The following is a 72,089-nucleotide window of genomic DNA, read 5'->3' as shown; positions in this document are numbered from 1 at the left end:
TACTGCCCTTGTTGATTTTGATGATTTGCACAAAATCTTCAAAAGGTGTTTATTCTTCAACTTCCACACATTAAACACCTCACATAAGCATATGTTCTTGATTTGATTCTCTAAGCAAAACTTTTCTTCAAGATCCCTCAATTGTGTGGATTTCTCAATCTATACAACTCTGGAACCTAAGTCAAAGAACGCTTAGTGAAATTCCTCAAGATACTTCTGGTCAAATTCCTCAAACTTGTTCTTCTTGCAAAAACTTCTGAGAATGCATATGACCTCTCCAAATTCTTCGCACCTATACTTTGTTCACAGGTACACATGTCCGCTGCTTAATCACTAGGTTCTCATCAACTTAACTTCGTGTGTTGCAGATTGGCTGGGAGCCAAAGTCAGATTTGTCAAAATGGCTGAAAAATTCACCTCCAACGTTGCAGCCCCAATGCAACATGAATCTCCTTAGGCTGATGCATCTGCACAGCCTACTGAAGAACATGCCAGCACCGCTGATGAAAATCAGGCTGCTGAAGAAACTAAAAGCACTAGGGCGGATGAAGCTATTCCAGCCACTGAAGAAACTGCCAGGGCAACCACTAGTGTTGCGCCTAAAGAACAAGCCAGGCCAGCTGAAGCATCTGGTGCTACGCCTGAAGACACTGAACAAGCCAGGGTAACTGCATCAGTTGAGCCTAAGGAAAATGAACCGAACACCAACTCCAAGTCCTATCCTTCCTTCTGCATCAGAAGCGAAAAAGACCAAGGCTGCAGACCGAGCCGCTGTGAAGAAAAGGAAAGCATCTGCTTCCTCAGAGTCTTCTGCACCAAAGAAGGCGAAGACTTTGACAAGCTCCAATGACAATCCTATAGATGTTGTTCCTGTTTCAAGCATGCCATCAAAGGAGATTGTTCCCTTTGGTAAGGACTATGAAATCCCAAGTGGATCAGATGAAGAAGATCCTTCTGCTGCTTCGTCAGAGAAATTGGATGAGGAAATTGAAGTAGACAATATCCCTTCAACTCCATTGGTATCCTCGCCCATGCCTCAGTTCACTGTTGAAGAGGCCGGCGTTGAAGAAATTGATGATGAAGAAGAAGAAGACGTGGACATTGGGTGCACCACTCCAATTCTGAATGATGACTATTGGGAAAGTCATCACCCCAATTCACCATTGTTCACTCCTCTGCAACAAATTCCTCAGTCCCCGGTTCAGATCGAAGAAGTTCAAACGGGCTCTGAACAACCTCAAGCTTCTCTTCTTACCATCCCTCAAGAAATTCCAGCCACTAGTGCTAATGTAAATGCTACTGAAGACATGGAGACCCAGGCTGCTACTGATGATATTGCAACTAAAATTCCTCAGAATGCGGCTCCTGAGACTGTGATTCAAGAGGCTGTGAAGAAATTGACTAACACTCCTCAGCCCAAGCCAAAGAATTTTTTCTCAAAGAAACAGAAGTTCAAAGCTGATGATTTCTTCCATGAACACGTGTTCTTCACGGAATATAATCCCTATGACTCTGCTCGTCTTTGATGCAAGCGCTTCTGGATAGCAAGTCCGATGAACTTCTATTCTTCACTGCTTTTTGATAAAGACAAGATCTTTGACCATGAGCATATTCCTCATGTGGATATGGAGTCACTGCCTGCTTCACCACAGTCCTCAATGTTCTTCACGACGTTGGGTTGCTCAATTTCTGCACCGACATCTGTGACTGGAATGAAGAGCTAATTCTTCAGTTCTACGCTACGTTGCACATCACCAGCAACGCTGAAGATGTGAATTCATGGGTGTTGGACTGGATGACTGATAACACTCATTACAAAGCTCCGGCCTCTGAATTACTTCATGCCCTACCAATCAGTCCTCCCCATGAAGGTGCAAGACTCATCTACCATGAACCTGAGATATCTGATCATTTCATGCAAGTGTTTATGAAGCCTCTGAAGCCTGGCCAAGCCCCAAGAACTAAATTCCTCGTGAAGGAATTGCTCTATGTGCCAAGGACAATTTATAGAATTTTGACCAAGACCCTCAGTCCAATCAAGGGTCACGACTCTAATGAAGAAGAGGTCGTTGGCATCATGAAGAATCTGCTATTCAACATCATCCATGGAGTTCCAATCAACTACCATGATTTCTTCATGCGGACTATGGCCAATGTTGCTCTGTCACCTTTTGAGTTGAAGCCTTACACTCCTTGGATTATGAGATTCCTCAGATCAAGGTCTTCAATTCATTACAAGGCTAACTTTCAAAATCATCTCAGCTACTTGCCGCCCATTGAGTCCTCAAACGACCTATTATCTCATCTGATGAGAAGGGCAAGGCTGCTATTATTGATGAAGGCACTCGTCCATTAGATGGCCAGTTTCGCAAAGCTGCTTCCTACTCCACCAATGATGACTCTGCCACTCATGACTCTGCCGCTAATGCTTCAAAGCCAAATCCTCAAGCAACTGCTCCAAGGGTGCTGAGTGATTGTGAGCTTCTCCTTGGTCTTCACCAAAAGGTCGATCGCAACCATAAATGGGTCAAGCGACAGTTTGGTTCAATTCTTCAGAACATGACCATCACTCAGAATTCGGTGAAGAAGAACCATTACTATCTGCATGAACTATTTGATCGCACCTGGGCTGTTCTGTCTCATTTCTATGGTGAAGAAGATCTTAAGCAGATGGGCTTCAAGCAAGACTTTGAATGGTCTCAGCCACCCTCGAAGAAATTCAAGAAGGTCAAAGTTTCTCACTTGGTGGCCAGCTCTTATTCTTCATCGCGCGAGACTGATGAAAATGAAGACTTGGACGACACTGCCATAGGCCCTACTTCAAGAACCGACCCCAACAACGATGGCACTCCTCCATCGACTTCGTGATGATATTCCTCAGGGGCGTTAGTCCTCATTTTTCATCCCTTTTGGTCATTCGATGACAAAGGGGGGTAAATTTGAGTTAGTCTTCAAGCGGGTCTCTATATGGGCGTTTTTTTTAAGTTGCAACTCTCGTTCTTCTGAAGTTTTTTTTGGATCGAGTTGTAATCTTAAACGCGATGGTGGTCTGATACTTTTGCTACGTTCTTCTGCATGCTATTTCCTCAGATATGTTAATGCATGCATGCTAAATTACATCAGTCACCATATTTCATCATGCATTTCAAATTCTTCATATCATATGTTAAATGCGTGTATGAATTACAAGATATAGGGGGAGATCTCCATGATCCTACTCTTCAATGTGCATTGCTCCTCAAAAGCAAATTCCTCACTCATGCACATCTTCAAGGGGGGTTCTTCTATATCTTGCAATCAAATTCCTCAATATCAGTATTTACACTTCATATGTTTATACCCGTTGAAAACTTAACCTATATTGTCATCAATCACCAAAAAGGGGGAGATTGTAAGTGCATCTAGTGCCCCTTAGTGATTTTGGTGCATTGAAGACTTATAGGTTAAGAGACTAATGCGTTTGTGAGTGTACACAGGTCTATAAGTCTATGAGGAGTTTGATATTTACAGAGAAAGTCGACCCCAAAAAATGAATGTCTTCAACTGAAGACTTTGGCTTTCTGAAGACTTTGAAAGTGAAGAAATAGGTGTGATCCTGAAGACTTGATATTTATGCGAGGAACATGAAGCGTGAAGACTTCTGTTTTCGTAGTTTCATTTTATCTTTTGGAACTAGTCTACCAAATCACTGTCTTCACCGAGTTAACTGGTTCTCTTTCATCAACCCTTTCATTTCCTCATTCTGTGTCTTTGTACCTGATCATTACTGTTTGAAGAATTTGACTGAAGACTTTCCCAATTTCCTCAGTTCAATTTCTTCAGTCAGTTTGTCTTCAGCCTGCTTATCCTGTGTTTTCGCTTCCTGTACTCATTGCTTGTTTTCATTTCATCATGATGACTGTGCTACTGCTTTGTTATGCTTATTTCTGAGTACTTATTCCGCTGCTAGTTGTTCGTGACTTAGGAATTTCCTCACCCTAAAATTCCTCAGTGAAGAATTAGTAAAAATCGCATATTCACCCCCCCTCTAGTCGATATAACGCACTTTCACACACCGTCAAAGTGTCCTCCAAGGTTTCGCATACGAAGACACCTTGGAGTGTGATGTGGTTCCTATGTTTGTGTGTCATCTCCTCTTAGGACGACCTTGGAAATTCGATCACGAAATCATCCACAACGGACTAACCAATCACTATAGCTACAAGATGAAGGGCAAGGATTACGTGCTTCGACCCATATCACCAAGTCAAGTCATTGCCAACAAACAAGCTTCAAAACATCATGGAGAGACTAGTGAGCGGGTGAACCACAAAAAAGAGAGTGAGTGCCACAAGCCACAATTCAGTGACTCCACGGTGAGTGAGAAGAAAAGGTTAGTTCTCCTAGCCACTAAAAGAGACGTGAGGGATGTGAGTAACAGCCCATCGAGTGTTCTTCACTTTGTACTTGTGTGCAAAGATGAAGCGGTGAGGACTAATACTTCACAACATCTTCCTTTGGTTTTGTCTCATCTCTTGCAGGAATTCACGGATGTGTTCCTTGATGAGCTACCTCGGGACTACCTCCTTTACGCGGAATTGGGCATCACGTCGACCTTATCCCCAACACACCTCAACCTAACAAGGCATTGTACTGCATCAACCCTGACGAGACAAAAGAAATACAAATGCAAGTGCAACATCTCCTCGAGAATGGGTATATTCATCAAAGTCTAAGCCCATGTGTCGTTCCGGTTATTCTTGTGCCTAAGAAAGATGGTAGTTTCGCATGTGTTCCGATTGTCGTCCCACTAATGCTATAACCGTTCGATACCTTCATCCCATTCCACGCCTTGATGACATGCTTGATGAACTTAGCGGGGCCACCATTTTCTCAAAAATTGACCTTAAAAGTGGCTACTATCAAATTCACATTCAAGAAGGTGATGAATGGAAAATGGCTTTTAAAACAAAATTTGGTCTATATGAATGGTTAGTCATGCCTATGGGATTATCCCAAACACCTAGCACTTTTATGAGGGTAGTGCACTATGTTCTTCGAAAACTCATTGGCATTTGTGTTGTGGTATACTTTGATGACATACTTGTTTTCAGTTAATCCCTTGAAGATCATGTCACACATCTTAGAGACATCTTGCAAATTCTTCGAAATGAGTGCCTTTATACGAACATGAAAAATGCACTTTTGGTGTTGATAAGCTTGCTTTCTTAGGTTTTGTAGTCTCCTCTAAGGGTGTTCAAGTGGATGAAACTAAATTGATGCTATTAAAACTTGGCCCCAACCAACAAATTTGCAACAAAGCGTAGTTTCCTTGGTTTAGCCCAATTTTATCGTCGCTTTGTTAAGGATTTTAGCACTATTGCATCACCTTTGAATGCATTGAGTAAGAAGAACACACTATTTGTTTGGGGACCTTCCCAAGATGCCACATTTAAGGAACTTAGAACCTTGCTTACACATGCTCCATTACTTGCCTAACCCAATTTGAGAAAACATTTGAAGTGCATTGGGATGCTAGTGGTAACGGCATAGGTGGCGTGTTGATGCAAGAAACGCGACCCATTACATATTTTCACAAGAAACTTTCTGATGCACAACTTAATTATCCCATCTATGATAAAGAATTATATGCTTTGATTAGAGCCTTGCATGTTTGGGAGAATTACCTTCGACCACGTGAGTTTGTCATACATACCGACCACGAGACGCTTAAATACCTTAAAGGTCAAACCGAGTTGAATAAATGGCATGCCAAATGGAGTGAATTCATTGAGTGTTTTCCTTATGTCATTAGGTACATTAAGTGTAAAGAAAATGTTGTGGCGGATGCTCTTTCCCGCAAGTGCATGGCAGTTACTCAACTTGAATTGACTGTTATTGGCTTTGAGCACATTACTTGTATGCGCATGATCCTCGTTTGTGATTCCTTATGCAAAATGTCAAGCTAACACCTCTTGGGATAATATTACATCAAGGATGACTATTTTATGCAGGCTAACAAACTTTGTGTACCCGAGTCTTCTCTTCGTTTGTCGCTGAAAGCACAAGTACTCCCTGGGTGATTTCGGTAATTATTGTCAACATATCTTTTGTTGGACTAATAGTTTTATCCAGTACATTTCAGATAAGTCCAACAGTGGAGTGGCATGGACAAGAGGATGTGGAACCCTTCAAAATGCTAAGGGCAAAGATTGGCAAAAGCTCAAGACTCTTCATTTATATTTAAGTGATCCAAGATCACATTGAGTCCATAGGAAAGTCAATACTATTAAAAGGGGATGAGGTGTTGCTTAATGGTCTACTTGCTCAAAGTGTTTAGTTATATTGCTCCAAAACCCTCAGCCACTTTCTCCATCCAAATATGTCAAAACCCTAAACTCCAGCTCAGCCCCACCGATTCTTTCTACCTGGGGCCACCGAGTTCATTTGACATAGCCCCTACCAGAAACCCTAACGATTCGGTCACACCGATACGGATCTCAGTCCCACCGAGATGGCCTTGCCAACTCTCTGTTACTTGTTGCAATTATTTTGGTCTCACCGAGAATTCCATCGGTCTCACCGAGAATTGCAATCAGTCTCACCGAGATGGCTTGCCAACTCTCTGTTGCCTTATTGCTTCACTTCGTTCCCACCGAGTTGATGCAATCGGTGCCACCGAGACGAGGTTTTCCCTAAGCCCTAGCACATCGGTCCCATCGATTTGTTCTAGTCGGTCCCACCGAGATTCCTAATATTCATATTTTTAAACAGATCAGTGCCACCGAGTTTAACTAATTCGTGCCACCGAGATGAGTCAAATGTGTGTAACGGTTGGATTTTGTGTGGAGGCTATATATACCCCTCCACCCCCTTCTCCATTTGTGAGAGAGCCATCAGAACGTACCTACACTTCCAACATTCATTTTCTGAGAGAGAACCACCTACTCATGTGTTGAGATCAAGATATTCCATTCCAACCATTTGAACCTTGATTTCTAGCCTTCCCAAGTTGCTTTCCACTCAAATCCCTCTTCCACCATAGCCAAATCTGTGAGAGAGAGAGAGAGTTGAGTGTTGGAGAGACTATCATTTGAAGCACAAGAGCAAGGAGTTCATCATCAACACACCGTCTATTACCTTTTGGAGAGTGGTGTCTCCTAAATTCGTTAGGTGTCGCTTGGGAGCCTCCGTCGTGATGTGGAGTTGAACCAAGAAGTTTGTAAGGGCAAGGAGATCGCCTACTTTGTGAAGATCTACCCGAGTGAGGCAAGTCCTTCATGGACGATGGCCATGGTGGGATAGACAAGGTTGCTTCTTTGTGGACCCTTCGTGGGTGGAGCCCTCTGTGGACTCGCGCAACCGTTACCCTTCATGGGTTGAGGTCTCCATCAACGTGGACGTACCTATCGGAACCACGCCAAAAATTCTCTGCATCTCCATTGTGTTTGCTTCCCTTTACATTCTTGCAACTTGCATGCTTTACTCTTTCCGCTGCCTATACTCTTGTCATGCTTGCTTGAGATGTATTGTGTGTGCTTTAATATGTATTAAATTTGAACTTAACTTAAACAAATTAAAAACTACCACTTTTACTTGTTAAGGGTCTAATCACCCCCCCCCCTCTGTACCCATCTTCTCGATCCTTTTAATTGGTATCAGAGCATTGGTCTCCATTGCTTTGGTTTAATCACCATTGGAGGAAGATGGACGAGTCTACATACGGTACTATTAGACGTATAGTGCCTCTTCTTGATGGGGAGTTCTATAGTTCATGGAAAAATGAGATGCTTGAAATTTTCAATGAATATAATTTGAACAAGTATATTCTTAGCCCTTTGTGCCTTCCATTGATCCTTTGCATCCTACACCCGATGAGTATCTTGACATGGTTCGCAATCTTAGGACTATTGATCATATCATTAGAGGATTGCCTAGAATTTTCTTGTTTGCTTGCCAACCTTTGAATGCGCATATACTAAATGGAATTATCTTGAGGAACGCTTTCCAAATTACTCATTGAAAAATCTAGATGAGATTCTTCAAAAGTCTATTGCTTTTCAAAAAATGAAGCCTAGTGATCCCAAGTTTGATGAATGCTTATTTGAGCTTTATGATCTTATGTGTGCCAAGGGTAATGTTGGAGTCATTAGTAGCATTATCTCGGAGACAATTAGAATTCATAAAATTGAACATTGTCATGGTCATAAATCTAATGAATCACTTGCTCTAGGTGATGATCACACACATGATGATGATGACACTGAGCATGGCTATTATGATGAAGACGAAGAAAGTGATATTGACTATGAGGAGACTATGAGAAATCTTAGTCTCGTGCCTAACTTTCGTGGCTACATGGCCGGAGGAAAGGAGTGGATGTACCGATCACATGACCGGAGATAAAGACATGTTCCATGAGCTTGCTAAAAATGATGGTCCACACAAGTATGTAACTTTTGGAGACAGCTCCAAGGGTAAGGTACTTGGCCTTGGTAAGGTGTCCATATCCAATGATAGCTCTATTCAAAATGTTATGCTTGTTGAATCTCTTGGTTACAATCTTCTTTCCATATCTAGACTAGCCGACTTTGGTTTCAATGTTGTTCTATTTACCGAAGTAGATTGCCAAGTGTTTTGTAGAGATAATCATAATATGGTATTTACCAGCATTCGTATAGGTGATCTATAAATTGTTGATTTCACTAAGAGATCCCAAGTCGTACTTGATTAATTGCTAAATCTTCTAAAGGATGGTTATGGCATAGAAGGTTTGGCCATGTGGGCATGCAAAATCTTGACAAGCTTATTAAGGGTGATCATATCCTTGGTGTTAAAGATGTTATATTTGACAAGGATAGACTTTGTAGTGCTTGTCAAGCTGGAAAACAAGTTGGAGGAAGTCACTCATGAAGAACATCATGACCACGAGAAGACCACTTGAGCTACTTCACATGGATCCCTTCGGTCCCAATGCTTATAAGAGCCTTGGTGGTAACTCTTTTGGTTTAGTCATCGTTGATGATTTTTTAAGATTTACGTGGGTGTTCTTTCTTGATGACAAATCGCAGGTCCAAAAGATCTTCAAGAACTTTGCTAAGAAGGCCCAAAATCAATTTGAAGTGAAGATCAAGAAGGTTCGAAGTGATAACGGAACGGAGTTCGGGAACGCCAATGTGGATACCTTTCTTGACGAAGAAGGGATTTCACATGAGTTCTTGGCTACGTACACACCTCAACAAAATGGAGTTGTTGATAGGAAGAAACCGGACACTTATTGAGATGGCGAGAACAATGCTTGATGAATACAAGACGCCAAGACACTTTTGGGCGGAAGCGGTTGAGACAGCTTGTCATGCTATGAATCAACCATATCTTCACAAGCTTCTCGAGAAGACGACATATGAGCTGCTCACCGGTAACAAACCCCAAGTTGGATACTTTCGAGTATTTGGCTCAAAGTGCTACACTCTTGATAAGCATCATCGTTAGAAATTTGCTCCTAAATCTCATGAAGGTTTTCTACTCGGTTACGACTCAGACTCTCACACTTACCGTGTCTACAACAATTTCACCCGAAAGGTTGAAGAGACGGTAGATGTGAAGTTTGATGAATCTAAAGGCTCGCAAGTAGATTAATTTCCAATTGATGTAGGAGACGAAGATCCCTCAGAAGCAATTCAAGATTTGTCTATCGACAAAATTCGCCCAACGGAGGTGAAGGATAGTACTTCGTCCATTCAAGTGGAAGCCTCAACTTCACATCAAGGTGAACCTCAAGTTGACATGGAGGCATCCACAAGTGGAACACGTCAAGACGAAGGAATGAGGAAGTACAACAAGATGAACCACCTCAACCTCCTTCTCCACCTCCACAAGCGAACAAAAACACCACCAACAATGAAGAAAAAGATGATGATGACGACGACGATGATGATGATGAGGAGGAGGAGGAGGAGGATGTTCCACCTCAACCCAAGCAAAATCTCTCATGAGTTAGAGAAAGAGTCTCAAGAGATCATCCCGTCGAACAAATCTTCGATGACATCCAAACCGGGAGGATCACTCGCTCTAAAACTCGTTTGGCTAACTTTTTGAACACTACTCATTAATTTCTAGTGTTGAAACTATGAAGGTAGAAGAAGCCCTTGAGGATCCGGATTGGATAAATGCTATGCATGAAGATCTACACAACTTTGAGAGGAATCAAGTATGGACAATGATTGAAAAGCCCAACGATGATCAAAATGTCATTGGAACCAAGTGGGTATTTCGGAATAAGCAAGATGAAGATGGACAAGTTGTATGCAACAAGGCCCGTCTCGTTTCTCAAGGCTACACTCAAGTCGAAGGTATGGACTATGGTGAGACATATGCCCCCATTTCTAGACTTGAGTCCATTCGCATTTTACTTGCTTATGCCAATCACCATGATATCACTTTATACCAAATGGACATTAAAAGTGCTTTTCTAAATGGAGGAATTGTGGAGGAAGTTTATGTTAAACAACCTCCTGGCTTTGTTAATCCCAAGAAACCTAATCATGTTTACAAACTTCACAAAGCTCTTTATGGTCTCAAACAAGCTCCTTGAGCTTGGTATAAATGCTTGACTAAGTTTCTTATTGAAAAAGCTTTGAAATTGGGAAAATTGATTCTACTATTTTTACTAAAAGGGTTAATGGAGAATTATTTGTGTGCCAAATTTATGTGGATGATATCATATTTGGTTCTACTAACCCCCATTTTAGTGAAAAGTTTGGAAGGCTAATGTCGGAGAAGTTTGAGATGTCTATGATGAGTGAACTCAAAATTTTCCTTGGTTTGCAAATCAAGCAAACTAGAGAAGGTACCTTTGTCTCACAAACAAAGTATACCAAGGATCTTTTCAAGAAGTTCAACATGCAAGAAAGCAAAGGTATGAAAACGCTCATGCCTACTAGTGGACATCTTGACTTGACTAAAGATTGCAACCCGGTTGACCAAAAGGTTTACCAATCTATGATTGGTTCATTGTTATATCTATGTGCCTCCCGTCCCGATATTATGCTAGGTGTGCACATGTGTGCACGATATCAAGCGGCACCTAAAGAATGTCATCTTAAGGCCATGAAAAGGATAGTGAGATACTTAATTCATACACCAAACTTTGGCATTTGGTATCCTAAGAGGTCATCTATTGATCTTGTTGGCTATTCTGACTCAGACTATGCCGGTGACAAGGTTGATAGAAAGTCCACTTTGGGTACATGTCAATTTATTGGTAGATCCCTTGTCTCTTGGTCCTCCAAGAAACAAAACTCGGTATCCCTATCCATCGCCAAAGTAGAATACATTGCCGCTGGATCATGCTGTGCTCAATTACTTTGGATGACCCAAATTCTTAAAGATTATGGGATACATGTGAAACATGTTCCATTGCTATGGGACAATGAGAGTGCTATTAAGATTGCACACAATCCCATGCAACATTCTCGAACTAAGCATATTGAAGTTCGTCATCATTTCATTCGTGATCATGTTGCTAAAGGAGATGTCAATCTTAAGCATGTTCGTACCGACAAGCAATTAGCGCATACATTCGCTAAACCGCTTGATGAAAAGATGTTTTGTCGATTGAGAGGTGAATTGAATATCATTGATGCCTCAAACTTGGAATAGAGTTTCCATTTGGGTACATGCAAGGCATGCGCCTTTGTGACTAATCCTTGATATTTCCCTTATGATGATGATCATTTATCTTGGATATATTTGCACCCTTGTATGTTATCTAACCCTTGTAGGTACTTGGATGAGCATAAATCCATGAGGTTGCAAATCCCTCACATCTTGAGCAATCTCTACATCACCAAGTATCTATGCTTTGGTTGTTGAAATCAAGAAAGCATGAACTTATTCAACATATCCTTTGGTAATATCTATATGATGAAATTCACTCTTGTCAATTTGGATACACAAGTGCTATTCCTTCCAAGACTAACCCATGTAGGAAGATGAACTTCAACTCCAAAGGATGCTCCCAACTCTTGATGGACTATGTCATCCTTGAGCATCCAACATAAGTTCAACTACATAATCAAGATCAACACCACAACCTAAGGTCTGTCATGCCATCTTAGAGAAGCTTTGCTCCAAGTCATGAGCTAAAGCAACTCAACAAGATATGAATATATCAAGACGCTTAAATGAAAAATGTCAACACCATTTTGATCTTAACGATGAGTATGACCTATGATCAACTGATCTCACTTGACTCCCAAGTCAATATACTCTAACATAGGTGACCTTGTCGCCGACCATCTATAGATGAAGTTCTCCAGTGTTCCTTTTTTACATTGCATTCCATTGCATGTCTTCTTGCTATCGTGTTTCCTTTTTTAACAAAAAAATCATCTAGATCTCTTTTGTTATGTGTGTTGTTTGCCTTTGTGTCAAAAATTTAATTCATTGCAAATCCTTCTGACAATTCCTTGAAAATATTTGTGAAATCTCATTTGCAAGTGAGCTGATTGACAAAACTTTTCTCTACATTAAACTCGGTTCCACCGATCCAAGCCCATCGGCTAGACCAAAGCACAAGGTTTACTTGTACACAGTTCATCGGTTCCACCGACATGGACTAACTCCGTCTCATTGATGAGCACCTTCAGTGGCTCTGCTATCTCCACTGACTGAAGCAGATCGGCGCCACCGATTTCACTGCTGAGAAAACTTTTTGCCATCTTATATTTCCTATTTTCTTCAGCTCCACTCAATGATTTTTTTCCTCTGTCTGCATCTTGAGCTACATTATGCTTGCTTGTGTCTCTCAAGGATCATACTCACTTGACTCTTATCCATGAAAACTACCCTTCTTGGAAATTGATGTCATAGGGGGGGAGAGCACATCAAAGCTTAATCTTACAAAACTCTTCTAAAAAAGGAAGAGAAATGCAATGTCATAAGAGGAGAGAAGTCACATGTCTTTAAGAGGGGAAAGACATGATAATATTTTTTGAGATGTTTTTTATCTCATTCATTTCTGCTCTGATTTATGTATTTCTACCCCAATTATATCAATGTTAGATTAAGGGGGATAAAGATCCTTAGAACTCATTGCAAATCTTTAAGTCCTTGGGGACATGTCTATATCTGAATAAAGTACTCAATCTGAGGTACTCACCTATTACATGTCATCCCAGTCTTGGTATTCTTGTGGATCTTGGAATCCTTCTTGTTTGGGGTTTTCTTGTGTTACTTCACCTTGTTTTCTCAAGTTTGCTTCCTCCAAGAGTATGTTCAAGAACCACAAGGTAAGTATATGCATCACAACCATGTGCATGATGATCTCTTGCTTTTGCACATATTGTTTGCAATATGAATTCATAAACATGAAGGTACATCACATTTGATCTTTGCTCTGATGCATATAGCCAAGATACATGTAACTCATTACTTGCTCTGTCATGATGTGTATTCACATGTTATTCAATTATATCATTACATGATTGCACACATATAGGGGGAGCTTATGAATGTTACATGCTCTTCCAAAGCTTTACTTACTGCTCTTCATAACATCTATTTGAAGCTTTGATGTATGTTGTCATCAATTACCAAAAAGGGGGAGATTGAAAGCACAAGTGCTCCCTGGGTCATTTTGGTAATTAATGTCAACATATCTTTTCTTGGACTAATAGTTTTATCCAGTATATTTCAGGTAAGTCCAACAGTGGAGTGGCAGGGACAAGAGGATGTGGAACCCTTCAAAATGCTAAGGACAAAGATTGGCAAAAGCTCAACACTCTTCATTTCTATTTAAGTGATCCAAGATCACATTGAGTCCATAGGATAGCCAATACTATTAAAACGGGATGAGGTGTTGCTTAATGGTCTACTTGCACAAAGTGCTTAGTGATATTGCTCGAAAACCCTCAGCCACTTTCTCCATCCAAATATGTCAAAACCCTAAACTCCAACTCGGCCCCACCGATTCTTTCTACCCAGAGCCACCGAGTTCATTTGACATAGCCACTGCTAGAAACCCAAACAATTCGGTCACACTGATAGGGATCTTGGTCCCACCGAGATGGCCTTTCCAACTCTGTGTTACTTGTTGCAATTATTTTGGTCTCACCGAGATGGCCAACTCACGATTGCCTTATTGCTTCACTTCGGTCCCACCGAGTTGATGCAATCGGTGCCACTTAGACGAGGTTTGCCCTAAGCCCTAGCACATTGGTCCCACCGAGTTGTTCCAGTCGGTCCCATCGAGGTTCCTAACATTCATATTTTTGAACAGATCGGTGCCACAGAGTTTAACTAATTGGTGCCACCGAGATGAGTCAAATGTGTGTAACGGTTGGATTTTGTGTGGAGGCTATATATACCCCTCCACCCCCTTCTCCATTTGTGAGAGAGCCATCAGAACATGCCTAAACTTCCACCATTCATTTTCTGAGAGAGAACCACCTACTCATGTGTTGAGATCAAGAGATTCCATTCCTGCCATTTGAACCTTGATTTCTAGCCTTCCCAAGTTGCTTTGCACTCAAATCCCTCTTCCACCATAGCCAAATCTGTGAGAGAGAGTTAAGTGTCGAGGAGACTATCATTTGAAGCACAAAAGCTAAGAGTTCATCATCAACACATCGTCTATTACCTTTTGGAGAGTGGTGTCTCCTAGATCGGTTAGGTGTCGCTTGGGAGCCCGGTCGTGATGTGGAGTTGAACCAAGAAGTTTCTAAGGGCAAGGAGATCGCCTACTTCGTGAAGATCTACCCGAGTGAGGCAAGTCCTTCATGGACGATGGCCATGGTGGGATAGACAAGGTTGCTTCGTCGTGGACCCTTCATGGGTGGTGAAGGAGATATGCCCTAGAGGCAATAATAAAGTTGTTATTTTATATTTCCTTATTCATGATAAAGGTTTATTATTCATGCTAGAATTGTATTGATCGGAAACTTAAATACATGTGTGAATACATAAACAAATACCGTGTCCCTAGTAAGCCTACTAGACTAGCTCGTTGATGAAAGATGGTTAAGGTTTCCTAACCATAGAGATGTGTTGTCATTTGATAATGGGATCACATCATTAGGAGAATGATGTGATGGACAAGACCCATCTGTTAGCTTAGCATATTGATCGTTCAGTTTATAGTTATTGCTATCTTCATGTCAAATACATATTCCTTCGACTATGAGATTATGCAACTCCCAGATACCGTAGGAATACCTTGTGTGCTATCAAATGTCACAATGTAACTGGGTGATCATAAAGATGCTCTATAGGTATCTCCGAAGGTGTTTGTTGAGTTGGCATAGATCAAGATTAGGATTTGTCACTCCGAGTATCGGAGAACTAATGATCATGTTTTCTAATATCGACAACCTGCAGGAGCCTTAGGGTTGTCTCTTTATTGTATGAAGTGCAAGCACCATGTAATTGCTTTACTTTATCACTATGCGTTAGCGATAGTTGTAGAAGAAATAGTAGGCATGACGACCTCAACGCAACGACGCTACGATGGAGATCAAGGTGTCAAGCCGGTGTCGATGGAGATCATGACGATGCTTTGGAGATGGAGATCAAAAGAACAAGATGATGGCCATATCATGTCACATATTTTGATTGCATGTGATGTTTATCCTTTATGCATCTTATTTTGCGATGATCCCTTCACTAAATTTCAAGATAAAAGTGTTCTCCCCGAGTATGCACCGTTGCCAAAGTTCGTCGTTTCGAAGCACCACGTGATGATCGGGTGTGATAGACTCTACGTTCACATACAACTAATGTAAGACGGTTTTGCACATGTAGAATACTTGGGTTAAACTAGACAAGCCTAGCATGTACAGACATGGTCTCGGAACACTGGAGACCGAAAGGTCAAACGTGAGTCATATAGTAGATATGATCAACATAGAGATGTTCACCATTGATGACTACCCCATCTCACGTGATGATCGGACATGGGTTAGTTGATTTGGATCACGTATCACTTAAATAACTTGAGGGATGTTTATTTAAGTGGGAGTTCATTAGTAATTTGATTAATTGAACTTAATTTATCATGAACTTAGTCTTATAGTTTTGCATATCTATGTTGTAGATCAATGGCCCGAGCTACCGTTCCCCTGAATTTTAATGTGTTCCTAGAGAAATCTAAGTTGAAAGATGATGGTAGCAACTACATGGACTGGGTCCGTAACTTGAGGATTATCCTCATTGCTGCACAGTAGAATTATGTCCTTGATGCACCGCTAGGTGAAAGGCCTGCTGCAAGAGCTGCAGATGATGTTATGAACATTTGGAAAGCTCAATCTGATGACTACTCGATAGTTCAGCGTGCCATGCTTTACGGCTTAGAACCGGGACTTCAAAGACGTTTTGAACGTCATGAGCATATGAGATGTTCCAAGAGTTGAAGTTAATATTTCAAGAAAATGCCCGGGTTGAGAGATATGAAGTCTCCAACAAGTTCTATAGCTGCAAGATGGAGGAGAACAGTTTTGTCAGTGAACACATACCCAAAATGTCTGGGTATCATAACCACTTGACTCAACTGGGAGTTGAACTTCCGGCTGGTAGTGTTATTGATAGAGTTCTACAATCACTGCGACCAAGCTACAAAGGCTTCTTGATGAACTATAATATGCTAGGGATGAATAAAACGATTCCTGAGCTCTTCGCAATGCTTAAGGCCGCGGAGGTAGAAATCAAGAAGGAGCATCAAGTGTTGATGGTTAACAAGACCACTAGTTTCAAGAAAAAGGGCAAGGGAAAGAAAGGGAACTTCAAGAAGAATGGAAAGCAAGTTGCCACTCCCGGGAAGAAGCCCAAAGCTGGACCCAAGCCTGAAACTGAGTGCTTCTACTGCAAAGGGACTGGTCACTGGAAGCGGAACTGCCCCAAATACTTGGCGGATAAGAAGGACGGCAAAGTGAACAAAGGTATATTTGATATACATGTTACTGATGTGTACCTTACTAATGCTCGTAGCAGCGCCTGGGTATTTGATACTAGTTCGGTTGCTCATATTTGTAACTCGGAACAGGAGCTGTAGAATAAACGAAGATTGGCTAAGGACGAGGTGACGATGCGCGTCGGAAATGGTTCCAAGGTCGATGTGATCGCTGTTGGCACGCTACCTCTACATCTACCTTCGGGATTAGTTTTAGACCTAAATAATTGTTATTTGGTGCCAGCGTTGAGCATGAATATTATATCTAGATCTTGTTTATTGCAAGATGGTTATTCATTTAAATCGGAGAATAATGGCTGTTCTATTTATATGAGTAATATCTTTTATGGTCATGCACCCTTGATGAATGGTCTATTCTTGTTGAATCTCGATTGTAGTGATACACATATTCATAATATTGAAGCCAAAAGATGCTAAGTTGATAATGATAGTGCAACATATTTGTGGCACTGCCGCTTAGGTCATATTGGTGTAAAGCGCATGAAGAAACTCCATACGGATGGACTTTTGGAATCACTTGATTATGGATCATTTGATGCTTGCAAACCATGCCTCAAGGGCAAGATGACTAAAACTCCGTTCTCCGAAACAATGGAGCGAAATAATACATACCGATGTATGCGGTCCAATGAGTGTTGAGGCACGCGGCGGGTATCGTTATTTTCTGACCTTCACAGATGATTTGAGTAGGCATGGGTATATCTACTTGATGAAACACAAGTCTAAAACGTTTGAAAAGTCAAGGAATGTTAGAGTGAAGTGGAGAATCATCGTAACAAGAAAATAAAGTTTCTACGATCTGATCCCGGAGACGAATATTTGAGTTATGAGTTTGGCCTTCATTTAAAACAATGTGGAATAGTTTCACAACTCACGACACCTGGAACACCACAGCATAATGGTGTGTCCAAACGTCGTAACCGTACTTTATTAGATATGGTGCGATCTATGATGTCTCTTAACGATTTACCACTATCGTTTTGGGGTTATGCATTAGAGACAGTCGCATTCACGTTAAATAGGGCACCATCTAAATCCATTGAGACGACACCGTATGAACTATGGTTTGGCAAGAAACCTAAGCTATCGTTTCTTAAAGTTTGGGGTTGCGACACTTATGTCAAAAGGCTTCAGCCTGATAAGCTCGAACCCAAATCGGAGAAGTGCGTCTTCATAGGATACCCTAAGGAAACAATTGGGTACACCTTCTACCACAGATCCGAAGGCAAGATCTTTGTTGCCAAGAATGGAACCTTTCTAGAGAAGGAGTTTCTCTCGAAAGAAGTGAGTGGGAGGAAAGTAGAACTTGATGAGGTAATTGTACCTTCTCTCTAATTGGAAAGTAGCACATCACAGAAAACCGTTCCCATGATGCCTACACCAACTAGAAAGGAAGCAAATGATAGTGATCATGAAACTTTAGATCAAGTTGCTACTGAACCTCGTAGGTCAATTAGAGCACGATCCGCACCAGACTAGTGCGGTAATCCTATTCTGGAAATCATGTTATTAGACCAAGGCGAACCTACGAACTATGAAGAAGCTATGATGAGCCCAGATTTAGATAAATGGCTTGAGGCCATGAAATCTGAGATAGGATCCATGTATGAGAACAAAGTGTGGACTTTGGTGGACTTGCCCGATGATCGGCAAGCCATTGAGAATAAATGGATCTTCAAGAAGAAGACAGACGCTGATGGTAATGTCACCATCAACAAAGCTCAACTTGTCGCAAAAGGTTTTCGACAAGTTCAAGGGGTTGACTACGATGAGACCTTCTCACCCGTAGCTATGCTTAAGTCATTCCGAATCATGTTAGCAATTGCCGCATTTTCTAATTATGAAATCTGGCAAATGGACGTCAAAATTGCATTCATTAATGGATTTCTTAAAGAAGAGTTGTATATGATGCAATCAGAAGGTTTTGTCGATCCTAAAGGTGCTAACAAAGTGTGCAAGCTCCAGCGATCCATCTATGGACTGGTGCAAGCATCTCGGAGTTGGAATATACGCTTTGATGAGGTGATCAAAGCATATGGTTTTATACAGACTTATGGTGAAGCCTGTATTTACAAGAAAGTGAGTGGGAGCTATGTAGCATTTCTGATATTATATGTGGATGACATATTGTTGATCGGAAATGATATAGAATTTCTGGATAGCATAAAAGGATACTTGAATAAGAATTTTTCAATGAAAGACCTCGGTGAAGCTGCTTATATATTGGGCATCAAGATCTATAGGGATAGATCGAGACGCTTGATAGGACTTTCACAAAGCACATACGTTGATAAAGTTTTGAAGAAGTTCAAAATGGATCAGTCAAAGAAAGGTTCTTGCATGTGTTACAAGGTGTGAAATTGAGTCAGACTCAAAGCCCGACCACTTCAGAAGATAGAGAGAAAATGAAAGTCATTCCCTATGCCTCAGCCATAGGTTCTATCATGTATGCTATGATGTGTACCAGACCTGATGTGTGTCTTGCCATAAGTTTGGCAGGGAGGTACCAAAGTAATCCAGGAATGGATCACTGGACAGCGGTCAAGAACATCCTGAAGTATCTGAAAAGGACCAAGGATATGTTTCTCGTTTATGGAGGTGACGAAGAGCTCGTCGTAAATGGTTACGTCGATGCTAGCTTCGACACTGATCCGGATGACTCTAGGTCACAAATCGGATACGTGTTTATATTGAATGGTGGAGCTGTCAGTTGGTGCAGTTCCAAGCAGAGCGTCGTGGCCGGATCTACGTGTGAAGCGGAGTACATAGTTGCTTCAGAAGCGGCACATGAAGGAGTCTGGATGAAGGAGTTCATATCCGATCTGGGTGTAATACCCAGTGCATCGGGTCCAATGAAAATCTTTTGTGACAACACTGGAGCAATTGCCATGGGGAAGGAATACAGGTTTCACAAGAGAACCAAACACATCAAGAGACTCTTCAACTCCATTCATGAAAAGGTCAAGGATGGAGACATAGAAATTTGCAAAGTACATACGGATCTGAATGTGGTAGACCCGTTGACTAAGCCTCTTCCGCGGGCAAAACATGATCAGCACCAAGACTCTATGGGTGTTAGATTCATCACAATGTAAGCTAGATTATTGACTCTAGTGCAAGTGGGAGACTGAAGGAAATATTCCCTAGAGGTAATAATAAAGTTGTTATTTTATATTTCCTTATTCATGATAAAGGTTTATTATTCATGCTAGAATTGTATTTATCAGAAACTTAAATACATGTGTGAATACATAAACAAATACCGTGTGCCTAGTAAGCCACTACTAGACTAGCTCGTTGATCAAAGATGGTTAAGGTTTCCTAACCATAGACATGTGTTGTCATTTCATAACGGATACATATTCCTTCGACTATGAGATTATGCAACCCCCGGATACCGGAGGAATACCTTGTGTGCTATCAAACGTCACAAAGTAACTGGGTCATCATAAAGATGCTCTATAGGTATCTACGAAGGTGTTTGTTGAGTTGGCATAGATCGAGATTAGGATTTGTCACTCCGAGTATCAGAGAGGCATCTCTGGGCCCTCTCGGTAATACACATCATAAGAAACCTTGCAAGCAAAGTGACTAATGAGTTAGTCGCACGATGATGTATTACGGAACTAGTAAAGAGACTTTCCGGTAACGAGATTGAACTAGGTATGAAGATACCGACGATCGAATCTCCCGCAAGTAACATGCCGATGGAGAAAGGGAATTACGTATGTTGTCATAACGGTTCGGCCGATAAAGATCTTCGTAGAATATGTAGGAGCCAATATGGGCATCCAGGTTCCGCTATTGGTTATTGACTAGAGAGGTGTCTCGGTCATGTCTACATAGTTCTCGAACCCGTAGGGTCCGCACGCTTAACGTTCGTTGACGATATATTGTCATATGAGTTATATGTTTTGGTGACCGAATGTTGTTCGCAGTCCCGGATGTGATCACGGACATGACGAGGAGTCTAGAAATGGTCGAGAGGTAACGATTGATATATAGGACGATGATATTCGGACACCGAAAGAATCTCAGGATGCACCGGGTAGTCATCGGGTCACCGAAAGGGGTTCCGGACAACCCCCCCCCCCCCCCTGGTAGGTATATGGGCTTAATGGGCCAAGGAGGGGACCGACCAGCCCACAGGGGGGCGGTGCGCCCCTCTCCCTGGCCGGCCAGCCCTAGGGAAGGAAAGGGGGAGGGCTAGCCCCTCCTGCCTTCCCCTTCTCATGAGAGAAAGGAAAGGGGGGCGCCTCCCTCCCCTGCCTTTCCCCCGCACCTATATATGGAAGGGGGCGTGCGGCCAGGGGAGGACCCCAAGTAGGATTCGGTCTACTTGGGGCGCCTCCTTGGCTGCTCGCCCATCCCTCCTACCTATATATATGTGGGGGGCGCCTAGCACAACACAACATTGTCTTAACCGTCGTGTGCGGCGCCCCCCTCCACCGTTTACTCCCCCGGTCATATTTTCGTAGTGCTTAGGTGAAGCCCTGCGGAGATAGCTTCACCATCGCCGTCACCACGCCGTCGTGCTGTCGGAACTCATCCACTACCTCGCCGTCTTGCTGGATCAAGAAGGCGAAGGACGTCATCGAGCTGAACGTGTGCTGAACGCGGAGGTGTCGTACGTTCGGTGCTCGACCGGTTGGAACGCGAAGAAGTTCGACTACATCAACCGCGTTGTCAAACGCTTCTGCTTACGGTCTACGAGGGTACGTAGACACACTCTCCCCCCTCGTTGTTATACATCCCATGGATAGATCTTGTGTGTGCGTAGAAAAATTTGTGTTTTCCATCCAACATTTCCCAACAGGTGGAGCCCTCCGTGGACTGGCGCAACTGTTACCCTCCGTGGGTTGAAGTCTCCATCAACGTGGACGTACGATAGCACCACCTATCGGAACCACGCGTCTCCATTGCGTTTGCCCACTCCAAACCCATCCCTTTTTATTCTTGCAACTTGCATGATTTACTCTTTTCGCTGCCTATAATCTTGCCATGCTTGCTTGAGACGTATTGTGTGTGCCTTAACATGTGCTAAACTCAACCTTAACTTTAAGAAATTAAAAACTGCCATTTTTACTTGTTAAGGGTCTAATCACCCCCCCCCCCCTCTAGGCCCACTTCTCGATCCTTTCAGTTTCTTTTGCAAGAGGCTCACGGTAGAGGACTTAGGGACATTTCAACCATGACCAGACCTTTGCGACGCTCTCCACCAAGTACTATTAGCCAAAGATGTTTCGTGATGTCGTGCGCTACACCAACCGGTGCTCTACATGCCGCAAAGCTAAGTCACAATCTCAATCCCATGGTCTACATATGCCACTTCCTATTCTGTATCAACCATGGGAATACATCGGTATAGTTTTGTGCTTGGTTTGCCGAGAACACAAAATGGCAAAGATTTCGTATTTGTTGTTTTGGACTATTTATCTAAGATGGCTCATTTTATACCATACAACAAGATAGACAATGCTTCACATGTTGCAAATCCTTTTTGTAGGGAAATCTTGAGGTTGCATGGAGTGCCCAAGACGATCGGGTCAGACCGCGACGTCAAGTCCTTAAGCTACTTTTGGAAGACACTATGTGCCAAGATCGGCATCAAGCTACTATTCTCTTCGGCATATCACCCATAAACCGATGGTCAAACGGAGGTCACCGACCGGACGTTATCTACACTACTCCGTGTGTTGATCAAGAAAAACATCACGGAGTGGGAGGAATGCTTGCCCATCTCCAAGTACGCCTACAATCGAGCACGGCACTCTACTACCGGTAAGTCCCCCTTCAGGGTCGTCTATGGCTTCAACCCGTTGTCGCCATTGGACATCATCCCGCTACCACTACAAGAGAGAACCAACATGGACGCGAGCGCAAGAGAAAATTACATCAAGAAGATGCATGAAGATACAAGGAACACAACTGAACGCCAAGTACATCGTCTCGCCACCACGCTAAACATCAACAAGCATCCCATGGTGTTCAACCCCGGAGATCTTGTGTGGCTACATCTTCGCAAAGAACGCTTCCCCAACGAACGCAAGTCCAAGCTACTACCTCGCACCGATGGACCATTCAAGGTGCTAGCATGCTACAATGACAATGCCTACAAGATCACCGTTCCCCGCGACAAGTACAATGTGAGTGACATCTTCAATGTCAAGACCTATCTCCCTACCATGGTGATGAGGTTAACGTTCCAAGGTCGGATCTTTCCCGGGGGGAGATGGTGCGGAGCATCCATCGGTCATCCCCATGGACACCACACCGACTCATCAAGCACCAAGTGGACCCATGAAAAGAGCTCGCGCGAGTGCCATCGTAAACGAGGTCAACTCACTCCTCTTCGAGTTTGACATGGATATGGATGGAACGTGGATGCTACCTCACCATGAAACCTTGTGCATCATTAGGTACGAGGACGACCTCGCGAAGGAGTAAAGGAGCCTCACCAAGCCCAAGAAGAAGGATCCTAAGATCGCAAGGAAGATGGAGGCAAGAAGCTGGAAGAAGAAGACATAAGGCGGCCTCGTGCCCACGGGCCAGTTGGACCCCGTGCACGCAGCCTATCCAGAGAGTTTCTAGACACCCCATGCGCACGGGCCCCTTCGTTGTAGCTGCTGCTACCCCGTGCGCATGGCCGTGTACCATGCCCACGGGACCCCCGTGCGCACGGGGCCCACTTAGACCATGCGGACAGGCTCAACAGGGAGCTGGCCATGGAGTTGCCTATTTTTTCCTCCACTCATCCCTCACCTCCAGACACCTATATAATTTGTACCTAGGTCATTTGTTAGGGTTAGCGAAGTACTTGAGATTACTAGCGAGAGCTTTGCTCCTTGTACCTCAATCTTGGATACCAAGACCTCCTGAGGTAGAAGGATCCCCATCATAGGATCACCAAGACCTCTTAAGGGAGAAGGATCTCTCTAGATCATCAAGACCTCATCTCCTTTGGATTTGAGAAGAACCTTACCTTTGTGCCACTTTCCTTTGATAGTTCATGTTATGCTTGTGGACCTCATGTATGCTATTCTAGTGGATGTGTGATTTGAGTTTCGTTGAGTGATTCCTCTTGTTGTTCTTTCCTTTCCCCCCAACCAAGTGTGAAAATATCATCCATTAGGGTTCCACCCTACAACAAGTGCTCTGCACCAATTTTCTCTTATGGACATCAAGGATTTACTATCCGGGGATGCATGGAAGCTGAGGTATTGCGGTGGCAGAAGCTACTTCCTTCGCAGAACTTACGTAGGGGAGTAAGAGAGGCCGCCTTAACCGCGTTCACGGGGAGACCCTTAATCATTGTTGCCTCTATCCGGTATGAAAGGAACAGTGGTGGCATGTTTGATGTGGAGCAGCGGTAATATGCACCTATTTGTACTAGCTCCACCCACACGTAGAAACATATGAAGTTGATTACTTATCTGAAACTAGAGTTATGCGATTGCATGATTAAGTAGTATGCATACTAGTGGTGATCGCACACTCCCCGAGAACACCTTAGCCCTACTGCATATTTTATCGCTTCCACTACTCTCTTGTTCTTGACTTCCATTCTTGTGCACTTTAATTCTCGTCAAAAACACTCCTCCATTATTTCCACTTCCGTGTAGCTTTTGCTTTGAATCAGAACTAACTTGCAGGAACCCCTATAAGGGAAAAGGACCATTTCCTAGCTCTGGGTTCGATACTCTTACTTCAGAAAAGCTACAACTCAACCCTGTGCATTTGCAGGACATCAGTGCTCATCTCCGACAGCGATTGGATCGTCACAAGCATGCTTTGGCAAGAACTGTTCAAGCTCTACAATGCCGCCTAGCATATGAGCTCAACTTATCACCCCTAAACACAAGCGGAGTGCCTCAATTGGTGTATGGAGACATACCAGCGATGTGTTGTTCACGCCTGGCCAAAAAATGGTTTGAATGATTGCATCTACCCGAGCACTAGTACAACACCATGTACCATTCTGCTCAGGATAAACCCCGTTCGAAGTGCTCTACGGACACGAGCCTCGCCATCTCCTCATTGTGGCGGACAAGGCCAGTGTGGTTCCTGGCATACACACCATGGTACAAGAACAATGTGACATCAGCTACTACGACAACAACTCCTTCAAGCCTAACAATGGATGAAGAATCATGCAAATAAGAAGCATTTCGAGCACAGCTTGCCTTGGGTGACAAAGTCTTCCTGAAGATGCCACAGTGCATTCAAACATCTTTAACAACGAGGTCCGGTCAGAAGATGTCATTCTGGTTTTTCAAGTCATACACGGTGCCCCGGCGCATCAAAAAAATGCGTACTGCCTAGACCTGCCAAAGTTAGGCCAATCATCCACATCTGCCAACTGTAGCGCTAGCCCCCCCTCCCCCCCTCTGAACGCCTTTTAGCGACAAGCTCAACTTATTCACCTTCGCCATACCAGAATACATAGGTATGTTTCAAGTGATTTGTTGGCATGCAACTTGGGAGAGTCAAGGTGATCTACATCGTTGGTTTCCAAGAGGAACGGCATAGGCATACGCCATTTCTACATTGGGTTGGGGGGGAGGGGGGCGGGGGGAGATGTCACGACACATGTTGCGTCCCGTAATCCCAAGCCTAGGCCCATGAACTACGGAGTCGCGTGAGTGAGCGGCTCTCCTGCCTTCTTAAGTAGAGATTACACGTAGTCTTGCTTTGTTTTTTTTGTTTTTTTTTAATTGTCTTGCTGTGTTGATCATGTATGAACTGAACTCTCCTATACCAAGCTTCACTCTAAGATTATTCCCAAATCCCCAATTCCATCTTGAATCCCATTACCCTAGGTTCTAGTTCGTTACATCAGGGACGAGTAGGGCACGGGACCAAAAGGAAAACCTCGCCCATGGGAGCAGGCATAACCTTTTCCCAAAGAATGGCTCTGCTTGTCCCCCTTTTCCGGCTGGGACGAAGAGGAAGTGACCCTCCACATGGGCCTAGTTCTTTAGAAAACCCGATAAGAACCTACTAACAAACCAAAAATTTGACTAAAAACAAACTAAAATCAATCGACTGGAAATTAGCAAAAATAAAATTCTAAGTGGACATTAGTAAAAATATAATTCTAAGGTGAACACAAGCTGAAAATTAGCAAAAATGTAATTCTAAGGTGAACAAAAATATAAAATGTATACCACACTTCGTCATTCATAAGACTAGTTCAAAACGAACGAGATGAACAAAAAATAAAATGTATAGCGTGTACTGCCCACCACACTTCATCATTCATAAGACTAGTTCAAAAGGAACGGAACCAACTAGTAAGAGGACATAAAATATATTATATGAGGATATACTAGTGAGAGGACTATAATAAGCTCCAAGAGAATATGCATTATAAGATTTCACGATAGAAAAATATGAGATGGTAAAGCCATGATACAGCAATGCAAATACAAGAAAACTGACGATCGTTCTCCCCACAGCTCAAACCAACAAAAAGTACAGTTTCAACACATGCGCTTCTTTGAAACCCAGGCACCACACTCGATGCGCTTCACTCCTGTGGCCAATTCGCATGTCCCATGGACACACGTCATGGCAACTTCTCGTTAGCCTTGCGCATGATCCAGAAGGGTTCGGAACATTATTGACGTCCAACAAGAATCTACACAGGAGCCCAAAAAGAAACAAACTCACTAAACAATCAAGAATAGGATACGTGCAGCCATTAACCAATACCAAATTGTAGCAACCTGCGCTGGCCCCTCTCATTAATCATCTAGGTAGTAGTAGGACCCTGCATTCTTTTGTTCTCTGTCCTTCGTTGATTCCAGTTTGTTGATTCGTGGCCTATAGTTGGTCGGGTCTCTTCTAAATGTAATGTCAAGATGCTATCAGAAAACAACAACAAAAACAAAAGGGAAATTAGCACCCCAAAACAAAGAGTCTGTAAACAAAAAACTATTTTAATGTTTCCATATGCAAATCTAGAATTGGAGAATCCTACTGAAAGTTAAGCTTATAGAAAGCTGCATGCGTACAACTCAACCAGAGATGGAAGATTCGATTACTACATCCTGCATTCTGATTTATTATCCCACAAGTATTTTATTTCAAATTTTGACCATATATTTAAATAATAAAATACTCAGCCAACATCCCATAGGAATCCTTTTTCCTCCTTTTTTTATGTAGCAAAAATATTATCATTAGAAACTTGTAAGTAATAAGACCCTACATCCTGAATTCTGATTTATTATCCCAAGTATTTATTTCAAATTTTGACCATATATTTAAATAATAAAGTACTCCGCCTACATCCCATAGGAATCCTTTTTTTCTCCTTTTTTTATGTAGCAAAAATATTATCATTAGAAACTTGTAAGTAATAAGACCCTACATCCTGTAGGAATCCTTTTTCTCCTTTTTTTTAAGTTTTTTCCAGCCTCTTCCTAATTTATATAGAAGAGATACATGTAATTCTGGGCAGTAGAGGGGGTACAATTTCTGGGTAGGTTTTGCTACGAGCAATCAACCGCCATAGAATCAGATATTTAATTATTTATAGCTCGGTTCTCGGCATGTCGCCCACCACAACATCAACGCTGTGTCGCCGCTCACGCGCCGTAAGGCCTATAAAAGCCCTCCTCCCCATCGATCGATTACCATCCTGGCCATCATTCACAACTTCCGTCATTATCCTCCAGACCTACTGTTGTTGATCTGTGCGTGAATTGGGTGGGAAATTTAGCTTTGGCGTTGTACATGAGCCCCTTATCCAGCCATCCATGCACACACAGTCAGGGGCCAAGTCGCCGCGCGCCGTTGTGCCGCCTCTCCATCCCACCACCTGATCACCCGCCGAAGCCGTGTCCACGGGCTGTCTAGCCATCCGGGAGACCGGTCGCCAATCACCACTCTGGTCGTTGTCCCTGTCCTCGATGGACGGAGCTCCACGGTTCGCAAGATCCGCACTGCCGCACCATCTGTTGCTGTTGCCTCGCGCTGTTTCTCCATTGGAGCCACACCGGCCATCGGGGAGATAAGGTCAAGGCCTCGGCATCATCTTGCAGGCTGCTCGGCATCAGCGCTTACCGCCGCACAAATCGACACAGGGCACACCACCCAGCGGTGGCCAAAACGCGGCCAAGAACTCATCACCAGTGCAGCAATAGCCACCAGGACGGACATGCACAACCCTTGGCAGCAGGTCGTTTCACCGGTGCTTATTTCGGTCGGACAACAAAAAGGTATCATTACTTTATCATTCTTTGAAAGATCTAATACCTAGCATTTTTTTTCTTATTTGCAGAGATTGGCTTCTAATTGAAGTGAAAACCATATGTGGACAGTTTGGCAGATAGATGAAGTTTGTGGCTCGCTGCCGCAGTTTTTGTTAGCTAACAAGTATTGACGGCTATTGGCAGAATATCAAGTAGTACCACCTTGCAAATAAAATTACGCAAATCAGTACACATATTCCATGGTTAATGGTCATGGCAACTTAGTGCAGGTTAAGGAATACAGAGGTGACTCATGTACTGCACCAAGAAAGTTAGAAGATCAGCTAGAGTATTTTCACTTATGTGGTAATTAACCTGGTACACAAAAGTCAAGTGCGGCATTAGAGCATCTTCTGTACATGCAATTTTCCTCCTATGGGTCATGGTAGTGTACAAAAGAACATGTTGAAACCAAGAAATGAAAATCTGCTACTTGAGTGATGATAAAAGGCACAAAAGTTTCATAGTGAGCTAGGGAAATAAATGGGAAACAGTAGTAGAGCTGAACCTCATTATACTGACCAAAGATTGCCAGTCAATTCCAACTGGTAAGTCCATTAGTGAGATGTGTTCACAAATCTTTTCATTGTTATATAGTATATACCAACATTCTATGAATCTGTGTTCATCCTATGCTAGCTTTTCGGATACTTGCATCAAATAGTTTTCTGGAAATGACACAATATAGCCATGGAGAAACATTAACTGAGAACAAATTACAGGTGAATGATGGTCTCATCTAATCCATTTATTGCATGATTTTAATGACAAGATTTTTTAACAGTTTTGGATTCCTGCAATTCCCATTGCTTTATACGTTTGTCTGCTGCTATAATTTAGCATTTCATGCAAAAGACTAATGCATAATTTTCATGTTTCTTCTTAGGTCCCGATTGTAGGTTTCTCCAAAGCCCCGAAGTTACATTTTGAGAGCAAGAAAAAACAGAAATGGAGTGCATAGCCGAATAGAAGCCACTATTTAGCTGATTAACTATACATAGAATGGTATGTTACCTCACGCACTTTACATTGTCATATTAGTGCAAGCCTATGTTATTCTTCTTGTTATTTTCATGGAAAGACTTATATCTTCCAGGCAAGGTTTTCGAGTCGACGAGTCGTGCCGTGCCGATCGACTAGTCCCGACTAGTCGAGGTGTTCGAGTCGACTTCCAGTTATGACTCATCGACTAGTCGTAGACTCAAAAACAGGGCTTCCAAGGATACCTCTCTGTTTTTTTCCACGCGCACAAAACATCTCAGTACCTATTTGTTTTGCTTTTTTATTTTCTTTTATGTTTCTCTTCACAGTCACTTCAGGAAGTTTTGAACTCGATGGGATTTTAGTGGTTTCATTGTCTGTTTGCTCTAACCTGGGAATCTTCAGGTAAAGGCATGTTATCCACAGAAGCATTATCTGAGATATTTGTGATTTCAGCTGAGTTAGTTGACGACCTGTATATTTGAGGATCTAATGCCTTGCAGTGGTGTCATGTATGGCGTATTTGGATGATCAGTTATTGATGCTACATAGCTGTAAAAGGATATATAAACATGGAATATATCATATTAGTCTATATAAAACTGACTTTCTCATATCATGATTCGGGCAATAACACCGCCATAAATAGTTCTTCACACATCTGATTGCAATTTGTTAAATTTATTGTCTGTTGATTCATGGCTCCATTGACGGCACATGCTGACCATTCATCTAGCCATTCTTTAATGTGATAGGGTCAATCATGATAGTACGTGTACATCCACAGTTCTATTAAACATGTAGTCCATACTAAGCATGTGCACTATAAACTGAGCAAATGTTAAATTTCCCTTGGAATATTTCTCCTTATGTGAAGTAATATAACATAGATCATGGCTCACAATGTACATTTTATAATCACTACCTTCTAAGTTACCGCAAGGTCTGATGTTGGTTTGGACATTGTAGCAAGAATCATGTAGTTCAATAATGGGCAATTTTGAGGGATCTTGTGGTGGTTGTTTTTCTCATGTGGGAGTTGTTAGGCCATGTGAATTTGCCAAGAGATTGTCTGATGCCCCTTCAGCTACAGACGATAAAAGAAAACACGGTAAGAACTCTCATAGGTAAGAATGGATTTCCCTGGACTGTATCTATTCTATCTTTTTCAGTTTTATATAGCACAATTAGATATGCACATGGTTCAAAGTTAGTTGTACTATTTACTCAGGATGGGAATGGGCCAGCCCGCTCCGGCCCAGACCTGGTCCCTGCGGGCCCCTCTATTCTGTTCAGGGACATAGAGCCGGCCCAATGGTCCAATACCAAGTTGCCTCATGTCCCATTGGATAACATGGTCTGTCCCATTTTAATAGTAGATTGTACGAAAGCAAAGAGCATTTACACAACAACTTGTTTCAACTAGCATCATTTAGCTGTAGGAATTTTTAGTGGTACGTTAAGATATTTAGAATTTATTTGTTCAATGAAAAAAAGAATATATGCATCTTCGTTTCTATTTCTGCCACGAACCGTTTACACCATAAGGTAGCATTTTGTAACTCTGAAACAAAAGCGGTCTTGGGTCATTAGTTTGAAACTTCCATATAAGCACAAGGGTAACAACCTAACAAAGGCATGTGCGTCGTAACGGCAGACTACAGCCTTGGGCAACTAAATTAAGGTCGACTCGCTTGTCCCGGTGGACCGGTGATGAACGGCTCCCCTGGCCCAATTTTCTTATGAAGCCGGCCGACAAGACCCATCGGCTTTGTTATGGGCAGGGCCGGACCAATGTCCCAATGGGTAACATCGGCCCAATCCCATCATGACTATTTACTTTGTAGTGTGATCTTTCTGATTTAGTCACACTGGTTTTCTTTTTGTTGATTCTCAGGGAGGAACTCACCTCAGACTGCTCACCCTCCTGTGTCTTGTCCCTCACGTGAGTGTGTGGTGGCTCACTGGAACGAGAGAGCTGGGGCTCCTCTTCTAGGTCAGCCCCATATGGGCCTGGGCCACTTGGGCCTCACATTCAACACTCCCCCTCAAGAGGGGTGATAGATATCTATCATTCCCATCTTGTCACACGCTAGATTGCATTCTTTAGTTCCCAATCCTTTAGTCAAACAGTCTGCAATCTGTTGCCCAGAACTCACATGCTCAATCTTGATGATCCCAGCGTGAAGCTTTTCTTTGATGAAGAATCTGTCTATTTCCACATGCTTGGTTCTATCATGTTGCACTGGATTGTGTGCTATGTTGATTGCTGATTTGTTATCACACCACACATTCATACAACCTGTCTAAAATATCTTCAATTCTGCCAATAGATTTCTGGTCCACATCTCACTCAGTCCCTTGGACATGGCTCTGTATTCAGCCTCTGCAGTTGATTTGGAAACAGCAGGTTGTTTCTTGCTTCTCCAAGATACTAGATTTCCTCCTACAAAGACACAATAGCCTGAAGTTGATCTCCTGTCATCCAGACAGCTAGCCCAATCAGCATCACAATAACCATCTACAACAAGGTGTCCATAACTCTTGAACAAGAGTCCCTTCCCAAGAGAACCTTTCAAGTATCTCAAGATTCTATGTACTGCGTCAAGATGTCCACTTCTAGGCTCATGCATGTATCTGCTCACAACACTTACTGCAAATGCAATGTCTGGTCGTGTATGACACAAGTACAATAATCTTCCCACCAATCGTTGATACCTCTATCCACTGGCTCTCCTGATTGAGCAGTCACTTTGTGGTTTTGATCAATTGGGGTTGGGGCTGCCCGACATCCTAGCATTCCTACATCGCTTAGGAGATCTAAAGTATACTTCCTCTGAGATAGCGCAATCCCCTTGGCAGACCTGGCCACTTCTATGCCCAGGAAGTATTTGAGTTGGCCCAGATCTTTGACTTCAAAGGCTTTACCCAAACACTCTTTCAGTCTTGCTATTTCTTCTTTGTCATCCCCTGTGATAATAATATCATCCACATATACTGCAAGTATAGTGATTTTCCCTCCTTTATGTCTGTAGAACAGTGTATGATCACCGTTACACTGCCCATACCCCATATTACATACAGCACGTCTGAACTTGTCGAACCATGCTCTCGGAGACTGTTTCAGACCATAAAGAGATTTCTTTAACCTGCATACCTTGCCAACAGTCTCATACGTAGAGAACCCCGGTGGGATCTCCATGTAGACCTCCTCCTTCAGGTCCCCATGCAAGAAAGCATTCTTCACATCAAGTTGATGTAAGGACCACCCGAAATTCGCTGCACAGGAGATCATGATCCTCACAGTGTTCATCTTTGCTACTGGAGCAAAGGTCTCATCATAGTCAATGTCGTAGGTCTGGCTGTATCCCCTCGCCACAAGCCTTGCTTTGTACCTTTCAAACTTCCCTTCTGCATTCTGCTTCACAGTGTATACCCACTTGCAGCTGCCTGCCTTCTTTCCTCTTGGAAGAGGTGTTAGTACCCATGTCTTGTTCTTACTTAATGCCTCCAGCTCCTCTATCATAGCTGCTCGCCACTTTGGATCCACTTTTGCTGCCTTCCAATCAGTTGGAAGAGACACCAGCTGAAGAGAAGCAACAAATGCTTTGTGGGCTGGAGACAATGCTTCATAGGAAACATAATTTCCAATATCATTGGCATCGAACCCACACTTTGGCTCTGGTATCCCTGCCTTTTCTCGAGTACCTTTTCTCAAAGCAATTGGCAAGTCCTCTGTGTCAGATGAGCTTGCATTGTTGCCTTCCTGCTCCCCCTGCACCTGTGTTGGCTGCTACCCCTGAACATGATGATGTAGTCTTGAATATACTTGAGGGTTACGCTCCTCATTCACCTTCTGCCACCTATGAGAAGCATCACCTTGCTTCCGTGAATACACCTTTAGCTGCTCCTCTTGCTTTGCCATCCACCTCGGTACACAACCGATCTGGGTGGGAGCACCACCTGCCTGACTCGGCACCCCATCAGTCACAATCGGTCCTTCACTCTGTGGTGTTATCATTTTCTGGGGCTGCTGCTCGCTGTTGGTGTTAACCATTGTTGTTTAGTAGTTCATCTAGTTTATTTCTGTTTGTGTCTGCTTAGTCTAAGTCTAGTACAGCGATGCATGGCATCATGGTAAAGTGGACTGATGGATCGGCAATGGTGCGAGCTGGTCATCGGTCAAGTGAAGCCAGGAGTTGTGAGTACATGCATAAGTACTAGGTAGATTTGATCGGTACATGCATGCAGCCGAGAGCAAGATGGATCTATACGTTGCCGTGCCAAGAGACTAGCTCAAAGTGAGCTAGTTAGTTGAGGCAAAGACGTTGAGTTGATCCATCAGAGTGGCTGGATGTGCATGCACTTGTTTAGTGGAGTACGTGTGTGTGTGGAGCGTGAGTTTAGGATCAGGCCGGTGTGTGACTTGGCCTGTGCATTTGCTTCCTTTTTAAATAACCTGTAATCACTTTGGTTAATCAAGAGAAAGAGAGTCAGAAAAGGCACAAGTTGTGCGGTGCCAAAACTCCTGTGTGCTCTTCTTCTATCTTGTGTGCGTGAGTTCATCTCCTACCCTGGGCAGAGATTACACTTGGTATTCAGAGCCATGGTGACTGAAGGTTCGCGCACTCCGTCGCCGGGTCGCCGCCGTGTCTCGGCCTCGCCGGTGGTGCGCCGAGGCCGGAGCCCGACACGGCGTGGCTGCCGCGAGGTGGTGGTGCAGCAGGAGGTCGTCCACCAGGCCAGCAGCACCGTCGTCTACCCGCCGCTGACGGCGACGAACTACTTCGAGTGGTCGCTGATCATGAAGGTGAACATGGAGGCCCAACGCGTGTGCGACGCCATCGAGGGAGGCGGGAGCTTCAGCCAGGACAGGGCGGCGCTTGCGGCAATTCTGCGAGCCGTGCCGGAGGAGATGCACTCCACGCTTGCCGTGAAGGCGACGGCAAAGGAGGCATGGGATGCCATCAAGATCATGCGGGTCGGCGATGCCCGCGTCCGTGAGGCCAAGGCGCAGACTCTCCTCGAGGAGTTTGATGCCGTCCGCATGAGGAGCGGCGAGACCCTCGATGAGCTTGCCATGCGCATGAACGGGATCGCCAACAAGCTGCGCACGCTCGGTGAGAACCTCGACGAGATGAAGGTCGTGAAGAAGCTTCTCCGCATCGTGCCGTCCAAGTATACCCAGGTAGCTATTGCCATTGAACAACTTCTTGATCTTAAAACCATGTCAATGGAAGAGCTTGTGGGGAGGCTCAAAACGGCGGAGGACCGGAGCGACTTGGACGAGGGCGCCAGCAACTACGACCAGGGTGGTGGGAGTCGCCTGCTCCTCACGGAGGAGTGGCTTGCTCGCCACCGCAGCGGCGCCAACAAGAAGAGAAACTTCGACATTCGCAAGGTCCGCTACTACACTTGCCAAGAGTACGGGCATTACTCCAGGGACTGTACTGAGCCGAAGAAGGAGCGGGCGCTTCTCGCCGACGCGACCGCCGACGACCAGCCGGGGCTGTACTGAAGGTCGCCATGGAGTTCTCAATAAAGCACAACAAGGTTAAGGGGGTGATTGTTGGTGTTAACCATTGTTGTTTAGTAGTTCATCTAGTTTATTTCTGTTTGGGTCGGTTTAGTCTAAGTCTAGTACAGCGATGCATGGCATCATGGTAAAGTGGACTGATGGATCGGCAATGGTGCGAGCTGGTCATCGGTCAAGTGAAGCCAGGAGTTGTGAGTACATGCATAAGTACTAGGTAGATTTGATCGGTACATGCATGCAGCCGAGAGCGAGATGGATCTATACGTTGCCGTGCCAAGAGACTAGCTCAAAGTGAGCTGAGTTAGTTGAGGCAAAGACGTTGAGTTGATCCATCAGAGTGGCTGGATGTGCATGCACTTGTTTAGTGGAGTACGTGTGTGTGTGGAGCGTGAGTTTAGGATCAGGCCGGTGTGTGACTTGGCCTGTGCGTTTGCTTCCTTTTTAAATGCCCTGTAATCACTTTGGTTAATCAAGAGAAAGAGAGTCAGAAAAGGCACAAGTTGTGCGGTGCCAAAACTCCTGTGTGCTCTTCTTCTATCTTGTGTGCGTGAGTTCATCTCCTACCCTGGGCAGAGATTACACTCGCTTCGTTGTACCGGAATATCACCCTCAATTGGTTGCTGCAGCACTGAATTGGCACCAGAATCGGCACCCCCACCACTCTCCCCCTCTTGACCTATCACAGTAGACTGGGTATGGTCAAGACTATCAAATAATCCACTAAGATCAGTTTTTTCACCATAAAATGGTTCGGATTCCCTGAAGGTGACATCCATGCTCACAAAGGTCCTCCCTTCGGAAGGACTCCAACACTTGTAGCCGCGCTGCCCAGAAGAGTACCCAATGAAGATACACTTGACGGCCGTGGATCCAATTTGCCCACGGATGGCCTGTGATCCCTGACAAAGCAGACACAATCGAACAGCTTGGGAGGAACCACAAAATCATTCTTTCCCAGAAGTAACTCAGAAGGTGACTTCATACCATGTACTCTCGATGATGTGCGATTGATCAGGTATGTCGCAGCCATCACAGCTTTACTCCACAAGAATTTTGGCACATTCATAGTAAACATCAGCGATCGAGCAAACTCCAGAATATGACGATTCTTCCTTTCTGCCACCCCATTCTGAGGAGGAGTGTCCGGACATGAGGTTTGATGCAAAATCCCATGCTCTGATAAGAAGGTCCCAAACACTTTGTTCACATACTCAGTGCCATTATCACTTCTTATCACTTGTACCTGAACCTTGAAGTGATTTTTCACATAGGCATAGAAAGACTTGAAGCATTGGAAAGTTTCATCCTTGTGACGCATCAAATAGATCCATGTCATACGTGAGTGGCAGTCAATAAAGGTCACAAAATACTATGCACCACTAACCGACACCACCGGACTTGTCCACACATCCGAGTGAACAAGCACGAATGGGGATATACTCCTAAGTCCCTTACTCACATAAGACGTCCTCGTGTGTTTTGCGAACTCACACGCATCACATTTCAGCTTGTTCTTATCGACTCCATGCATTACATCAGGAAACAACTTGAACATTTTATCAAAGGATACATGCCCCATTCTGCAGTGATGTTTCATCGCCACACTCTCTTTCTTCCACAATTGCCGCAAACACTGGGCTGCCCGTCTGACCAAGCCCCTCACGGTCCATGTACCACAGCCCCCTACGCCTTATTCCAGTCCCAATCCTCCTTCCAGTCGGCCCGTCCGCAATCAAGCACATTTTTCTGTCAACTGTTATCCTACAGTCCACCTGGTCAATTAGAGCACTAAAAGATAACAGATTGACCAGAAAAGATGGCACATGTAGGACCAAAGATAACTTAATCTCAGGTGTACATTGAACTGTCCCAATGCCCTTAATAGGCTGTGAGGTCCCGTCAGCAGTACATATCATTTTACTTTGAGAGGGAGTGACCTCATCATGTGACTCAAACTCCCTGAAGTCACCTGCAACATGTTGAGAAGCACCAGAGTCTAGAATCCACTCTGGATCAGTCCTATGAGCAGCAATTGTGGCCTTTTCAGTGTCATCTCCATTGGTACAGATAAAGAGGGCCGAACTTGTCCTCTCCTCCTCGATGGCCGCTGTCGTGTACATCATGCGAGCCACCCTTACCCGTGCAGCATCAAAGGCTGCTTCAGCGGAGGCCAGACGTGCACGCAACACAGCTTCCTCCTGGATGGCGGCAAGCAGGGCATCCTCCAAGTCTCTGCTTCCCAGAGCACACCCAGCTACATCTCCGCCTTCTCTCATCACTTCATCTCCTGCGTGCCTTCCTCCTTCCTCTGCACCACACGAACATACATCATCCGACCACATCGAATCCATGACCCTGACCTCACCACCTGTCACCTTCCTCCCGTAACTCTGCAAACAACCACAGCAGTACTAGCAGCCCTCAAGTGCAAGCAGCAGCAGTAGCAGATCAGAAGTGCAGACCACCAGCAGCAACAACAACACAATACTTCAAGCAACAGCACACAGCAGCAGCAATCCCACTCTTGACCAGGAATTCCCCTTCTTCCTCTTCCAAGTAGCAGAAGCAGCAGCACTTCCAGCCGGAACAGCACGCAGCAGCTAGTCCATAGAAGATGGATCCACAGCAGCAGCTCGGATTGACAGCAGCAGCCCTTCTTCTCCACTGCACCTCCCGCAGCACCTCTCAGCCACGCCTTGTCCCCGCAGCAGCAGCAGCTCTCCAGCCGCAGCTCACCCACGCGCCGAGCCGCCTCCGCACGCGCACGCGCCAGCTCCCGCACACACCTTGCCGCGCGCGCACAGCAACCTCCTCTCCCGAGCCGGCCGCGCCACCTCGCTGCACTCCGCCTCCAGCCGCAGCCGCTGCGAGCTCCCGCAGCTCCTTCTCCTCCTGCGCTGCAGCCGCCTTGCCCAGCTGGCCGCCGCTCGCCCTTCCGCAACGCACGCAGCCCGCGCACAGCGGCCTCTTCTCGCCTGGCCCCGCGCAGCACCTCTCTCCGCCGGACCCCGCTGCAGCCTGGTCTGATACCATGTTGATTCTCAGGGAGGAACTCACCTCAGACTGCTCACCCTCCTGTGTCTTGTCCCTCGCGTGAGTGTGTGGCGGCTCACTGGAACGAGAGAGCTGGGGCTCTTCTAGGTCAGCCCCATATGGGCCTGGGCCACTTGGGCCTCACATTCAACACTTTTAAATCAGGGACATGCTATCCTTAGGTCTGAATTCTGAAGGGGAAATTGGTGATGTGAATGGGGAATTTGCTATCGTATGATGTTGTTTAATTTAGTGCAAACGACCGACAATGTTCATTGTTGAGTTTCTTCTATGACTATGCAAAATGAAACACCACAGGTGAAATCATGGCATTTATTCTTGATTTCTGCAAGTGTAATTATTGAGTTATAAGATTTTGATGCCAATGTAATTGAAATGCTGCTAAAATGTTCTCCTAGTTGATGATTTAATATGGTGGCGGAGAAGATAATCAATATAGGTTTGGCTCAACGAAGTCATTTTTCCATGTGCCACCGCCTCCTTGCGATCTGGATCGAACACAAGTTACAGGAGGTTCATTCAACTACCACAAGTTGTGATGCGCATTCAACTATCACTATTTTCATTGTCAACAAAATTATGTGATCCATGTGTATATGTATACATCATATCCAATCGCAGGTCAAGATGTGGCACTTGGGGGTTTCAGTTCTGGAACACTTTTAGAATTACGAGCATCTTTCCTATGGGCTGTATTATTTGTTGCTCCTACAAAGCGTTTAGGTAATAGTATAGTTTGTAAACTCTATTTGAGATTGTGCCATCATTTTTACGAGTTTAGCCTTGATGTGCACAAATATGCTTAAAGGCTGCAGCACACATTTATGTGTTGCTGTACATGGAAGTCTATGATATGGAGTAGGTGAACATAAATTTCGATCAGTTTGCTGCTGTTTTTCTATACATTTTTGTGGCTCTATATATTGTTCCTAAATCAAGCTTATAGAGGTAACCATGATACAATATATTAAAACCCAAATAATGGCCTCCAGAAACTACCCAACACCTGCATATTTATTCGTTATGCATACATGTTGATAAAGACCAGAGAAGATGTAAATGTAAACTTCCATGACTGAATAGGAGGTTAGACACATATAATTTTATGCAAAATATGAAAACCAACACAAAATCTACCAGCGAGGTACACAAACCGACTAGTTTCCACTAGGAATCCAACAATATAATTTTTATGGCATATCATTTCTATTTTGAAGTCAAACCTATGGTCAAAGGTTGACCCAAAATACGATGAGGGCTAATAAACCGAGACAGAGGAAGTATAGTACTCCCTCTGTAAAGAAATATAAGAGCGGGAGGGAGTATCTTGTAAATATTTATTACCCTGCACTTACCGATAAGAATTTATTCATCCCAGATACCAAAGACTGTGGTGCATTGGCAGTACAGTCAATAGAAGCAAGTCCCTCATAAACAATAACCTTGTCCGCTAAGTAGGTTGCCATGATGAAATCATGCTCCACAATAAATGCAGTTTTCTTTGCATGAAGGATGAATCTTTTGATAACCTTCGAGGCAACAATACGCTGCTCTGAATCGAGATATGCACTTGGCTCATCAATTAAATAAATATCTGCAGGCTGAACAACCACAAAGTTGGCATCAATAAGCTGACGGGACGTATGTTCTTGGCCCCATTAAATATTATTCCCTCCGTCCCAAAATATAGTACATATCAGATTTTTCCAAGTCAAATCTTGTAAACCTTGACCAAGTTTATAGAAAAATTGAAATTTATCAACATCTAGAATGCCAATTCAATACCATTGGATTCATCATGAAGTATATTTTCATATGGTATACATTTGATATTGTAGATATAGATGGTTTTCCTTATAAACATCGTCAAAGTTTGTGAAGCTTGACTTTTGGTAAAACCAACGCGGACTATATTATGGGGTGGAAGGAGTACCGTTTAGGAAAATCATTTTCACACATGAGCCAAGGACTGTGTTGATACTTAAGACATGCTAAAAATCACACTATAGCAGGGTGAAGCATCACAAATAGATTATGGACCATACATTATCTTTGTGCTTGATACAATATCCAAAATCTTACTCAACCGTAAAAGTAGAGCGAGAAAGGAGTCTTAAAAAAACAAATGGAAAATATACATTTAGTATATTGAACATTTAAAAAAAATACAAGATGAGAAGCCTTCAGAAGTTCAAAACCATATGATGCAAAAAAGAATTGCTTTATCCCGTATAAAGTTCGAAGTGGAAGAAGAAAATACCTTTCCAAGGCACAAACATAATGCTACTCTCTGGAGCTCTCCACCTGATAAATTAATGACTTCCTGGTCCATGAGTTGCTCAATTTGTAGTGGTTTCATAACATCAGATACAAACTGAGGATGAGTATATGAATCGCGTATTTTCGAATGCAGCAAGTGCCTCACTGGATGCTGGAATTTTGGGCTGATCTTTTGAGGCTTGTAGGACACATTGAATTCAGGAATTTCAACCTCACTTCCTTCCATGGTATCTGGCTTCAACAACCCGGCCTGTCCAGTCACAACAAGAAAGTATGATGCAACTGCTTCATCAATTCAGTAAAATTACATTATGTACTGTTTTAGCCAGATGAGCTTCACATGATTTGAGCCATGTAACAGTAAATTTCTTATAAAATCATAAGTATACAATACAGTACCATCAGAAAGACAAGGTATCCTCGATTTCTAAGGTAAAATTCACACCTTTAGATAGCCGATATCAATAGATTAAATGTTGCACCCCGCTTTATAGAGAAGAAGGGTAAACTGCATTCATCTAAGATGAACATTTTCAAACAGCAACAACAAAGCCTTTTAGTCCCAAACAAGTTGGGGTAGGCAAAATACTGCGCTCCTTGAGAACAGCAACATACTAAATTGTATACATTGGGTTTGAAGCACCACCAAACTAAATTGTGTTAACAATACCCAATAGGAATCTTGATTCAGTAATACTTAGTTGACTTTCAGAGTACTACACTACTAGGGAGTTAACACAACTTTTAATAGTGGCAAAGGAAAAACTAGACATATTCTGCACTTGTTGAAATTTCAACCTTGAAATGGATAGTCGTGATTTTTTCTATATAGTGTCAAGCTCACAGTGTCCGTAATGGTAAGAAACTAAAGAGCCAAAGGTTCTCATATCATTTCAAATATGAGCACTACTTACAAGGTTTGCAAGATAAGAATAAGGTGAGAGGGAAGTAGGGCGGAGGGAGGGGAGAGAGAGAAAGATGTACCAGCATTCTGATGAATGTAGTTTTCCCTGTGCCGTTCTCACCAAGCATCACAACAATCTGAGAATCAGTGAATTCACCCTCAACGACAGAGAGCTTGAAATTTCCCTGTGTTTTGCTCATGGTAGGGTACTTGTACCGCTGGTACGTAGCAACTTCCTCTGCGTTTTCCTGGGTCTCCGCAATCTAACAGGACCATGCTAACATAAGACATAGGTTTCATGACTGAACAAGTATTTCAAATCCTATGAGCCAATGTTACCTTAAATGTAAGAGATTCATCTCGAAACCGAAGGTTTTCTGTTGGAACAAATCCAGCCAGGAAAATATTGATACCTTCTCGGACCGAAAATGGTAACGTAACTACACCGTAAGCACCTGGCTTCCCATATAAGCAGCAAATAAAGTCGGACAAGTAATCTAAGACACTCAAGTCATGTTCGACAACGATGACATAGCTGAAAACAAATCAGAGAACACTTGATAATAAATTTCTTGAAGCTTTTAGTCAAAAGATCCAAAAGATAATTAGGATAACAAATGATGCATTACCTGTTTGATCTAAGCAAAGACCTAATGACTCGGGCAGCCTTAAGCCTCTGTTTAACGTCCAAATAACTTGATGGCTCATCAAACATGTAAATTTCCGCACTTTGTACAGCAACAACTGCTATTGCAAATCTCTGAAGCTCGCCACCAGACAGATCTCCTACATTTCTGTCAATAACTTGGTTCAATTCAAGGTCAACGCACAGCTCATTTTTCATATCCCGCTCATCTTTCTGCTCAAGTACTTGCCCTACATTTCCTTGAACAGCTTTTGGAATATGGTCAACATACTGCGGCTTGATGATTGCCTATAGAATATGGGGGGCAGAGATAGAATGCACAGTATCAGAAGCGGTCAACAGCATAAGACAGATGCAAAATCATACACTGGAACAGCCTATTCAAACATGTCTGAGTACTAGGTACTTCCTCCGTCCAGGATTGAAGGGCCGGCGCACCATACGGCGTCCATATTTGTTAGGCCATTTGCTTTTATAGCGCTGTGTTTCTCTGGAGATCTGTTGCTAGTCCCATGAGATGATTGGACATGCATACACATGCAGGCTAGGGGAGAGAAATAGGCTGCTGCTGCATGCATGCTATTGACTGGGGCATGCAAGCAGGAGAGCAACCGCATGCAGGCTTGGGGGAGAGATCAAAGGACTATGCAATTAAGAGGGCTGAGTCCCTTGGTCCTAGAGAACTGGGCATCCAGACCAATAAACTCGGACGGAAGGAGTATTTGGTATGTCAGTAACTACAATATGGTGACAACCCCAAGACTTGAATAATCTCAGACTATCTATATGTATATAGTCAAACTATTCAGATGCATTACAAAAAAAAAAATATTAGCACACGTGGAAAGTGATTATAAGCTGGACATCAAGAGCTTGTTGAAAACACGTATTAACAAGCCCTGCATGAATTACAAGCACGATAAGTAAAAAAGTAGAACCTTCAGGTTATCCTCCAATATGCGCGTAAAATAGTTCTGAAGTTCAGACCCACGGAAATATGTAAGGATCTCTTGCCAGTCAGGTGGATTCTGCAAGAGAAGATCTATGAATAACCATCTGTTGTGCAGGGAGTTAAGGGACTCCCCCAATCTAAGAAACCAGTTGAAACCAACCATCAGATAGGAATCAGAGAAGAGATACTGAACATACTTTGAATCGTCCCAGATTGGGCTTCAGCTTGCCAGCTAAGACTTTAAGTGCTGTTGACTTCCCAATTCCATTGGTTCCAACAAGACCCAAAACTTGACCAGGTCTTGGAACAGGCAACCTGCAAGCTCCAAATTATTACTTCTTCGAAAGGGCAGCCTCAACCCAGATTAAACAACACACAAATACCAAAAAAATACACATTCATACAACCACGCTGCGTTTGGATGTCTGTAATGAGGCCCCGAATTGGATTTTTTATTCCCAAATTTCCAATTCAGCTGTTTGGCATGCACATGGAAACAGCAGTCTGAAATAAAACGAATACAGCACCGAAATCGCTTACACGCGCTGAGCCCTCCCAATGTTTCCGAGCTCAACCCCTCCGATTTGGCTGGAAATCGTCCATCCCGCAAAACATAACGATTCAATCTTTCTTTCTTCCCTCGCTTGACCAAGGAAACAGCGGCCCACCGACGGCGGTGGCCAATCCTCGCCGACGGAGAAGCCCCCCGACGACGGTGGCCAGTCCTCGCCGGCCCTCCGGCACCTGAATCCCCGCCACCTCAGCTCATCCCCCTTCTCCAATGGATGACTCATCTCCCCCTCCGGCTCGGATGGAGTTGCAGTGGCCATCCGTCAGGACTAGCAAGCCATGGCCGCCGGCGCTGCCGATCCCACCGTCACCGCCTCCATCTCCACCTGCACGCATTGGTAACCATCCAATCTCTCACGGTTCCGTCCTTGTTTGTTTCTTCTTTGCTGCTGGTTACAAGTTGCCAAAATATTGCAATATTGCTCACGTCCTTTCAATCCGGCAATCTCTTCAGTCGTTACTAATTCACTAGTTCATCAGTTGGTGGTCGAATGCACATTACCCAGCCATGTACTGTCAAGTGTCAACTGCAGGAACAGATTTCATGGTGCTTGCTCTCTTATGACACTGCAGGAAATTTTGTTTGTTTCATATAATCATCCAGTCAGACCAAATTTAGTTTCTCTTCGCCGTATTGCTAGATGAGATTAGTAACAAAAGGATCGATTGTTAATTTTTGATGGGTGGATTGATTCTTAATTATGTGTGGAACTTATGGCTCTGCTTTGGCTGGTTGCTTTTCATAAGAGACATATTGTACAAATTTCGATATTATGTGTGGAACTTGTGATTCTGCTTTCACGGGTGGATTGATTCTTAATTTTGTGTGGAACTTATGATTCTTAATTATGTGTGGAACTATAATTATGTGTGGAAATTATAGTCACATATTGTACAAATTTCGATTTGATACATATAGAACAAGGCACTATGCAATTCCATAGTTTGCCATCCAAACAAGATTTGGTATTGAAACCTCACTGGGATTCCATGAGCATCCAAACAAGCGAAATTGTATTCATGTCCATTACAGTTTACCCACTGAATTGGTATTGAAACCAATTCAATACGGAGGCCTTTAATACAGACATCCAAACGCAGCGCCAGGCTCTTTGACTTAGAAAGTACCTGTGCAATTTGAAGGTATTCGGTCCATAGCGATGGGTAGTATCTTTCTCCAAATCTTTTGGAAGATTGATGATTTCAATGGCATCAAATGGGCATTTCTGCATCAAGTATTACAGCAGAAGTGAGAAGATTATAGTAACACTATGAAAAATCATACATCTTAATTGTTGTATTAAATGACAAGCATACCTTAACACAAATACCACAACCAATACACAGCTCTTCAGAAATGAATGCAAGTTTGGCCGCTGGACTAACTTCAATGCAAAGCTTTCCTGTACAATAAGACAGTTAATTGTCATAACCACAGCAGCACTTTAGCTAGGAAACCCTCTAGCATGCATAACACATCAACGTGCTTGGCAATGTTAGGGAAAGGGGATGGGTGTTTAGATGTGGGAGTTTGTTGGGGAATTAGGCTTGGGAAATTGATTACTAATCTAAAACCCATGTTTGGTGTGAGGTGAGATTTAGTTCGAATTTTGGGAATTGGGCTCCTTAGTTCCCTTTCTCCCTTTCCTCCTCAGCTCCCTTGCCACCGGCCAAACAATGGATTATATGTTTCATACCCCCAAAACGCTCATTCCCTAACACTAAATCCCCTCAACCAAACGCACTGTAAGCACCAAAAGGGGAAATGGAGAATTGGTGCAGCCACAATAAGCGCTATAAATGTGCGCATATATGTGGACACTGATCCTTGTTCATAGACTACAATAACAAACAGATGGCAACATGTACGAGAAACTGAATCAAATCTTAAGCACGTAACAACGCTTAAGCAAGTTCGTAGCAACGATACTACAGCTGCCAAAACAAAAACGTGACCATGTTAAGCGATCCAATTCCCCAGATCCTGCTAGTACAAGGCACAGATCAGTCAGCTTGAAATCAAAATCATCATATAAACAGATTGCCCCGTGGAAATGGGAAACCACTGGGATCTACGCTTTGATTCACCAATAGCACCGGCAGACAAATCGTAAGCCCTCGTCGATCAGACCCGCGAGTGTGGAGAGAGAGGTGAATTACCGGTCTTGACAACGGGGCAGCTCTTCTTGCACTCCTGGCGGCACTTCTTGGGCTTGCACTTGTCCTCGCTCACGATCGCGATACGGGTCAAACGGTCCGCCATCTGCGGCGACTCCCCGTATTCGCCGCCCCGTCCAAAGAGATTTCCGCTGGAGGGGGCAGAGCACAACCACTGGCGGCGGCACTAGAGTTAGGCGTGGAAGCGGCGGCGGGGAGGAGGGTATATCACTTTGGCTTTGGCTATCAAGTGTGGTCGTACGCGCGCTGGTGGGCAGACCAACCAAAAAACCCTAGGCTCGAGTCCTCCAGTCGGTCTAAACCGCGTCAAGCATTTACAACCGGACCACTCAAACTCACGATCTCAATTATAAATGGTTGGAGGGACAATGGTTGGTGCTCGCATTATTTTTGGATTTATTTTAGGATTTCTGACGATGTGCTTTCAGTGGGAGGAGACGTGTGCGTGTGTGCGTTCATAGGGATGAGTGTATGCGCGTATGTATGAGCGCTTGCGTCTGTACTGATGTTCAAAAATAATTTATAGATTCGTGCCGGAGATGGAGGCCTCAGCGGTGACCATCAGATCAAGAGATGAATGGGTCGGCAATAATAAAGTTATTATTTATTTCCTTATATCATGATAAATGTTTATTATTCATGTTAGAATTGTATTAACCGGAAACATGATACATGTGTGAATACATAAACAAACAGAGTGTCACTAGTATGCCTCTACTTGACTAGCTCGTTAATCAAAGATGGTTATGTTTCCTAACCATGGACAAAGAGTTGTTATTTGATTAACGGGATCACATCATTAGGAGAATGATGTGATTGACTTGACCCATTCTGTTAGCTTAGCACTCGATCGTTTAGTATGTTGCTACTGCTTTCTTCATGACATACATGTTCCTATGACTATGAGATTATGCAACTCCCGTTTACCGGAGGAACACTTTGTGTGCTACCAAACGGAAGTAGAGTTGGTGATGTGTGTAGCCGATCTCCCGGACCGTCTCCTCCTAGCGTCACCGATCTCCCGCGAACAGCAAAGACCCGTGAACGGTGATCTCCCGCGGACAGCACCTCGCGGTTCCCTCGAACGGTTCGTCCAAGCATTGCAGATGCGGTGCCTCCATGGTATCCACACGTGCGGGGTGCAGCGGCGGGCGGCGGACTGCTAGGTCCGGTCGTACGTCATGGATGTGGGGAACATGGGGAGTGGCGGTGGCTAACCAGGGTGCGAGAGGATCAACCCTAAGTGGTGCGCCCACTCCCCTTTATATAGACCTCCGAGGTGGGCTCAACACTTGAGCCCACTAGGAGTCCACATCCATTTTCCACTCGGATCCAATCCGAATGGGCTGCAGCCCCTTAAGTGTGCGACCCTATAGGTTCACGTACGCATGGACACGACCAAGTCGATAGTTGGTAGCGGCTCCTAGCAGAACGTGCCAACTCCCATGCGTGCGTAAAGTCGTTTGACGAACCTCGACAATGTGTCATATGCAACATTCCTTTTGCCTCATGATATTTGTTGTCGATCTCAAGGCGAGTACTTTGTCATCCTTGTGATAGTTCGACCTCTCTTCTCGAAACCGTGATACAGATTCCCGAAGTGGGTTAACACTTAACCCAAGTCGCATGGCCATGCTTTCCGAATCTGATCACTCGAGAGGACCCAGAGAATATCTCTCCAAATAGGAGGGGCAAATCCCTTCTTGGTCAACCATGTCTCGCGGCATGTCTCACGGCTCACCCGAAAGCTACCTTTATAACTACCCAGTTACGGAGTAGCGTTTGATAGACCCTAAGTGAGGCGATCCTCATCCCGAGAACATGCGAGGACCTCAGGTCTAGGACATGGCATAGACATTGTACTTGAGACTAACAGATGACTATATCTTGATGTGTCTCAAAGTGGGTCTGTCCGACTCGGTGATCTCCATCCCCGAGTCCATACTATCGGTTTAGCATCTCCATGCACGTGACTTGTGAAACATAGTCATCAACCGAATCGTATACTAGTCAAGGATATGTGTCCCCATAACCTTATCAACTAGGGATCATTAGAACAATCATCATACAATACATAGTTCCACAAACAAGTCACATACTTATTGATACATATCATTGATGATGTTCAAGGACAATACAAAGGACTCATGAATACATATGGAAATATCATTATCACATGATTGCCTCAGGGCATATCTCCAACACTACGGTCATCCCCATGAATACTACACCTGAAGGAAATATGCCCTAGAGGCAATAATAAAGTTATTATTTATTTCCTTATATCATGATAAATGTTTATTATTCATGCTAGAATTGTATTAACCGGAAACATGATACATGTGTGAATACATAAACAAACAGAGTGTCACTAGTATGCCTCTACTTGACTAGCTCGTTAATCAAAGATGGTTATGTTTCCTAACCATGGACAAAGAGTTGTTATTTGATTAACGGGATCACATCATTAGGAGAATGATGTGATTGACTTGACCCATTCCGTTAGCTTAGCACTCGATCGTTTAGTATGTTGCTACTGCTTTCTTCATGACATACATGTTCCTATGACTATGAGATTATGCAACTCCCGTTTACCGGAGGAACACTTTGTGTGCTACCAAACGTCACAACGTAACTGGGTGATTATAAAGGTGCTCTACAGGTGCTTCCAAAGGTACTTGTTGAGTTGGCGTATTTCGAGATTAGGATTTGTCACTCCGATTGTCGGAGAGGTATCTCTGGGCCCACTCAGTAATGCACATCACTATAAGCCTTGCAAGCATTGTAACTAATGAGTTAGTTGCGGGATGGTGTATTACGGAACGAGTAAAGAGACTTGCCGGTAATGAGATTAAACTAGGTATTGAGATACCGACGATCGAATCTCGGGCAAGGAACATACCGATGACAAAGGGAACAACGTATGTTGTTATGCGGTTTGACCGATAAAGATCTTCGTAGAATATGTGGGAGCCAATATGAGCATCCAGGTTCCGCTATTGGTTATTGACCGGAGACGTGTCTCGGTCATGCCTACATTGTTCTCGAACCCGTAGGGTCCGCACGCTTAAAATTCGATGACGGTTATATTATGAGTTTATGTGTTTTGATGTACCGAAGGTAGTTCGGAGTCCCGGATGAGATTGGGGACATGACGAGGAGTCTCTAAATGGTCGAGACGTAAAGATCAATATATTGGACGACTACATTCGGACATCGGAAAGGTTCCGAGTGGTTCGGGTATTTTTCGGAGTACCGGGGAGTTACGGGAATATTGGGGAAGAAGTATATGGGCCTTATTGGGCTTTAGGGGAGAGGGAGAGGCAGGCCGCGCCCCCCCCCCATTGACTAGTCTGAATTGGACTAGGGGGAGAGGCGGCGCCCCCTCCTTCCTTCTCTTCCCTCTTCCCTTTCCTTGACTCCTACTCCTACTACTTGGAAGGGGGGAATCCTACTCCCGGTGGGAGTAGGACTCCTCCTAGGACGCGCCATAGAGAGGCCGGCCCTCCCCCTCCTCCACTCCTTTATATACGGGGAGGGGGGCACCCCTTGGAGACAAAACAATTGATCTCTTGATCTCTTAGCCGTGTGCAGTGTCCCCCTCCACCATAATCCACCTCGATTGTATCGTAGCGGTGCTTAGGCGAAGCCCTGCGTCGGTAGAACATCATCGTCGTCACCACGCCGTTGTGCTGACGGAACTCTCCCTCAAAGCTCGGCTGGATCGGAGTTCGAGGGACGTCATCGAGTTGAACGTGTGCAAAACTCAGAGGTGTCGTGCGTTCAGTACTTGATCGGTCGGATCGTGAAGACGTACGACTACATCAACCGCGTTGTGCTAACGCTTCCGCTTTCGGTCTACGAGGGTACGTGGACACACTCTCCCCTCTCATTGCTATGCATCACCATGATCTTGCGTGTGCGTAGGAATTTTTTGAAATTACTACGTTCCCCAACAGTGGCATCCGAGCCAGGTTTTATGCGTAGATGTCATATGCACGAGTAGAACACAAGTGAGTTGTGGGCGATATAAGTCATACTGCTTACCAGCATGTCATACTTTGGTTCGGCGGTATTGTTGGATGAAGCGGCCCGGACTGACATTACGCGTACGCTTACGCGAGACTGGTTCTACCGACGTACTTTGCACATAGGTGGCTGGCGGGTGTCAGTTTCTCCAACTTTAGTTAAACCATGTGTGGCTACGCCCGGTCCTTGCGAAGGTTAAAACAGCACCAACTTGACAAACTATCGTTGTGGTTTTGATGCATAGGTAAGAACGGTTCTTGCTCAGCCCGTAGCAGCCACGTAAAACTTGCAACAACAAAGTAGAGGACGTCTAACTTGTTTTTGCAGGGCATGTTGTGATGTGATATGGTCAAGGCATGATACTATATTTTATTGTATGAGATGATCATGTTTTGTAACCGAGTTATCGGCAACTGGCAGGAGCCATATGGTTGTCGCTTTATTGTATGCAATGCAATTGCCCTGTAATTGCTTTACTTTATCACTAAGCGGTAGCGATAGTCGTAGAAGAAATAGTTGGCGAGACGACAACGATGCTACGATGGAGATCAAGGTGTCGCGCCGGTGACGATGGTGATCATGACGGTGCTTCAGAGATGGAGATCACAAGCACAAGATGATGATGGCCATATCATATCACTTATATTGATTGCATGTGATGTTTATCTTTTATGCATCTTATTCTGCTTAGATCGACGGTAGCATTATAAGATGATCTCTCACTAAATTATCAAGGTATAAGTGTTCTCCCTGACTATGCACCGTTGCGAAAGTTCTTCGTGCTGAGACACCACGTGATGATCGGGTGTGATAGGCTCTACGTTCAAATACAACGGGTGCAAAACAGTTGCATACGCGGAATACTCAGGTTAAGCTTGACGAGCCTAGCATATAACAGATATGGCCTCGGAACACGGAGACCGAAAGGTCGAGCGTGAATCATATAGTAGATATGATCAACATAGTGATGTTCACCATTGAAACTACTCCATCTCACGTGATGATCGGACATGGTTTAGTTGATATGGATCACGTGATCACTTAGAGGATTAGAGGGATGTCTATCTAAGTGGGAGTTCTTAAGTAATATGGTTAATTGAACTTAAATTTATCATGAACTTAGTCCTGACAGTATTTTGCAGATTATGTTATAGATCAATAGCTCGTGTTGTTGCTTCCCTGTGTTTATTTTTGATATGTTCCTAGAGAAAAATTATGTTGAAAGATGTTAGTAGCAAAGATGCGGATTGGATCCGTGATCTGAGGATTATCCTCATTGCTGCATAGAAGAATTATGTCCTTGATGCACCGCTAGGTGACAGACCTATTGCAGGAGCAGATGCAGACGTTATGAACGTTTGGCTAGCTCAATATGATGACTACTTGATAGTTTAGTGCATAATGCTTAATGGCTTAGAATCGGGACTTCAAAGACGTTTTGAACGTCATGGACCATATGAGATGTTCCAGGAGTTGAAGTTAATATTTCAAGCAAATACCCAAGTTGAGAGATATGAAGTCTCCAACAAGTTCTATAGCTAAAAGATGGAGGAGAATAGCTCAAGCAGTGAGCATGTGCTCAGATTGTCTGGGTACTACAATCGCTTGAATCAAGTGGGAGTTAATCTTCCAAATAAAATAGTGATTGACAGAATTCTCTAGTCACCATCACCAAGTTAGTACAACTTCGTGATGAACTATAGTATGCAAGGGATGACGAAAGTAATTCCCGAGCTCTTCGCGATGCTGAAATCGACGAAGGTAGAAATCAAGAAAGAGCATCAAGTGTTGATGGTTAACAAGACCACTAGTTTCAAGAAAAGGGCAAAGGGATAGAAGGGGAACTTCAAGAAGAATGACAAGCAAGTTGCTGCTCAAGTGAAGAAGCCCAAGTCTGGACCTAAGCCTGAGACTAAGTGCTTCTACTGCAAAGAGACTAGTCACTGGAAGCGGAACTGCCCCAAGTATTTGGTGGATAAGAAGGATGGCAAAAGTGAACAAAGGTATATTCGATGTACAGATTATTGATATGTATTTTACTAGTGTTCGTAGCAACCCCTCGGTATTTGATACTGGTTCAGTTGCTAAAGAGTAGTAACTCGAAACGGGAGTTGCATAATGAACAGAAACTAGTTAAGGATGAAGTGACGATGTGCATTGGAAGTGGTTCCAAGATTGATATGATCATCATCGCACACTCCCTATACTTTCGGGATTAGTGTTGAACCTAAATAAGTGTTATTTGGTGTTTGCGTTGAGTATGAATATGATTTGATCATGTTTATTGCAATACGGTTATTCATTTAAGCTAGAGAATAATTGTTGTTCTGTTTACATGAATAAAACCTTATATGGTTACACACCCAATGAAAATGGTTCGTTGGATCTCGATCATAGTGATACACATATTCATAATATTGAAGCCAAAATATGCAAAGTTAATAATGATAGTGCAACTTATTTGTGGCACTGCCGTTTAGGTCATATTGGTGTAAAGCGCATGAAGAAACTCCATGCTGATGGGCTTTTGGAATCACTTGATTATGAATCACTTGATGCTTGCGAACCATGCCTTATGGGCAAGATGACTAAGACTCCGTTCTCCGGAACAATGGAGCAAGCAACTGACTTATTTGGAAATAATACATACTGATGTATGCGATCCGATGAGTGTTGAGGCTCACGGCGGGTATCGTTATTTTCTGACCTTCACAGATGATTTGAGCAGATATGGGTATATCTACTTGATGAAACATAAGTCTGAAACATTTGAAAAGTTCAAAGAATTTCAGAGTGAAGTGGAAAATCATCGCGACAAGAAAATAAGGTTTCTACGATCTGATCGCGGAAACAAATATTTGAGTTACGAGTTTGGTCTTCAATTAAAACAATGCGGAATAGTTTCACAAATTCGTGCCACCTGGAACACCACAGCTTAATGGTGTGTCCGAACGTCATAACCGTACTTTATTGGATATAGTGCAATCTATGATGTTTCTTACTGATTTACCACTATAGTTTTGGGGTTATGCATTAGAGACAGCTGCATTCACGTTAAAAAGGGCACCATCTAAATCCGTTGAGACGACACCTTATGAACTTTGGTTTGGCAAAAAACCAAAGTTGTCATTTCTTAAAGTTTGGGGTTGCGATGCTTATGTGAAAAAGTTTCATCCTGATAGGCTCAAACCCAAATCGGAGAAGTGTGTCTTCATAGGATACCCAAAGGTTACTATTGGGTACACCTTCTATCACAGATCCAAAGGCAAGATATTCGTTGCTAAGAATGGATCCTTTCTAGAGAAGGAGTTTCTCTCGAAAGAAGTGAGTGGGAGGAAAGTAGAACTTGATGAGGTAACTGTACCTGCTCCCTTATTGGAAAGTAGTTCATCACAGAAATCTATTCCTGTGACTCCTACACCAATTAGCGAGGAAGCTAATGATGATGATCATGTAACTTCAGATCAAGTTACTACCGAACCTCGTAGGTCAACCAGAGTGAGATCCGCACCAGAGTGGTACGGTAATCCTGTTCTGGAGATCATGTTACTTGACCATGACGAACCTACGAACTATGAGGAAGCGATGATGAGCCCAGATTCCGCAGGCTTGAGGCCATGAAATCTGAGATGGGATCCATGTATGAGAACAAAGTGTGGACTTTGGTTGACTTGCCCGATGATCGGCAAGCCATAGAAAATAAATGGATCTTCAAGAGGAAGACGGACGCTGATAGTAGTATTACTATCTACAAAGCTAAACTTGTCGAAAAAAGGTTTTTGACAAAGTTCAAGGTGTTGACTACGATGAGATTTTCTCAGTCGTAGCGATGCTTGAGTCTGTCTGAATCATGTTAGCAAATTGCCAAATTTTATGAAATCTGGCAAATGGATGTCAAAACTACGTTCCTTAATGGATTTCTTAAAGAAGAGTTGTATATGATGCAACCAGAAGGTTTTGTCGATCCTAAAGGTGTTAACAAAATGTGCAAGCTCCAGCGATCCATCTATGGACTGGTGCAAGCATCTCGGAGTTGGAATATACGCTTTGATGAGTTGATCAAAGCATATAGTTTTATACAGACTTGCGGTGAAGCCTGTATTTACAAGAAAGTGAGTGGGAGCACTACAACATTTCTGATAAGTATATGTGAATGACATATTGTTGATCGGAAATAATGTAGAATTATTCTGCAAAGCATAAAGGAGTGTTTGAAAGGAGTTTTTCAAAGAAAGACCTCGGTGAAGCTGCTTACATATTGAGCATCAAGATCTATAGAGATAGATCAAAACGCTTGATAAGTTTTTTCAATGAGTACATACCTTGACAAGATTTTGAAGTAGTTCAAAATAGAACAGTCAAAGAAAGAGTTCTTGCCTGTGTTACAAGGTGTGAAATTGAGTCAGACTCAAAGCCCGACCACGACAGAAGATAGAAAGAGAATGAAAGTCATTCCCTATGCCTTGGCCATAGGTTTTATAAAGTATGCCATGCTGTGTACCAGATATACTGTATACCCTACACTGATTTTGGCAAGGGAGTACAATAGTGATCTAGGAGTAGATCACTGGACAGCGGTCAAAATTGTCCTTAGTGGAATAAGGATATGTTTCTCGATTATGGAGGTGACAAAAAGGTTCGTCGTACAGGGTTACGTCGATGCAAATTTTGACACTGATCCAGATGACTCTAAGTCTCAATCTGGATACATATTGAAAGTGGGAGCAATTACCTAGAGTAGCTCCGTGCAGAGCATTGTTGACATAGAAATTTGCAAAATACATACAGATCTGAATGTGGCAGACCCGTTGATTAAACTTCTCTCACAAGCAAAACATGATCACACCTTAGTACTCTTTGGGTGTTAATCACATAGCGATGTGAACTAGATTATTGACTCTAGCAAACCCTTTGTGTGTTGGTCACATGGTGATGTGAACTATTGGTATTAAATCACATGGTGATGTGAACTAGATTATTGACTCTAGTGCAAGTGGGAGACTGAAGGAAATATGCCCTAGAGGCAATAATAAAGTTATTATTTATTTCCTTATATCATGATAAATGTTTATTATTCATGCTAGAATTGTATTAACCGGAAACATGATACATGTGTGAATACATAGACAAACAGAGTGTCACTAGTATGCCTCTACTTGACTAGCTCGTTAATCAAAGATGGTTATGTTTCCTAACCATGGACAAAGAGATGTTATTCGATTAACGGGATCACATCATTAGGAGAATGATGTGATTGACTTGAACCATTCCGTTAGCTTAGCACTCGATCGTTTAGTATGTTGCTACTGCTTTCTTCATGACATACATGTTCCTATGACTATGAGATTATGCAACTCCCGTTTACCGGAGGAACACTTTGTGTGCTACCAAACGTCACAACGTAACTGGGTGATTATAAAGGTGCTCTACAGGTGCTTCCAAAGGTACTTGTTGGGTTGGCGTATTTCGAGATTAGGATTTGTCACTCCGATTGTCGGAGAGGTATCTCTGGGCCCACTCAGTAATGCACATCACTATAAGCCTTGCAAGCATTGTAACTAATGAGTTAGTTGCGGGATGATGTATTATGGAACGAGTAAAGAGACTTGCCGGTAACGAGATTGAACTAGGTATTGAGATACCGACGATTGAATCTCGGGCAAGGAACATACCGATGACAAAGGGAACAACGTATGTTGTTATGCGGTTTGACCGATAAAGATCTTCGTAGAATATGTGGGAGCCAATATGAGCATCCAGGTTCCGCTATTGGTTATTGACCGGAGACGTGTCTCGGTCATGTCTACATTGTTCTCGAACCCGTAGGGTCCGCACGCTTAAAGTTCGATGACGGTTATATTATGAGTTTATGTGTTTTGATGTACCGAATGTAGTTCGGAGTCCCGGATGAGATCGGGGACATAACGAGGAGTCTCGAAATGGTCGAGACGTAAAGTTCGATATATTGGACGACTATATTCGGACATCGGAAAGGTTCCGAGTGGTTCGGGTATTTTTCGGAGTACCGGGGCGTTACGGGAATACGGGGGAAGAAGTAATGGGCCTTATTGGGCTTTAGGGGAGAGGGAGAGGCGGGCCGCGCGCCCCCCCATTGACTAGTCCGAATTGGACTAGGGGGAGGGGCGGCGCCCCCTCTTTCCTTCTCTTCCCTCTTCCCTTTCCTTGACTCCTACTCCTACTACTTGGAAGGGGGGAATCCTACTCCCGGTGGGAGTAGGACTCCTCTTAGTCCGCGCCATAGAGAGGGCCGGCCCTCCCCCTCCTCCACTCCTTTATATACGGGGAGGGGGGCACCCCTTGGAGACACAACAATTGATCTCTTGATCTCTTAGCCATGTGCGGTGCCCTCTCCACCATAATCCACCTCGATTATATCGTAGCGGTGCTTAGGTGAAGCCCTGCGTCGGTAGAACATCATCATCGTCACCACGCCGTTGTGCTGACGGAACTCTCCCTCAAAGCTCGGCTGGATTGGAGTTCGAGGGACGTCATCGAGTTGAACGTGTGCAGAACTCAGAGGTGCCGTGCGTTCGGTACTTGATCGGTCGGATCGTGAAGACGTACGACTACATCAACCGCGTTGTGCTAACGCTTCCGCTTTCGGTCTACGAGGGTACGTGGACACACTCTCCCCTCTCGTTGCTATGCATCACCATGATCTTGCGTGTGCGTAGGAATTTTTTTGAAATTAGTATGTTCCCCAACAACACCAACTCCTCAAGAGTCAGGTGGTCCTATGACAAGAGCTCATGCACGTGCCATTGAACATGAGGTGAACTCGCTCCTCGGTGATTAGGTTCCAAGAGGATAACCATGAAGAAGTTAGGAGCATTGGACAGGGCGGTGCCGAATCAGAGCAAGAAGACCAAGAGGAATGATCACACATAAGCTACAAGCACCGGACATCCGATACGTGCGCGAAGGGCAGCGGCCTCCCAGGGAAACAAGCCCAGACGCAAGTCTATAGCTACCAGACATCCGGCAGCCCACAATCAACCGAACATCTGGTCCTCACTGAAAATCCGGCCACACATGTCCAGTACCCAAACGATGAATTTTGCCAGAAGTCTGAAGACCACCAAACATCCAGACGCCCCAACCACCTGACTTCCAGTCCGTTAGGAGCCACCGAACATCCGGTGACCACCGGACGTCCGGCACTGCCTGCGCGCAGCTTCTAGGATTTTGAACCATGTACCCCCCCTCTCTCCCTAGACTATAAATATGCATCCCCTACCTCTTCCATAGAGTTAGCAAAGTATATTGAACTGAGGTCTATATAGCTATTTGCTTGTCTACCACTTCATTAGAGACCAAGACCTCCATTGGAGAATATCCCTTGGTGGATTCAAGACCACTTCAAGGGAAGATCCATCTCATGGATGCAAGGCCCATACTCTAGGGAAGATCTATCTGCCTCCAAGACTTCATCTCCTTTGGATTTATGAAGAACTCTACCTAGTGCTTTTTCCTTGACTTGTTCTTGTATGCTTGTGGATCTCATGTGTGCTATTCTAATGGATGTGTGATTTGGACATGCTTGAGTGATTCCCGTTTGAGTTCTTGCTTCTTATTCTTTTCCCCCGCCAAGTGTGAAAGGATTGGCCATCTAGGGTTCCACTTGTCGTGGGAATTACTCTGACAATGAGTACTAGGGGTACGAACAAGGGCTAGATCAAGCAACGACGCAAGCATGACACAATGATTTTATGAGTTCGGGCCCCTCTCGGAGGAGGTAATAACCCTACGTTTCGAGCTTTGGGAGTTGTGTTTCTTCTCTCGTGTCTGATGATTACAATGGATGCGAACCCCTCCTCCTGTGCTACGGGGTGGCTTATATAGAGTGTGTCGCGCCCTTGAGCTAGTTATGTTACAAAGAGAGACTTGATTGACATGAATCATTAGAGGCGTTCTCATGGTAACTAATGTATTAAACTCTAGTAACGCACGAAGACGTGCACCCCTTGACGCTCCAGTATCTGCGTGGTCCGCCTGTCTCCCCTTGACCAGGTCACCGTGGGGTAGTCCAGTGAGCTTAGTGCAGCCGAGTGGATGGGTGGTGTCCGAGTGGATGAATGTCGTCGGAGTGGAGGGAACCTTGCATGGCGTCCAAACGATACTTGCGACCCAGGGACCTTAGTGTCTGGTGTTGTGGATCCCGTCTACGATCTAGAATGTACCTCTCTTGACCCTACCTGTAATGGGTAACCCCAACATTAGCCCCCAAATCAGTCGAGGGTTTGTAGAGCAAGTTTACTAAGAACTTGATTTGGCCCGAGCGCTGCAGGAGCACCCAACGTTGATGACCCACAAGTATAGGGGATCAATCGTAGTCCTTTCGATAAGTAAGAGTGTCGAACCCAACGAGGAGCAAAAGGAAATGATAAGCGGTTTTCAGCAAGGTATCTCTACTCCTAATGTCTGAGTTGGTGAATAGTATCCACGGTTTATTTTCACTGCTTTTATTTCGTCCCCTTCCCCACGCCACCGGTTTAGTTTCTCGTCACCCTCTCAGGAAAAAAATCGGAACGGATCAAAACTTTCCATGCTGGCGCAATTTATTTAGTAATATCTTTATGTGAAAGAATCAATCACGATCAATCTCTAAAAATCAAATCTAAATTAATTAATCTTACCTTAAATCGCTCAATCACATTAATTATAAAACACAATAACTGATTTTAAGAAAATTAATGTGTAAATCATAACAAATTTTTTTATCTCTACTATCTAAAATAACCTAAGGTTCCTTTTCGTGATCGCGTCCTGCCAGCCTTCGTCACACCTCCCCGATCTTTTAAAACCGGCCATAATAGCCAATCAATCAACGATAATCTTGCACCACCCATCCTGCATTAAAAGCCCATCTATGTCCCTGCACTGGATCGTAACGGCCGCATCGTGCTTGTGCACGTCGCCACCGGCACCCGGGTCGCGCCGCGGTCGCCGGCGCCATCCAACAGGTCACGTCTGCCTCACCCCATCTTCCAGGAGGCCTCCGTAAGCACCGTCGTCTTCTGCCGGATCGTGCCGTCTCCCGCCGACGCTGTCCACAATAGGACGCCTCCACCCTGTCTCGCCCCATCTTCTAGCTTGCGCGATCAGTGCGTGCAAACGCACACATATCAATATTGCAAGGTACGCAGCAGCAGCATCACTAGGGATATCTTAAGCTAACTGGACTTCATCAGTGGATGCAAGCCTACGCAGATCCATCTTCTCGAACTGCTGGACGCCCTTGTGTTGCTGCTGTGAGGCGAAGAGGAGAAGTGGCCAACGATGAGGCAGTGCATGAGACGGAGGCGAAGGTCCAAGCTATTGACGCAGGATCCAGGCCGCTGGCGGAGGCCGCTGCGCCACGAGGACACTGAGAAACCGAGGCGGCTGAACGACGGCGACCACAGCTGGTTCGCTCCAATGGTGGGTGGCGGCGGATCCAGTCGTGCTCTTCCTCGAGCTCCCCGTCGTCGTGCTACGAAGCGCGCCCACATCTCCCCCCGCCAGGTGAGCTTGTCCTCCATGATCTTGTGTTTTTTTTGCGGGTGATCCATGATCTCGTGTTCCTTTCCAACATGACCTCATATTGCATTATTTGGACATGTGAACTCAAATGCTAGAGCCAGCCGTCAGGTGTAGTGGGTAGATAATTTCAGATTTCAGACTTTCAGTTTCCACTAGCTCTATTCTGCTTCGACCTGACATGAAATTCTAATTGAATTTGGCAAATCCCTTTCTGGACAACCAGGTTGTTGCTAGCATTGTATAGTCCTAACTGCTTCTAGTTTTATCTATCTGTTCAATCTATCTTGACTGAATTTCTGAACAACCGTGTTGCTAGAATGGGGTGTGGTGGATTTTTTTGGAAATTGTTTCACAATTGTTTGAGTGCTTTTGTTCATTTTGTTCTTAAGTTCTTTCTCGTGTAGGGACTCTGAAGTTATTCTTCTGCAAAGTGGCAAGCTCTTTATCAGGCCAGGCTCCAGAAAAAGAGAACAATTGGTATGTTTCTATTCTAAGGTTGTTTCTAAGAAGCTGAACATAATCTGAACCACTCAGAATCCTGTGTACAAGTCCAGCCATGCAAGTGCAAGTACAGGTACGTCGGCTGCTGCGTACAAAGGGTGGGTGCAAGGCAAGTAGACACATGAAGCTAGTATGACTACAAGGATCTGCAGTACTGACAAAACTCAGTCTGCACAAGGTGAAAATCAGTGTACTTCTCCCCTTGGTCATCTCTCAAATGAGATGTTTTTCATTGGATTAGTCTGTGAGCTGAGAGTGTACCGATTCTCTTCTATGCTAATCTGAATTGCATGTGGCTGATTGGTTAATTGTTGTCCATGTGGTTTCCATGATTTTTGTTTGGATGCAAAGTAGATAAGGAATACGAACAAGAAATATACTAGGGCCAAGGAAACGTGTGTTACTAGGTCATATCAAGGGTGGTTTCAGAAATTATAGGCTATATATGTTTAGTGTGTGAGATTGGGAGATTAGTAAAAGAAATTAACAGTTACTGTCGCTTTGTATGGATAGATTAATGTTTTTCTGTTGGCATAATGCAGAGGAAGTACAAATCATAATGTATAACATATTCATCCCTTTTTGTCTAACATTAATAACAGAACATGAAAAAATTATATGTCTCAGCAGACCAGTTATCGGTAGAACTACGTGCTTTGTGGTTTGCACCTCAATTGACTACATCACTTGTTGAAAAATAAAGACAAGGTCGAATGCATATTATGAAGTAAGTACTATCTATCATGGTTACTACTCCCTCCATTCCAAAATATAGTGCGCCCGCGCTTCCCGAGGTCGAACTTTGACCATAAATTTAACGAACGAGACCGACTGCGGCGGGTGAAAAAAATTACATAATTAAAAACTTCTTTCGAATACGAATTCACTGATATAATTCTTGCTCCCGCCGCAATCGGTCTTGGTAGTTAAATTTACGGTCAAAGTTGAAGCACGGAGATAGAGGAAGCACTACATTGTGGAATGGAGGGAGTATATAATAAAGAGTGATTATCGGTGAAACCCTGACAATATTGTATGGTGTGCATGACGATCCTAAAGATATTTATGTTCGACATGATGTGTATGAGGCCTAAATATATACTCCCACGTGGGGGTACGAATATCTATGCTCCCGTTGCAGCGCACGGGCATTGTCCTATTTATCTAAAAAACACGCAAGGTTCCTTTTCCTGTCAATGACCGCGTCCTGCCCTCCCTTCGGCGACCCACCCCTGCGATCGGTTCCTTCCCCCCTTGCCTCCACGTCGATAGCCCCTCGTGAAAAAAGCCCTCCAGGAAAAATAGGATCCCTCCCGATCCAACTTTCTCTCGCTGACCAAGCCCTATCCCCATCCCAATATGGCCACTGCCAGGATTGTTAACGTCGCCTCCCCTCCTCCATCTTCTCATGAGCGTCGGGACATGGCTGTCCTCCAGCAATGCGCCGCCCACCCACCGACGCCGCACACCTGCGACCAGGATGTACCGCCTGTGACCCAGTGACTCGATGCGAAGCCCCGAGCTACTTCTCCAATGGCGTCCGCCGTTCGTCGGCTTCGTCCTGGTCTTGAAGCTCCCCTCATCTCTCTCGCGTGGCAACGACCTTGGATCGAGAGCAACGCCGGCCGGACCTAGGCCAGCTCCGTCGGCGACCCAGTTTTTTTAGGAAGCACATCACTATGTACTGCATATATTAATATTTACAAAAGGAAAAGAAAAAACTAGATCTAGAGTATGTATAGGAAAGAACCTATAGGCTGCACAAAATTGGCTGCCTAGGCCTGTTACAACAGCGTATTAAGCTAAGATTGTTCCTTGGAGGAATGTAAATAAGCGTTATGTGTTGGTCATGGCAAGAAAGAACAAGTAAGATTAAAACCAAATAAGCCTCCTACCAGGTTTTCATTCGGGTTAGAAGATAAAGTTGTGTGTATTATTTCAGAAAAACCGTGAAGCAGCAGGTCTAGCAACCCTTAATGTCCTTCTTTGCATTTGCAAACACTTGGCCTGATTGTTTTTAAAGATTGATGTGTTTCTCGTGGTCCAAGTGCTCCAGCAGCCATGGATGATCAACTCATGGTGAAAAGGTTTCTTCAGAGAGCCCTTTAGAGCAATGATCCATTGACTGGCAGAAGACAAATTGGTATGTGATCCAGGGTGGGGCATAAATATTTCTAGCAAAGCTTTCCAAACGACAACCAGGTAATGTTCATGTGGCTATTCAAAGTGAAATTAGTTGGCTTGATTTGATTCTCTTGGAAAACTAATTAGTCACAGCTTTGACTCGAAACGGCCACAACATGAGTGTTGTAGTTCATCAACTCTACCATGACTTCCATAAGCGAGGTCTGCTAACAGGCCAATTACATGCTATTGTAATTGGGGTACACAAGATGGCGAGAAGGGCCGCTGACGACACAAGTGCATTGGGTGGCCGACAGCCTTATTCATGGGCGTCAGTGGCAAATCTATCACATCTTGTGAGTATATTGCATGCGTAGTCCTAACATATACGCATGTTCCTTTCGAGCGGTTGAATTTTTAGATGCTATTATTCAACTAATGATGATGATGTAACACGTACACTTCTCTAATTTGGCTTCACTTTCACTGAATTATTCCAAACTGTGCACTGACATTTTTTATGGATCTCACAAACTGTGCACTGACATTGGAACTTGAACATGGCACATCTCATGAGGAGAGGAAAAGATGACTCACATGCTCTGTCGACAAGTAGTGGGTTAGCATTGTGGCAGATCATGGATCTACAAGATGTATCTGCCCCTTCCCTTATACATCTTTGTTTTGACTAGGGGGAGCCGGCGGGCAGGAGCGGAACTGGACGAAGCTCCGGTCAAAGATCGCTGTGTTGCATGTAATAGTATGGATTTGAGGTATCCGGATGTGGAATGCATTTTAGAGGGGTGACCGGTCACTATCCACGGACACGCCCAGGCGCGTCCGCAGACATTTGAAGGGTCGGATTTTGCCAAGTCCGGTTGTAGATTCTCTTAGTGGAGCAAGAACATGTTGACGTTTGTTGGGTTGTGGTGTAGGTTGAGTTATGGACTTAAAATGCATGAGCCTTTGCACTGGTCGTCGTTGTGGACTAACGAATTGCTTATTGCCTCTAGGTATGAACATGTCTGGATCCTTCTCTTCTTTGGATCCATTGATTTTTGTGCATATAGAAAAGAGAAGTCAAGAGAAAGCACTTCAAAACTAATGGGCCAAGAAAGAAGATTGATTTTGTGGTACAAAAAGTTTGGCTATGTTTCATTAAAAGATGTCATTTGATGTGCTTTATCCTTCCAAAGCTTTATGTTTGACATATAATATATATTGCTTGTGCAGGATGGTTATAAGTTGAGAAATATTTTTTTATTACATTTGCTAAAGTACCGTGCAAATGAAGCTTAAGACAACATACCTGACGTTGTAAGGTAACATCTTAATCACATCAAGTAGATCTGAGTTCATAACATATAATTATTTGGATCATTGTTCTCTATGTATATATCACCGAGTTATATTGCAGGTGAAATGGATTTCAATCATTTTCTAATTGTTTCAGGCTATCTTTTCTCTACATACAAAATATAATATACATTATATGCGCAATCAGATAAAATCTATACATGCAAAATTTGATATGCATTATATTCATAGGTGCAATAAAAAAATTAAGAGCCCGTGGCAACGCACGGGCGTTCTACTAGTTCTCTGCAAGTGCTGTAGTAGTGATGACATGTAGTTTTGTAGCAGGGTAATTCATAACAAGCATCAACTAACAATAGTAACAGGAGTGCAGCAAGTGGTACGTCCATTTCGCATCATGTTTTCCTACTGTTATTTATGATGTTTTATTGCATAATAATGCTTTTTGGAGTAATGATAATGCCTTTTCTCTCATAATATGCAAGGTTTACACAAAGAGAGAGAATGCCGGCAGCTGGAATTCTGGACCTAGAAAAGCTACGTCAGAGTTACCTATTCTGCACATCTTCCAATGAGCTGAAACTTCACGGAGATTTTTTATGGAATATTTAAGAATTTGAAAGTGCAACTAATCCCTGGGTGGTTTTGGTAATTCATAACAACATATAGCTCATTGAACTAATATCCATTCAAGTTAAATATTTCAGAAAGTTCAATGATTGGCATGACATGGACTAGAGATGTAGACCCCTCAAAATGCTAAGGACAAGATTGGCAGAATCTCAAGACTCTTCATTTCTAATTTAGTGATCCAAGTGCACATTGAGTCCATAGGAAAACCAATACTATTAAAAGAGGATGAGGTGTTGCTTAATGGTGTACTTTCTCAAAGTGCTTAGTGATATTGCTAAAAAAACCTCAACCACTTTCTCATTTCCACATATGTCCAAAATTTCAAGTCAAACTCGACCCCACCGAAATGATCTATCCGACACCATTGAGTTCAGTTGACATAGCCACTGCCAGAAACCCTAGACAATTCGGTCACACCGATACGGATCTCGGTCTCACCGAGATGGCCTTGCAAACTGTAATGCCTGGATAATTAAGCTACAGTAATCCTCTGCTAATGAGGCCACGTCACCACTGTTAGTGTTGCTAATCTCAATTAGATTCAAATGGTTCAAATTCAAATTTAAAATTAAAGTCAAATGTTGGCAAATAAGGAATAAGTATTGTTGGTGGAGAAACCAAGTTTTTATAAATGTTTAAGAGCTCAAAACTAATAGAAACAGTAGCTAAAACAATTAGTTAAATGCCTTTTCTAATTTATAAAATTCCAAACTAATTTATTTGGGACTAGAACTTTTTGTGGCAGAGGTATAAATAATAATACTAATTTAGAAACTAGTTTTGTATTTCAATTAAACTAAAATAGTGTGGAGATTAAATAAAATAGGAAAGTTGTAAAAAGGAAATTTAATAAAACAAAAACAAAGAAAACCAAAAGGCCCCTCCCCACTCCCGTGGGCCAAGTGGCCCAGCTGCCACCAGGCAGCCCACCTGCGCCCCCGTCCTCCTCCTGTTCACATGGGGGGGCGTGGCGGCCAACGACTGCTGCCAACGGCGCCGTGGAGGCCATCGCCCAGCTACCCCTGCCTATAAGCCACCCTGTCGCCCCGGGCCGAACCCTAGTTCCCCATTCCTCCTGTCCTCTCCCCTCACTCCCTTTTCTCTATCTGCACCGGCGCCCGAGCGCTGCCATGGTTGCGTCGACATCATTCGCGTAGCCGCCGGCCTCCTCTCGCCTCGCCGTCGAGTCCACGAGCTCCGCCCGCCTCCGCTACGTCGTCCTCTACCACGAGTCCGAGCCGGGGATCACTACATCGCCACCATGCATTGTCTTCTTCTTCGTCGGCTCCGATGCACTCCGGCGACGATTTCGGCGCCAGCGAGCCTCCCCCGAGCATCCTTTTGCACACCTACATGCTCCCGGTGAGCCGCGCGTCCCCTCCCCCTTTTCTCCTCTACCCCCGTTGCCGAACACCACCCGTAGCCGCCGCCGGACGTAGCCCCTGTCGACGCGCTCACCGACCCGTCGTCGCGCCCCCAGCATCGCCTGCACGCGCCCACGGCCGCGCCTCCCCGCTCCCCTGACCCGCCGCGTTTCCCCGCTCGCGGTCGTCACACCCCCAACTCTGTACCGGCGCGCCTGCACATCCATGGCCGCGTGTTGCGCGCGTGCTCGCCGGCGCCTGATGCTCGTTGCTACTTTGCTCTACTACTGCGCTGCTGCTGTAGCTGCCTACTGCCGCCTAGCGCCACGCCCGCCCGCTGCAGCTGCATGCGCCTCGCCTCTGCCTGCCCCCGCCGCCGGCCCGCGCTAGCTCCTCCCGCCAGCCACGAGCGCTCGCCATTGCCGCCGCGCGCGCCTCTCTGGCCGCTCCGCGCTGCCGCTCCCCGCGCCGGCCGCCGCCTGGTGCTACCTCTTGAGCATGCGTTGGTTTTCCATTGAAGAGGAAAGGGTGATGCAGCAAAGTAGCGTAAGTATTTCCCTTAGTTTTCGAGAACCAAGGTATCAATCCAGTAGGAGGTTACACGCAAGTCGCCTCGTACCTACACAAACAAATAAGAACCTTGCAACCAACGCGATAAAGGGGTTGTCAATCCCTTCACGGCCACTTGCAAAAGTGAGATCTGATAGAGATAATAAGATAAATATTGTTGGTATTTTTATGATATAGATTGGAAAGTAAAGATTGCAAAATAAAAGATGGAAGGAATAGTAAATTGATAGGAAAATAATATGATGGAAGATAGACCCGGGGGCCATAGGTTTCACTAGTGGTTTCTCTCAAGATAGCATAATTTACGATGGGTGAACGAATTACTGTCGAGCAATTGATAGAAAAGCGCATAGTTATGAGAATATCTAGGCATGATCATGTATATAGGCATCACGTCCGCGACAAGTAGACCGAAACGATTCTGCATCTACTACTATTACTCCACACATCGACCGCTATCCAGCATGCATCTAGAGTATTAAGTTCATAAGAACAGAGTAACGCATTAGGCAAGATGACATGATGTAGAGGGATAAACTCAAGCAATATGATATAAACCCCATCTTTTTATCCTTGATGGCAACAATACAATACGTGCCTTGCTGCCCCTGCTGTCACTGGGAAAGGACACCGCAAGATTGAACCCAGAGCTAAGCACTTCTCCCATTGCAAGAAAGATCAATCTAGTAGGCCAAACCAAACTGATAATTCGAAGAGACTTGCAAAGATAATTAAATCATGCATAAAAGAATTCAGAGAAGAATCAAATATTGTTCATAGATAATCTTGATCATAAACCCACAATTCATCAGATCTCGACAAACACACCGCAAAAAGAATTACATCGAATAGATCTCCAAGAGAATCGAGGACAACTTTGTATTGAGATCAAAAGAGAGAGAAGAAGCCATCTAGCTAATAACTATGGACCCGAAGGTCTGTGGTAAACTACTCACACATCATCGGAGAGGCTATGGTGTTGATGTAGAAGCCCTCCGTGATGGATTCCCCCTCCGGCGGAGCGTCGGAAAAGGCCCCAAGATGGGATCTCACGGGTACAGAAGGTTGCGGCGGTGGAAATAGGGTTTTGTGGTGCTCTCGGATGTTTTCAAGGTATATAAGTATATATAGGCGAAAGAAGTAGGTTGGTGGAGCCACGAGGGGCCCGCGAGGGTGGGGGCGCGCCTACCCCCGGGCGTGATACGTCTCCGACGTATCTATAATTTCTGATTGTTCCATGCTATTATATTATCTGTTTTGGATGTTTAATGGGCTTTATTATACACTTTATATTATTTTTGGGACTAACCTACTAACCAAAGGCCCAGTGCAAATTGCTTGTAACATCCCAAATTTTCAATTTGGAATGTTATACATAGGACATCATATTGCATAACATATTTTATTGCATTCGGTTTTTCGATCCTAAAAAAAATCCTGAGCAACTCAAGGACCCACGGAGAGAGTTGGGGATTTATTGATTTCATATTTGAATTTTCTCAAATATTGAAACGGGGATCATTTTGGTTTTATTATTTTTCTCTCCGGAAATATTTCATATTAAAATACCCGAGAGGAGATAATATGACTTCTCCAAAATACCTCGCCGGAGATGCGCCGCACGCTGCCGGAGCCGCCGCCGTTTCCTATCTGATCCGCCATTTTTTTGGTTTTTTAGGTAAAAACCTCGGTTTTCTTAAAAACCCTAGATCGATTTTTTTGTTAGATCGGTTCGGTTTGTTTCATCGGTTTATTTGTTTAGCGGACGTTCGTCCGTTTGTTCGTTTTAACGAACACTGTTCACCGTTTAGGTTCAGACAGCGAACGTTCGTTCTTTAGTCTTTTCTTTTTATTTTCTTTTTCGGCCAATGTCGTGGAATTGTCACGGCAGATGTCCTAGTGTGAGGACTTAGTCGTGAGGCCAACGCATCTTTGTAGTAGCTTGAGAGGGGTTGAGCGGAATCGAGAGACGCAACACAAGACAAGGATTTAGACAGCTTCGGGCCCCGGGAAACATCATCTGGTAACAACCCTACATGATGTTTGTGGCTAGGTCTCATTATGATCATAAGGGAGTCGCCGGTAAGCCGTCTCTTTGTGTCTAACCCTAGAGATTGTTTTCTTCTTGCTTGTACCTCTTTGGGGTGCCCTGCCCCTCCTTATATAAGTTGAAGGGGCGGGTTACATGAATAGTCCTTGTAGGATTAGGATTACTCTATTACAAGTGGAGTCCTAGTCTTGCTTCCTTTATAAGGGAATATTCCTTATACTTTCTCTTAAGCCGGCCCACTAGAGTATAAGCCGGCCTGCTGGGCCTTGGGCCTTGTCGTCCGTCTGATCCGCCCGCCGGGTCTCTAGTGAGTCACAATGCTCAAGCGGGTTGCCTGTAAATCGCCAGGTCCGGGCGGGTTGCCAGTGAGTCGCCAAGCTCCAGCTAGGTCTCTGGTGAGTCACCAAGTCCGGCCGGGTCATAATTCTGCCCGGGTCATACCGCGGGGTATATCCCCGACATTAGCCCCCAGTTTAGCTTGGATTTATCCATGGTAAACTTATGCTGCAAAATAAACACAAGAACAAAATTGACGGGCTGTGCTCCGGGTTAAGAATTCTTGTAAACCGGCACCTGATCATCCTTAAGTCCTTGTCATTTCCTCCTTCTAGAAAATCCGGGTCAATAAGCCAGCTTCATACTCAAATCGTTGATGTTGGTTTCTCACAGAGAAATATTGTGAAGAATAATCCACTTGAGTCAGCTTCCAAAGCGTCGGCTTAAGAAATATTGGTCTTGAAATACTCATCTGATATTCAGCCGGTTTGAAGATGTAGAACTTGCCGGTTTAATATTACCAAAATTGCCGGTTTGTAAATATTGATAGCACCGAGTCATAGTTGTTGTCGATGCCGGTTTATGATTGTTGCAGACACCGGGTCATAATGATTAATGACGCTGGGTCAATCTGGTTTGCTCAAAAATTGAGATTTTGAAAATATTTCTCCTTATATCCGTGTTACCTGTAGCCCCCAAGTCTTGAGCAGAGCAAAGTGATGACTTAAGACTTGCTTCAATATAAATATTACCACTTTGAAGAAATCCATGTTGTTTATCTCAATCACTAGTCAGAACTGAGTATTCCTCATATGTAGCCCCCAAGTGCCGGGTTTTCATGCTTGCAGCAACTTGGGACTTGTAATTGCCTTATGCTCATAAAAACTTCAACTAGTGTAGCCCCTAAGGGCCGGATCATTATGCAATAATGAGCAGGGACTTTATAAATATGATCATATAGACTTGAACAACAACGTGCAGCCCCCAAGGGCCGGCTCAGTAAGATAATATTGAGCTGGGACTTTATATATACTTCTTTTGAAAAGAACATCATATGATGTAACCCCCATCATGGGGCTTGAACCCACGTCCACAAGGTTAAGAGCTTTTATGCTTTACCAACTGAGAAGTGGACCCTTCAATATAATGGAATAAGACTTGTGTACCTTAAATTGTTGACAGGAGCAATTGGTAGCCCCCAAGGGCCGGCTCATTATAATGTGATGAGTCGGATCTTCAATAAAGTGAGCCAAAAAATGACTTTGCATTAGCCCCCAAGTGCCATGGTTCATGATGGCAGTGACACGGGACTTGCATATTTGATATAATCTCAATTTGAATAATGTAGCCCTCAAGTGCCGGGTCGTAAGCCTGCAGCGACTCGGGACTATTCCTTCCATTGTAGAATAAATCATATCCATTGATAAAATAATAGCCATTGCGCTAAAGCGATTTTAAATACCTTATATGTTGACAAGTAAATCCGGAGTTTAAATACCCGGCGGCTCTTGGCCGATGGCGATTGAATACACCTCCATTGTAAGCCGGAATTTTTATAACCCGGCGGCTTATAGCCTTTAAGAAAATCCAGAACGGTTAATCATTTTGAAGCATCAATTTTAATGATGAGCTTGGACTTAAGCATTTATATAAGTCATAGTTCTTGCAAATCCTACACGGAGTTTAAACAACATATGCCCTGGCGACTTAACGTCAAAAGCCAGGGCCGGTTTGAACATAATCATGTATAAATAATATCATACCTGTGATATTGAATCGTACTGCCGGCTTATGATACATGTGCAGTAAGGGTGACAACCCAATCTTTAGAAGCCAAAACTTCCAAATGTTTATGATTGTCATATGCTGGCGACTTATCATCCAAAGTCAAGCCGGGTTAATCGAAACCACATATATGCTTCAGATAAAAAGTCTCAAGACAAACCCAAAAGACTGTTTTCAAAAAACTTAAGCCAAACAGAGAGAAAAAAGCGAGGCTTCTGATTCGAATACGATCAGTAAGCCGGACCAAAAAGGGTTAAGCTATGATTCGAATACGATCAGTAAGCCCCCTATTGGGTTTGGCATTGCACCGATCAAGAGGGTACCGACAGCTATGTTCTCTTTGGTTCGAATACGACCTATGTTTGAACAGGAAGCCCCCAAATGACCTTGAGACTTTTTTAACGACTCTGATTCGAATATGATCAAATTCGGACCAAAAGGGGTTAAGCTATGATTCAAATACGATCAAGAAGCCCCCTAGTGGCCTTGGCATTGCGCCGATCAAGAGGGTACCGACAGCTATGTTCTCTTTGGTTCGAATACGACCTATGTTTGAACAGGAAGCCCCCAAATGACCTTGAGACTTTTTTAACGACTCTGATTCGAATACGATCAAAGTCGGACCAAAAGGGATTAAGCTATGATTCGGATACGATCAAGAAACCCCCAAATGACCATTGAAGCAGGGTACCTATGTTTGAGTTGTGCTTTGCAACAGACTCTCTTTGGTCCCTTTATTTTTCCTGAGAACTCGAACTTTGTGAGAGATAAATTCTTCTTGAGCCGGAATTGTAAACCGGATATTGAGAGCTTCAAAGCTTTGTAGGAGATAGATTTCCCTTGAACCGGATTGTAAACCAGATATTTGAGAGCTTCAGTAAGACTGACGTCCCTTGAGCTGGATTTTAAACCGGATATTTGAGAGCTTTAGTAAGACTGACGTCCCTTGAGCTGGATTTTAAACCGGATATTTGAGAGCTTCAACGCTTTATGGGAGAGAGATGTCTCTTGAACCGGAATCCTTTCTGATGACCCGGAAACTTCTCCATTGAGCCGGGATTTTGTAATTGTCATATACTTTTTAAGCCGGCAATTTTCTGACGGCCTTTAAATTTTCATCAATATAGCAGTAGCCTCCGGGACCGGGTTATCTTTCCCTCCATCGTCCTGGGGTTCTTAAATTTGCTGAAACTAGCAAGATTTGCTGAGTCATGTCATCGTAGGCCCTGAGTCTTAAGACGACTCGAGGAGTAGTCTTGAGATTCTCCGTATTTGACCATAGCAGAAGGTGTATATCATTGGAGTTGATAGCGCGATGTGAACCCACAGAAGGTTGAGGTGACTGCGGTAGGTTATAAATGATCTGTATGAGCCGTCTCAGCAACTCGGCCAATAGTTCCTTCCAACTGGCTATTTGAAGTTAACCAAACTGTAGTGGCGGGGACTTGCGTGCCTGCCCATTGAGCCATCTAGTGCAGACGGCGTTTGATGATAATTTGCCTCCAATTTGAAAGAAAACCGGGCTACCCGAGCAGTGACTGGCTTTATACTCAATAAACAGCTCATGCAGACAGGTGCGGCCCGGTGTGTTGATGTAGACCAGGACGCGAGAGACGGGCGACAAAGACGACCGCCGCATCAGAGGCGGCTCGGACAGATGAGTCGGCCGCGGCATTGTAAGCCGGTGCGGACGTGCGAATTAACCACATCATGTTGATGTAAACTAGTCTGTAGAATGGCGGCTTGCAGATATATTCACCGAGCTTGATGGCGTGGTCAGATGCTAGCGCATTATAATGTTGGTGCGAGCATACATCCATGACACGGTCATAGCTTTTGCGATGAACAATTGCTCCTGCATAAATAATATCGCAAGCCGGAGTAATTTGTTCTTTTAAAGAATAAAAAATGTATCAATAAAAATTGATTGGACAGATTTCATCTTGATATGTTAGGCCAGAAATTATCCACTGCGGAGTTGATGATCACCACGGGCGAGTCAGCCGCGGGAGCAGACGAATGAACCGGCTGCGGCGTTGTAAGCCGGCGCAGTCGGGCGAGTCAATCGCAGGCGCGGTAAGCCGCATGGACGGGAGAGTCGGCCGCGGGGGCGGACGGGCAAGTTGTCCGTCACATTGTAAGCCGGCGCAGACGCGTGAGCCAGCCATGAGGGCGGGCAAGTCGTCCGCGGCGTTGTAAGGCGGCGCAGACGGACGAGTCGGCTGGTGCGTTGATGTAGACCGGACCGCTGGGGCTGCGGCTTACATGTGTGTCCGTGAAGTTGCGCGACATAGATGAACACCAATAAAAATGATGCTGGCGCATGCTCCATATCCGCGGTATATCAACGCTTTTGTAATGAATAATGTACCTGCATATAACAACACTATAGGGCAAAGTGGTTGTTTTCACAAAAAAATTAACAGGCACTGATAAAATGTAAACTGGATGGATATCACCTGATATATTCGGACGATATACGATCCTTTGTTATAATGCAGTCGGTAAAAATGCACTAGTACTGAAACATCCATCACCTTTCGTCAAACACGGGCCCTGATAATTTTGTCTGATAGCCTGGCACCCTTTTTTC

The 72,089-nt window shown here is 44.0% G+C and overlaps 1 protein-coding gene and 1 long non-coding RNA gene across 11 annotated transcripts; one reads left to right on the top strand and one right to left on the bottom strand.

Moving 5' to 3' along the window:
• Window positions 1-26,291: 26,291 nt before the first annotated feature.
• Window positions 26,292-45,622, bottom strand: LOC123097355 (ABC transporter E family member 2). 2 transcript variants are annotated; one of them, XR_006447115.1, is made up of 13 exons: window positions 45,287-45,622; window positions 44,444-44,529; window positions 44,255-44,352; window positions 42,754-42,871; window positions 42,543-42,632; window positions 41,588-41,892; window positions 41,298-41,493; window positions 41,039-41,221; window positions 40,035-40,304; window positions 39,130-39,375; window positions 30,110-30,271; window positions 26,674-26,811; window positions 26,292-26,585 (listed from the first exon to the last, which is right to left on the bottom strand). XR_006447115.1 is itself a non-coding variant. In XM_044519073.1 (12 exons), exons 1-11 carry the CDS (start codon window positions 45,387-45,389, stop codon window positions 26,692-26,694), a joined length of 1,815 nt encoding a protein of 604 aa, XP_044375008.1. In that variant the 5' UTR covers window positions 45,390-45,622; the 3' UTR covers window positions 26,292-26,585; window positions 26,674-26,691. The 2 variants fall into 2 exon arrangements, 1 of the variants encoding a protein (XP_044375008.1); XM_044519073.1 differs by lacking the exon at window positions 30,110-30,271.
• A 12,587-nt stretch (window positions 45,623-58,209) lies between these two features.
• On the top strand, window positions 58,210-63,381 carry LOC123097354 (uncharacterized). 9 transcript variants are annotated; one of them, XR_006447114.1, is made up of 7 exons: window positions 58,210-58,858; window positions 59,281-59,353; window positions 59,431-59,555; window positions 61,426-62,634; window positions 62,735-62,823; window positions 63,143-63,197; window positions 63,304-63,361. It is a non-coding gene; the product is annotated as an uncharacterized lncRNA (long non-coding RNA). The 9 variants fall into 9 exon arrangements; XR_006447112.1 differs by having other exon boundaries at window positions 58,210-58,492; window positions 58,565-58,858; window positions 59,281-62,634; XR_006447109.1 differs by having other exon boundaries at window positions 59,431-62,634.
• The last annotated feature ends 8,708 nt before the right edge of the window (window positions 63,382-72,089 follow it).

Source organism: Triticum aestivum, chromosome 4D, assembly GCF_018294505.1.
Source record: "Triticum aestivum cultivar Chinese Spring chromosome 4D, IWGSC CS RefSeq v2.1, whole genome shotgun sequence".
Classification (NCBI taxonomy): Eukaryota; Viridiplantae; Streptophyta; class Magnoliopsida; order Poales; family Poaceae; genus Triticum; species Triticum aestivum.
This window is presented reverse-complemented; position numbering and strand designations above follow the sequence as displayed.

Bases quoted from the DNA above. Each gene is read 5' to 3' on its own strand.
- LOC123097355 (XM_044519073.1), bottom strand. From the start codon at position 45,389: ATGGCGGACCGTTTGACCCGTATCGCGATCGTGAGCGAGGACAAGTGC. The intron at 44,353-44,443 runs GTATGCTTGTCA...TACTTGATGCAG, and splicing joins GTTGTGGTATTTGTGTTAAG to AAATGCCCATTTGATGCCAT. The intron at 41,222-41,297 runs GTAACATTGGCT...TGGTCCTGTTAG, and splicing joins ATGAATCTCTTACATTTAAG to ATTGCGGAGACCCAGGAAAA.